The 72,089-nt window shown below is 37.9% G+C and overlaps 1 protein-coding gene across 1 annotated transcript; it reads right to left on the reverse strand.

The window, feature by feature from the left end:
* Positions 1–13,491: 13,491 nt before the first annotated feature.
* On the reverse strand, positions 13,492–49,081 carry LOC149255163 (chromatin assembly factor 1 subunit FAS1-like). Its single transcript, XM_089457177.1, has 14 exons — positions 48,869–49,081; positions 47,717–48,768; positions 47,382–47,481; positions 17,084–17,231; positions 16,823–16,946; positions 16,697–16,738; positions 15,989–16,278; positions 15,500–15,877; positions 15,244–15,325; positions 15,020–15,163; positions 14,265–14,693; positions 14,033–14,170; positions 13,863–13,905; positions 13,492–13,772 (listed from the first exon to the last, which is right to left on the reverse strand). Exons 2-14 carry the CDS (start codon positions 48,758–48,760, stop codon positions 13,522–13,524), a joined length of 3,213 nt encoding a protein of 1,070 aa, XP_089313303.1. The 5' UTR covers positions 48,761–48,768; positions 48,869–49,081; the 3' UTR covers positions 13,492–13,521.
* Positions 49,082–72,089: the final 23,008 nt, after the last annotated feature.

The following is a 72,089-nucleotide window of genomic DNA, read 5'->3' on the forward strand; positions in this document are numbered from 1 at the left end:
CTATTAATGGAAATGTAGATCTTTTTGCAATTTTTTGAATTAATTTTTCTTGAGGTTCCTAAGCACCTTGGGGAGGGCCCACCCACAAGCACTCAAGAACTCTTATTGTTGTTGTACCTTATTTCCACATGTTTCGGTAAGCTATTACAATTTTTGCTTGTTGTATAGCGATATTGGCATAGTTTCAAATTCATGTAGGTTCTTGAAAACAGAAGTTCTTATTTTTTGAGTGTTGGTCTAAGATTCCATGAGTTATTATTAGCTTCATTGCATGTTTTCACCTTTCCTTCATTGATTTGTTGCATTAATATCATTTTAAGAGTTTTTTTGTAGGATTACATAACTCCTTGTAGAAATATAGGGTTTCTTGTAAAACAAACCCGAGGGCATTGTTTTAGCTTGATTATTCAATATTTCATGTTTGTTATTTGTAGAACATCTCATTTAGTCAATTTAGCATAATTAAGTGAAGGAGGAGGAATTAAGAAACAAGTTGTCACAACTACAGGTTGCTTGCGAGATCTCATATTGTTTCTAATTGGATTGCTTTACTTTTCTGCAGCAGTAGCATAGCATTATTTTCCTTGCAACCTAGAGTAGTTTCTTAAATGCCAATAGTGCAATATAAGTTTTCTCAACTTTTCTTTCTAACACTTTCATTTCCTTTGATTTCTTGCAACCCTAATTCTATAATTTTTGCACTTAGATTCTTTAATCTTCACCTCCTACCAAGCTAAACCAATTAAAGTGACAGTTGATTAGCATTACCACTTTGTTCATTTGATCAAGGAAGTCATAGATCTCATAGATTAGTATGCACTAAAAGAAAGGAAAAATTGTAAATTGTAAATTGCATACATAATGTGTTATACCTCTTAAGTTTGTATGAACCTGAGGTTGACATATCAAATTTGAGACCCTCAAGGCTACAGCATTGTTGCTAGAATACTAAGGGCCATTAGTGGCCAAGAAATGATATTTGTTCATATTAGTTATTATATCTGATTCACCTCCAATTTTGAAGATGTGAAGAAGGGACTTGCACCCATCCTAACCTTCAAACAGTTTCTTAAAAGAAAATTTAAAATCATATGATTTAGTAAAAATTGTTGCATAACAAATACAAGCAACAAAAACAAAATTGTAAGATCAAGCATGACAATTACATGAAAAAGATTTGCAAATGTAGACTTTGGAAGCAATATATAAATGACAAGATATCATTATGAAGCTTTTGAAAAAACAATTGGTGCAACACTAGATGGCAATTTTCAAAACAAATGGCATCACAATAATCTTGCAATGATCATCTTATGAAGCTTCACTATAACATTTTTTACATGATACTAAAAGCCAAACATCAAACCAAGCCACATTAGTCATTTTGTAATGATTCCTCTAGAAAGAATAATGATTCAATTGGAATTATGGAGGAATTATTGACAAAATGAAGATGTTGTATCTAAAAGGCCTTATCACTTTTTGGTCTTGGGGGCACTAGTAGGGGGTCATTCTTGCTTAAATCTAATCTGTTGTTCGGGGGTATCTTTGATCACCTCCCCAATCTCTTTGAGATGGCCAATGAAGATTTTAATCTAGAACCTTGCTAAAATCTAATCACTTATGGTGGTTAGAGGAAGAATACAGATAATTGGTGGAAGATAATTGGAGTGTTTAAGCTCATATTCTCCATCCTTCATTAAGAATATTGCTAATATTTCATCTAAGACTTGCAAAAGGAACATCTAATGTGTTGACGCTTGCAACATCAGACAAGAACTTCCACATAGGTCTAGTTTTAGATCTCTAGAAGTCATCCAAAAGGGTCCTTTCTCTTTTGTAATTTGCTTTAATTAAAGTTAATTATTTGTTTCCGAGGAAAACAACCCATAAATTAATTCATATTTAAATGATTAAAATACATTCTACATATACACTACAAGAGTGCATTCATAAAATTTTCTATCATGCAACCATCATTTTGAGCACATATTTAGCAACAAATTATTCCATAAAATAGTACATTAAAACATCCACAAAAGTTAAGATTGAATTGTTTTGTATCGCCTAAAGGAGTTGTAGGCGTAAGCAGGAGAGACAAGTAATAAACTTACATCGCAAAATAGTGTTGAGAATATGTGCGGGCAGAAACCATGAACTGAAGACCCCATATAAAAAAAGTATTTACATGTTTCCCGGAGCATATTTATGTAGGAATTTACAGGGTAAGTTCCTCAGATAGAACACCAAAGGACGCCGCTCACAAATAGATCACAGATCAGTACACCAATATTATTGACGTGGTTACAACCCTCAAAAAGGGAAACAGTCCACGGCCTAAGCCAACACAGCCACTTCAGGCAATTTATTAATGTAAAAGAAAGAAAATTTACATAAGCTTCTCTCATGAACAGTCACCTTACAAATGACCCTCCATGCTCTTTAAATAGAGATCATGGACCAATTGGGTGTTAAGCCACGAATCAAGTGTCGGTAATACCGAGGAGAGAATGAACCGTCGAATCACTTCATGTCTAGAACATATCGCGACCGTTGGATTGTAAGTTACAAATGTACATATTAAAGAAACACACTTTGCCTAACTCTACACTAGACCAAGTTATACTTAACTATTTCCTATGTGTCGGAATATCCTAACATCCCCCCTTAAGAACAAATTGGGATAGGATTGAAGGATGTAAAAATATGACACAATAGGAGAAGGAAGGAGGCATTAGAGCCTATCCCCCTTTAGTGACAATTTCCTGAACTCCAACCGTAAATCGAAGTTTAGTAAACTTCGCCTCTTTGAGAGCTTTTGTAAAGATTTCTGCAACTTGATCATCGGTTGAACAATATTGCACTTCAAGAACATGGTCATGAATGAGCTTTCTGATGAAGTGCATGTGTAGTTCAATGTGTTTGTTGCACTAATGTTGGACTGGATATTTGCATAGTTGAATGGCACTTTGATTCTCGTATCAAAGTGTAGTCGGATGTTGCTGCTAAAAGCCAAATTCTGACAGGATCTAACAAAGCCATAGGGCTTCCTTACTAGTTTCTATGGTGCCACGATATTATGCTTCTGCTAAAGAAAGATAAATGGCACTCTGTTTCTTGCAAGCCCATGTAATAGGTCTAGAACCAAGAGTGAAGACATAACCTGCAATATACTTTTGATCATCAGGGTCACCAGCCCAATCAGAATCAGTGAAACCAACCAATAGAGGAGATGCTTCTGCACTGCAATGAATCCCAAACTGAATTGTACCTCTAACATAACGAAGTATTCTTTTAGCTTATTTCCAATGACTTTCATGTGATTTTTGTAGAAACCGAGCAATAAGGCCAACAGCAAAGGAAAGGTGAGGATGGGTATGGGTCAGCTACAAAAGTTTTCCTACAAGCTGACGGTATAAGGTAGCATCAACTTCAGGGGAATTACAAGTGACTGAAAGTTTGGCTCCAGACTGAAAGGGAGAAGGGGATGGCTTACAGTCTTCCATGTGAAAGTGGCGTAGAAGATCACAAGCATACTTGGACTGGGAAAGGGAAATACCTTCCTTGGATTGCAAGACTTGAAGACCAAGAAAATAATGCAAGTGTCCTAAATCTGTCATTTCAAACTGCTTTTTAAGGCTGGACTTCACATGGTTTATAAGGTTGGTATCACTACCAATAAGGATAAGATCATCAACATAAAGAACAAGAATGATAAGAGACTTACCCACTTTCTTGGTGTAGAAAATATTGTCAGAATGACACCTAGAAAAGCCAGTATATAAAAGAAAATTATCCATTTTGGCATACCAAGCCTGAGGGGCTTGCTTGAGACCATAAAGAGATTTCTTAAGCCGACATACAAGGTTGTAGTCTGTTCGTATAAAGGCACGTTGTTGTTCCATATAGATTTCTTCATGCAAGTCCCCATGCAAGAAGGCAGATTTAACATCCATCTAATGGACTTCCCATTTGAAAGAGGAAGCAAGGGAAAGAACAAGGCAGATAGAGTTCATTTTGGCAACAGGGGAGAAGGTTTCAATATAGTCAATGCCTTTAACTTTTGAAAAACCCTTAGCAACAAGATGAGATTTATGTTTATCAAATTTTTCATCTGGTCCAAACTTGGTTATGTAAACCCATTTACATCTAACAAGTTTTCGCCCCTTTGGAAGAGGAACAAGATCCCATGTATCATTTGCCAATAATGAATGATATTCTTCATTTATAGTTGCGTCCCAATATGGATGGCCTGAAGCTTCTGCAAAGGTGTCAGGATCATAATTTGTTGAAGCTTGAGCCAGTAAAGAAGAGGCTCTATCGAACTGAGAATGTGTACGTCGTTGATCTGTAGGATCACCTGCAAGAGCACTTGATGCATCCCGAGTAGCATAGATCCATTTTGGAAGCTAAGGAGCTGAAGAAGGATCATGAGAAGGTGGGGGAGGATTTTCATCCTCGCTGTCATCATCTGAAGAAGAAATATTTTCAGAAGTATAAGGGATAGAGAGAGGTGGCACATCTTCCAAACTAGGCTCGTAGGTCGATATATTTTCAGCAAACTTTACATCTCTTTTAATGATAACATTTTTGGATTTAGGTGGAAGAAGTCTATATCCTTTGACATCTTCATAATATCCAACAAAAATACATTTTTCACTCTTAGGTTCTAAGGCTTCATGTTTCTCATTGGGAATATGGGCCCATGCTTCACTTCCAAAAACATGAAAGTGACTTACATATGCTTTAATTGAGCTCCATGCTTCTTCTGGAGTGATATTCTTTAAAACTTTTGTAGGAGTGCTATTTACTATGTAATTTGCACAGTTAATTGCTTCTGTCGAAAAATTAAGACTAAGTCCTTTAGATTGAAGCATACAATTAGTCATTTCCTTTAAGGTGTGATTCTTCCTTTCAACTACACCATTTTGTTGTGGAGCATATGGAACAGTATGTTGCATTTGAATTCCATGCTCAGTGCAAAAGTTGATGAATTTGTTGTTAACATATTCTCCGCCATTATCAGATCTTAGCTTAAGAATTTGATGTCAAGATTGTTTCTCAACAAAGGCCTTAAAGGCCAAGAACGTGTTAAAGACTTCACTCTTGAGTTTTAAGAAACATACCCAAGTGCATCTGGAGAAATCATCAATGACAGTTAAGAAATACTTGTAGCCAGAGAATGAAACAACTAAAAGTGGACCACATAAATAACTGTGCACAAGTTGTAAAGGGGCTGAGACGTGCCAAAAGGCATGTTTTTCAAAACTATCGCGATGATGTTTTCCGATTACACATCCGACAAACACCATCTCTGCAAGACACCATAGGAAGACCTGTCACCATATTTTCCTTACATAGATTTTGAAGGGAGCAATAATTTAAGTGACCAAATCGCTCATGCCAAAGTTTGCTCACTTCATTATTATGAGCAACAAATATCGAGGGAAGAATTGATGACCCAAAGTTGTTGAACTTATACAACCTTGTAGCATCATCAGCAATACCAGTAGCTAAAATCTGTCTAGGATCTCTTAGGTTCCTAATTACAACATCATGAGGTGAAAATTTAACAGTTTTACCTTCACCTGAATAAGTTATCTGGTATACAGATAGAAGGTTGTGGGATAAGGTAGGAACACATAATACATCATTAAATTGACCATTGTCTAAATGAATAGTTCCAGTCCTTACAACACTAAGAGATCTATCATCACCAACATATATGTTTTTGGTCTTACAATCATTTAAAGAAGAAAACATGGCTTTGTTTTTGGCCATGTGATAAGAAGCTTCAGAATCAATGAGCCACTCATGAGAATGAGAAGAAGAAGATACATTTAGCACATAACCAAACCGAGATGCTTGACAACCACATGCAAAAAGTGTTATTCCTGAAGATGAAGTTGAAGTTGAAGAGTGCTCCAAATGGATGTTATGCTTCTTGATTGTTGCTTCCAAGGCTTCCATCTTCTTAAAGCATTTGGATTTTAAGTCACCATCTCGATTACAAAAGTTGCAATGTCTATCAGTCTTCTTCCATTTGTTTTTATTTGCCTTATCATTTTGTTGAATTTATTTTTCATTTTGAGACTAAAAATGCTTAGGACCCTTGGTTGGTTTAAGACCATTCTTTTTAGGATGCAGCTTCTTAAGATTCTTTGAGCTTGGTTGTTGTTGGGCGGCTAAAGCTTTCTTAGAAGAGTTTTCAAGATTAAGAAGACCAAGATGTAAGAGTTTTTCTTGTTCTCTTATTAAAGAATCACAAAAGGCATCAAAAGAGAGGTACTTGTAGTCTTGTCCTTGAGAAATAAAGGCTTCTCTAGTAGAATGGAAGGTGGAAACAAACATAGAGTATGCTAGTCCCAACTTAGTAAGAATGGAATAGATAAGGCTACCATCTTCTTTTTTAACCTTAACATCTTCCAAGAGAAGTCTAAGGGTCTTGAACTTGGACAAAAAATCTTCAATGGAAAAAAAATTATTGGGGTCCAGCGTAAGCAACTCATTTTCGAGTTGATGGGCTCTAATTTCATTTTTAATTCCAAAAACTTTATTGAGTTGTTTCATTAATTCATTAGGGGTATCAAGTTCTACAATATGGAATCTAAACTCTGGAGAAATAGACATCCCTATCAACCCGTGTGTTTGATCTTGCCTATTTTCCCATTTGGCTTGCTTATCTTCATCTTTAAGTTTAGACTCTTGACTTGAGGCTATTCTATAAAGACCTTTACTTCTAAGTAAATCCTCCATGTAGGACACCCATTAGAAGTAGTTGGTGCTGTCAAGAATAACTTGGCATGGACTTTCCATTCTAATAGAAATTGAAATTGTAGATGTTAAAACTAAGAGTTTCAATGGAAAGAACTCAAAAAATTAGGCCAATTCAAAAAAATGGCTCTGAAAATGGCTTTCGGATGAAGAAGTTATGGCTTTTTGAATAAAAGTTGTTGAAAATGCCGACAGAGTACATGAATGTTTGAATATTTTAAAAAAAATTCCCCCCCTTTCCAAACTTAATCTAATTAGCTCACTTACAAACAAACAAACAAAAAATATGTGACCCACTTTTATAAATAAGTGAAAGTCACTTTTACAATAGTACTTTATGAGCTACCCACTAAATTGTAACTTAAATAAAATATAAATTGATTTTAGAATTATAAGTGACTCGCTTTTATAATGGGTGAGAACACTTTTACATAAAGTAACTTTAAAAATAAGTTACATGTGTTTTTTGAAAAAAGTAACTCAACAAAAAAAAAAGATTAAACCCAACACTTCTATTATCATAAAGTAACTTTGGACCAAGTGAACTAGTTTAAAAGGTTAGTAATTTTTGGAAAAGAGAAAAGGGGTTTTTTTAGTCAATGAAGCTTTGGAGTGCGTGCTTACTTGAAAACCCCATTTTTGCCTACAAAGAAAAACCACACAACCCAGCACGGACATGCAAAAAAAACCACACCTTATGGCTTGAAGTTAGCTCTCGCTGAAAACTAAATATTTTCCTCAATGTTTCTAATTTTCCAAGATTACACTAAAGCGCAGCGTAAAAAAACATACGCATGAGAAAAATCTTTCATTTGTGTTTCTGATTTGCCCAAATCGCATAGAGTCACGAGGCAAAGAGCATACGTAGACTACAAATAAAGACTATATACCTCCAAATCTTAAAAATGACATAGCTAGGGCTACCGGAAACATTTTTTTAGTGAACGAAAGGAGTTCCTCACTGAAACAAATGCTCCTAACACAATAGAGCAATCCTCTTAGCCTGAAAGCGGTCAAAAACAATAGATCTAGGAAACGACAATGAGATGCAGTTGTATTGGCTTCAGATTTAAATCACCAACGGATGCTGCCCTCAAATTGCTCTAATACCATGTAGAAATTTACAAGGTAAGTTCCTCAAATAGAACACTAAAGGACACTTCTCACAAACAGATCACAGATCATTACACCAGTATTCTTGATGTGGTTAAAACCCTCAAAGAGGGAAACAATCCACGGCTTGAGCCAACGCAGCCACTTCAAACAATTTATTAATGTAAAAGAAAGAAAAGTTACATAAGTTTCTCTCATGAACAGGCACCTTACAAATGACCTTTCATGCTTTTTAAATAAAGATCATGGACCAATCGGGTGTCAAGCCACGAATCAAATGTCAATAATGCCGAGGAGAGAATGAATCGTCAGATCACTTCATGTTTAAAACATATCATGACCTGATTGTAAGTTACAAAAGTACATAGTAAAAAAACACACTTTACCTAACTCTACACTAAACCAAGTTATACTTGAACTATTTCATGTGTCGGAATATCCTAACAATTTAAGCCATAAATAATTGTTGCATACCATTCTATTTCTTTCCAAACAAAATGAAGAAAGATATTTTCATGAATGGAACCAATAAAAAAATAGAATGAGTTCGAGAAGCACAAATAAAGCATCCCCACCAAAAAATGAGAAAAATAAATGGTCCCCTGAGTGATATTGTCTCAAACTAGAACAAAAGCCCTAGCTAGATTCCTATATGGTTGGTGGAGATATTCATGAGATAGATCATTTACCATTTCAATTAAAACCCAAAGATCCTTTTCCAAAAGGAGACCATCTTTTGACAAGCTATAATTAGAGTTAATCATTAAACTAAAGAGTCTATTATTGGTGAGATTTTTAATGTTTCATAAAATGTAATGTAATCTCCATCCACGATTGGGATTTTATCTCAACCATCAATCACATTGAGATATTAAAGATATCGATACTTGGTTATCAACTCAATGTTATAAAAGACTGACAAAGTGAAAAGAAAAGACACAAAGAGTGTTAGAAAAACACAAGTGAGAGAGTGTTAAAGGATTTTCACCCAGTGTGCACATCCAAAGGAGAAAGGAGGAAAGGGTGTGAGCAGCAAAAGGAAATTAACCTAACTCAAAAAAGATTGGAGCCATACATAATAGGTGGAGAGATAACTTCAAGTCATACAACCTAACAAAAGAGGCGAGCAAATGTACAAATTTTTGAGACAAATTTCAACAACATTAGGGTTTGTGTAACATGTTTTAGCAGGATCATACAAGCTATACAGTGCACCAAAACAACCAATGTTTGCTGTAATTTTTTCCTGTTTTCTCAATGGGCTATTTTCCCAATTTTGAAGCCCTTGTACACTTGGAATAACTTTAATAAAAATATGATTTTTGAAGGGCAAAAGAATTGTGTATTTTGAAGATTGGTTTCCTATAGTTTCCGCTGATTTTTTATTTCCAATTAAATTTCAAGCTAGTACAGTTTCTTCTATGAGCTGAAAAAATCAATCTAAGTTAATTTCAATTAGAAAAACATAAGGAATTAACTTACCTACATAGTTATAGTAGAGATTTTAACCCAATCTTTGTATCTCGAGAATAGTGGAGTGTTTTAAGTGGATGACTTGGTCAAATTAAGTCTAGAAACACAAAGTCAAGATATATGAAATAAAGAGGAAATTGTCTTTAAAGAGTAGGGTGTTGTGGATCAATGAAGGAGATAGCAATACAAAAAACTTTCACCATTATGCAAGATATCATAATACGATAAAAAAATCCAAAATGCTAACAAAGAAATGGCAGTCTTTTAGAGACAAAGTAGAAGCAAGGATACATTTTTTCTCATCTCTTTTCAAAACACCAAGTGGGTGCCCTATTTAGGAAGTCTTACAAATTTGCACGCATGTACCAACTTGTATTATTGATGATATGAATAAAGATCTAAAAAAGTTTCAAAAGTGCAATGTGCATTATTTTTACTAAAAATGGGCAAAAGTCGAGGCTTGCATGGTTTAACTATAGAATCTTACACAAGTTTTTTATGGTTTTTTTGAAGAGGGTGTTCTAGGGGTTGTACATGAATCTTAGCAATCAAGAGAGACACTTGATTCATTAAGCTCAACCTTTATTGTTCGAATTACAAAGAAGCAAAATGCAAAATCTCATGATCTTAGGCCATTCTCATGTTGCAACCTAATCTACAAGTTAATAGCAAAAGTGATTATTTTATGGAAACCAATATTGACTTATTATCAAAAGAACAATTTGGTTTTTTTCTCAAAAAGTATGTTCATGATGTAGTGGCTTTAGCCCAAGAATCTCTCCATTGTATCAAAATGGCAAAAATTCCATCAATGATTCTCAAGCATGACCTTTCAAAAGCTTATGATCATGTGATTTGGTTATACAAAAGGCTTCTTATGAGTCAAATGAAAATAAATTTGAACTTTGAAAATGCATTCAATAGGTGACATTTTTTGTTATGATTAATGGGTCCTCTTCAAGTTTTTCTTTCAACCTTTCAAGGCATGTATCAAGGATGTTTGTTTCAAGTTTTTTCCAAACCTCTAAAGGTGTGTATCAAGGGATGGCCCAAATTTATGTTCGTAAGTAGAAGCAAGGAAAAATCTATGACCCATTTGTTCATTTCTTGCAATTATGCTTGTCAAGTTTGTTTAGAGGTGGTTCATGTTTTTTACCATAAAGTAATTTGGAATAATGGTACTTTTATTGAATGCTTCCAATCTTAGTTACATAATAAGGCAATGTTAGAATATCATTGTTACATGAGTTTGAGTTTCTTTTATCTAGTGGACAAGGAGCTTATGCATCTTTCAAGATCGAGAGATCCATTGTCATTTTCTAGCCAAATTAACTAATATGGTCACAAAATTTCAATTAGATCCCAAACAAAAGAAGACAAGGGTACCAATGATGACTTAATTACATTATGATATTTCATGGGGCTTGGACAAAGCCAATCAAAACCATCCCCTTAGATGCATAATTGGCACAATGCTCTTCTTAAATCATTATCATTGTTTCCTTATGCAACATTCACCGAGAAGGGGCTCCAACTCAAAAGTTGAGTTTCTATACCTTTGTAGCCTTATCCATTTTGCTTCAAGGAAGGCATTGCTCCTATTTTAAGGAATTGGTTTTCAATTTGGTGAAGTCTCTATCTTTTAAGTCATGTGCTAAGAAATTGATATGTTGACATGGGTCTATCATATAAAGTGATTTATTATTAATACCTTTAATTCAATCTTTTTTGTGTTAAATATCAAAAATAGAAAGGAAATCAAAAACTAGTAGTGTTTTTGTCTTAAAAAGTAAATTTATTGCTGTCTTTTGAAAGTAACTTTGGCAATTTCAAAATCATATTAAAGACAAGTATAATCCTACTTACAATTATAAAAGTTTTTTCCTTTGAGAGAAAAACATTCAATAAAAATACATAATACAAAATATATATATATATATATATATATATATATATATATATATATATATAAAATCATAGTACAACCTTTTACAATAATTTTTCTTTTAAATTCACCAAATGTGGGTGGTAGATAGACATTTATGGCGCACAAGCAGGTGGGCAAACAGGCGGCCCATCTGTATAGCCATCTGTGCCACCACTTGTGTGATCTCAAGGCAAATAATGGCTCTCAGGCTGGCAACATTAACCACCTAGGAATTTCAAGACATTCCTTGCAACTCCCAAAATATGGATCAGGAGACTCCACTCAACTCCATTCAACCCCTCAATTGTTCATGTCCTCCTTCCATCTCTAAACCGAGCCTTTGCACAACTACTAGAATGCGATGCAAATTATTATGCTGCGTAGACCTGGGCAATGGTATTCACCACTCCCAATCCCTTCTTTGCCATCAGCGGTCTGAGATCCCATCTCCTTCCTCTGCTACGCCTGTGAATTCAGTGGAACCCCGTCTTTTTCCTCCCGTGGAGCCTCTCTCCATCAGCCCCATGAGATATCGTCACAGATTGAGCAGCAGGCGCGAAGGCAATCGCGGTGGTGCTCCGCGCTCCAGATATCATCCCCCCTCTGCCTCTTCTTCCCCTTCAATTTCCCAGTCCCCTACCCTCTCTAATCCCAGCCCCCAAGGCAGATATCCGAACACGAGAAGCGGACGAGGAAGAATTAGCTCCAGCGGGGCTCGTCACTCTGGAAGCATCCCTCTACATGCAACGACCAACGCCACCTCCCAGCAAGCACACTTCCAGTTTCAAAGCACCCTGAACAAGCCGAGCATTATGATCACCATCACCGTGGACTTCAAGGAAATCTCTGCGTCCAATACAGAACCTTCGCCCAGCAGGGATTTCAGCCAAGTTCCTTCTTTTAATTTCGAACCAAGGGAGCCAAGCTGCAAATTTCCGCCAACTAATAAGGATCTCCCCTCAAGCAACAATCAACGAACACTGGAAAGCAAAACCCACCAAAAGGATAAGGGCATTCAACCTGAGGACAGCGCAGGTGGCGGTCATGCAAAATACACAAGTTCTGAAGTCTACGAGTGGTGTCCGATAGTGGAGGAGGAACCTACAGAGGAAACCAAGCAGCTGGCCACCAGGTCACGTGGCGAGCCTTAATCTGGTTCTGTCCAGCTTTGACACCTGTCTTTTGTTTCTTGCATCCTGTCTAGTCTTTTTATAGTCTTATTTTCCTTCTTGGGTGTAAAATTTTGGAATTTTGTCCCCACTGGTCGACTTATCATGGTCAAGTCTGAATCAAGTTTTGATTTACTCAGTCTTAACTCCAATTTTTTGTATATGGGAACTATAGCCCCTGCGTGGGCAGCTGAAACTTTTTCAATTTTGGGCTTGGACTGGTTTCCCCTTCTGGGGCAGTCTCGATCTCAAGTTTGGAAGATTAGAATGGTCATTCCATTGACCCAGTACCGCTGAGGCCAGTGCCTCCTTGTACATTTTGCCTATATCAATAGATTAGTTTTACTTATCAAAAAAAATCAAATTCTTTTAAATTAAAACTTTACCAATACAATGATAATTTATTGTTCTTTAATGACTACCATCATACCATAAATATTCAAAATAAAATATATATAACCATAAACTAAAATGAATCTGAATCTGAATCTTCAGCATATAATAACAATACCAATCATGCTCATTTTCAAAATATCATCAATCTTCCTCTCACTTTTCAATGCATAAAAAGCATTAAAGCAACCTTCGAACTACCCAATCACTTTTTGAGTGCCCCTCAAAAATCACCCTCAAAATTTCCGACTCTTAAACATAATGCAAATGCATCATCTAAATTCTTCACTACAAAATCAAGCACAACCTGCTTTAGGGCAGAGATTACGCCATAACTATTTTCTTTCACCGCAAATTTCAAATTGTACAAAAAGAACAAAATATAACCAAAAACTCAATGAATAGATTACTGTGATACGGGCTAATATCCACCCACTTTCCAAATGCCTCGATCCAGCCACTTTCCAAGCCTCGTATGACCAGAGACTGGTTCTTGGACTCATGGGCGCCTCGGTAATAAAGGACAATAACCGTTAATTTTTCATCCATGCATGGAGTATGATGCTTCCCTATGGCCCATTCGAAATTCCTTTGTACATGAAAAAATTGGAACCTCTAAACGAAAAATTTAACACAGTTACATAGTACGAGCAGCTCCATAACTTAGCTACGCTACGGCATCTTTACTTTGCACTCTTCCATCATCGCAGGCAGCATATTCTTTTGCTTTTCAGAACCATCAGGAGAAGACTGCACATTCGATCCAGCTGCTTCAGGAGGTAAACATCGCTTTGAGAAGTATGTTGTAATACCCTTAATTTTCCTTGTTGGAGTATCTGTCACTTCGGAAGCCTTTAGTATTGGAGTCTTTGTCACTTCCAAAGCATTTAGTGTTGGTTTACTTGTCACTTCCAAGGCTTGCCCTGCATGATAGATGAGCACCAGGGAATGAGAACTGGCAAATGGACCACAGTTTAAGTTTAGAGCGTTCATCTACTGGACATAACACTCACCTGGAAGCAACATACCCAATTTTTCAAGGACCTCCTTTTTGACCTGGAATAAGACACAAGCATTCGACAATTTAATAACTAAGTATAAGTAAAACATGAAATTCAGCTAATGCCAGTATGCAGCTAGTACAGGTAAATTCACAAGTGTTGGGAGAAGCAATTACACAAACCTGCCAACGGTTTTCTACAAAATCCGATATTTCACGAATTTTGCTTTTCAACTGCTTCTTTGGTATGCTAGGAAATTTGTTAAGCAGAGACTCAACTATCTTATTCATGCCTTGGGTAGAGGACTGGATAGTACGAATCTGAAGAAAACATATATCAGGAGATATGAGATGGAGTACAAGTCTAGGAACCCCCAATCATAAATCCTTCATATGGGAAAGCATGATTACTCACCAGTTCAGGTATGTCTGAGTCTGGAATAACAATGCAGTTTTTCTTTTGTCGTTTAGAAGGCTCCCGATCCTCTTTAGGGTTTGCCTCTGTTGGACGTTCAGAAGGCAGTTCAATAAGTATTTCTGGCAAACAAATCTGAATTCGCAGAGCTTGTAAGCAAATTTGTTCCAGTCTATGCCTAGGATTTGGCTCCGGAGGAGAGTGATCACTATTCATATTATGCAGATTTGTTATGATGAAAACATGATTTGACCGCAAGGCTTGTTCTGTTGCATTTTCTAGGACCTTTTGCTGCCGCTCAAATGCATGCCACTCAGACTCAGTTTCTAGCCATTGGTTATTGTCACCATTTTGGGACACGCTATAGGGGGGTATATCCTCTTGTATATCTTCTTCCATATCTGATTCAATGTCATCCAAACAGACACCCTGTTCATGCACAAGACACGAAATCATTCTCATACCTTGGGATGGAAAATATAGGTGCACAATTTGAAATGTTACTAGGAGTCATCAAGGCCAACAAATATATCAACTATATACATCCCCAAAGGAATTAAATGGTTGCCTTCGAATTATATACCTACTTCCATAATAACCCTGCTTTTGAGATCATTCCAGCAACGAGAAGAAACCTTAATTACTTCCCAAGAAAACTCGGATATTGCAACAAGAAATGCTAAAACGATAGCAAAGGGTTTTTATGCACTCATGATTAAAGAGCCTCCTCAGACAATTTTTTCTCTAGAGTTTACCTCATCTTCAGAAAGATATCCATCGGGTACAAAAAATCCATCACTATCATCATCTTCTTCAGATTTAAACTTCTCTGTCTCAGCCTCAATCTTTTCTTCCTCATCATCCTTGTCGCAGTCAGAAAGGCTTTCACCAGGATCTTCCTGAAGATATTTAACAGAGTAAGAAAAGCTCAACAAAATATTGCCAAATACTCTTACAAAAAAAATTTAGTGATGAGTACCTCTTCCCATTCTTCATCACTATCATTCTCATAGTCCAAAGAGGAGTCCTTCCTGAAAGGATTTCGGGGCCTAATGCCATCACTGCATCAAAACCAAAGAGTCAGAACCAGAATCTTTCCATCTTGCCTACTGCAGGATTAAGACTACATGAGCTTCCAGTTGTTTCATATGTTCCTCATCATGGTCTATCAAAGTTAAAACACTACCTGTTTCTTTAATAATAAAAAGCCTTGAAACTGTGCAAAGTGTCATCACCTTTTCTTTGAGAAGGTTCCATAATAAGCAGGTCTGTAGCTGTGATCAAACTGCAAAAGCTTTCTTCTCTTGCTATGAAGCCTAGTTTCTCTTTGTGCAGTGGTATTTCCATTATTGCCAGGCAAACTATCACCCAAAACTTCTTCCCAGTCATTTGCAAGGTTCTTTGCCATGAACTCATGATCTTCAACATCACTATAAGTTCGCTTTTTGCTTGTAGAGGATTGCACTTTTGCCAGGGCTTCAGCTTCAGCAGATGCCCCCTGCAAACGAAGTTCATTGAACAATGCAACTTTGGGTTTACGCCGGATACCCCAACTTAGATGCCTTTGTGCAGAAATTCGCCAATTACTTTTGTGCCAAGCTTCCAGGTGGGACCTGAGCACACCAAACAATCAAAGCCATTCAACTAAAAGTACTTAGAATCTAAAAAGAATACAACATATCCATGCCCCATTTCACATATTTATAAAAAGCTATAACAGCAACCTTAGAAGATCCCCCGTCTCTGTCTCTGCTGCTTGCAGTAACATTTGATCCATTGACATCATAACACCACTGCAAATCTGTGCATTTTTCTGCAAAGAATTATGAGTTGTTTCATCTGATACAGTGGGCACTGTTTGAGTGTTAATTGCATCTTTTTTACTGTGAAGAAATCGGTCCATGAGTGTGGCCTGTTTTTGTAATGCAAGTTGCTTTTTCATCTCAGCTTCTTCCTTTTCACGCCGTTTCTGTTCTTTTTCTGCCTCTTCTTGTTGCCTTTTCTTTTCCCTCTCCTGGTTCAAGACAACTAATAATGTTATCAACTATATATGGTGCCATCATGGAGTACAGAGTAAAGTGTTTCCCATCAGAGTTGTATAAATCTTAGCTTTTCTTTTCTTGTGCCACTTGGGAAAAAATGTTTCCTGCTTGAATTTGAGTTTGACTGTAATTTCATGTAAAACCATATTCCAATATACTACAGAAGTAGAAGACTTAAAAAATTGGGAAATATATTGGTGAAATCAAATAAATAAACGGCGTGATAAACTTAACATAGGCATAACATGTCCTCATAATTGTAATAATCTAAAAAGAAAATCAACATAGCCAATTTCCCACTTTCACATTTGCATGGGCATCTGGATTAAAAATAATGCAAATCTATTTCAAGACATAATCAAAGAAAGCAGTGTAGCCTGAAAATCTTACTTGAATGATAGCTTCCTTCTGAGCACGGGCTTGTTCCCTTTCCTAGAATTGCAATAAGAAATGTTAGTAAAACCTCCAACCCCTAGCTTTTAAAGCTTGTGATTCTTTAATAAGAATTCAACTAACCTGTTGAATCTTCTCCCTTTTCAGTTCCCGTTCCAACCGTTTCTGTTCCATCTCACTCTTTCGTTCATTTCTTTCTTTCTCCTTAATTGCCTCTTTCTCCTTCAGCTTGGCTTGCTTGACCATTCTACATCAATAAACATAAACATGTTGGCAACATTGAATATCTTCAACTAGCAGTACATATCCAAATTGGTAAATCTAAGTTCTAACAGCATCCAAGTAAATTGATTCAATGCATAAACATGTGATTGAGGATCTTACATCTGAGCATGATTTTTCTGAAGCAAGTCTGCAACCATAGCACGAATGCTCATCTCATCATCAGCTCTAGCAAGCAATTCCTCAGCCTTAGCTACATCTATATTCCCACTTTCTTGTGATTCCAGTGATGACAACGCTGATAGCATTGCTGTTTGCAAGCATCAAAAAGAAGAAAGTTAGCTTCTCAACACTGTGCAGGGCCTATTTTTTTGCCTTGACTTTTGGCCTAAGAAATAACTACCCATTTTCTTCCAGCTGTGTAGAGAGAAGTTAGAGCTTCATTGAATGCTAGTCTTCACCATCAAAATATACTGATCGAAATGGTGGGGAATTGTTGAAAACTGAAATTTACCCTAACATGAGACTTGTGCATGATGCCTTTGTACAGTTGCTTGATTTTCAAAAACTCTTATCTATGCCAAACTTCCTTTCCTACTAAGGAGCATCTAGAGAACTGACTTTCAGGCTGTGATGAGTAATAGCATCATGATCTTCCCTTAAAACTCCTTGGTAGATATCAAAATAATCTTTGCTCATTTTGGTTGCCCGTTATAGTGCTTGAATATATATTTGAAAAACTAATGGCATCCCCTTCACAATGTATATATTTTAAATGCCATGAACTTAAAAATCATCTTTAGCTCATTATTATCATCAACTGTATTAATTTTAGATTTCTTATTTACCCGTATACTTCTCAGAGAGCAAAATGCAGCCATACAAAGCATACAAATACTCAAACAGTTACATGTTAAATGAAGCATAAAACATCCAATAATAATATATGTGAAGTTCGTAGATTAACCAGAAACCAACATGGAATATAATAAAGATCATTTTCTGCCAAGGACTGTTGGAAATAATACTGAGAGGGGGGGTGAATCAGTATTATCAGATCAATCAAACTTTTCAATGCTCAGAAACATATACGCTACTTCAGTTAGGTGAACCAGCGTGTACACGCTACTGTGGTTAAGTAAAACAGCGTATAAGAAGAAAACTCATAATTTAGTTAGCTTATTCTTCAGTTAAGTTCATCAGGACATTATTCACCTCATTAACAGTAAGCAGGTGCAGTATAACAGAACAGATCAAAAACCACACACATGAACACCAAGATATAAGGTGGAAACCCAATGTGGGTGAAAACCACCTGCTGCAAGTTGTCTCTATCTTTCTTTAATAAGAAACTTCAGTTTACAATATTTTGTACTGGTGCAGCCTTGTACCAGTACGCAGGCTACAACCTGCAGAAGGCTACAACCTTCTCTCGTTCTCCAAACTTCCTTGGAAGGGAGCTCCAACCCCCTTTGCTCTTGTACTAGCCAAGATACTAGTACGTAGGTGCTGGCCTACAATCTTCTTTCTTTCAGGTATCACTTTTCATACATTTTCAGACTGGATATTCCTGAAGCACAACATTCAATCTGTAGAACCCAATTCATTCAACTTTCATGAAGCATAAAACAACCAATACTAGAATTATCAAACTTTGAATCACTGAACCACTGAACCCTGTCAATCACCAGATACCAGAACCCAGAGCAGTCTACAGAACTCTGCAATAACAGTCAGATCCAACTGCAAAACCCAAAAATAAGCTTTAAGAGATATACGCTACTTCAATGAGCGAAACCCGCGTGTACACGCGTTTTTACTTAAGCCAACCTGCGTACAGATCTAAAAATAGATTCTCTCAACTTGCAGCTGTACCAGACATCAGTTAGATCCAGAACATAATATTGCGACAGTATGCAGATCTAGAAATACGCATAATCAACCATATCATAATAGAGCATTTCAAACCATTAGATCCCGATTTGTCCTTAGATCTAGTCTTCCATCCACCGATGTGATTTCTCCTTAGCTCATATCAAGCAACCCGAACCCTGCATATCAGATCTCTTTCTCTCTTAGATATTCAAGCCTTGTCGAAAGATGATATTGCCTAATGATCTTCTTCTCCTTATATAGCCTTAGGCCTTTCTCAATACCAAGAGCCAAAACCATAGTAACACAATACCATCAACTTTAAAACTAGGGATCGACACGCCCGTCGAGACATAATGGTCCGAAATCATAGGCACAACTTCCAAGGACTAACCACCATGGACCAAAGGAATCTTTCCACATACACGCGCTTTTTCTGAATCGAACTAGCGTGTACACGCGACTTGGGCTTAACAAAACGGCGTGTATGAGCTTCCTTGGCATGCTGTACTGAGATCTGTCTTCTGATTAAGTTGCCATCACCTGTACCAACCTCTGAGTGAGTTGCCATCAAGGACAACACTTAAATCATAATGCCAACAATCTCCCCCTTTGGACTTGATGGCAACCACCACACCAAGTCACTCTCCCCCTTTGACATCAAGGGCAAAGGGCTGTGCTCCCCCTGAGGACATGCTGATACCTCTGCTTGGCTGTGCTGACTCGTGCTCCCCCTGACAGTAGGCCAGATCTGCAAAAGATGTTCTTCAACAAGAACCAAGACTTATACACCATAAGGGACCGTCCTATCACCAAAAGACTCAATACATACATCCATACTCCCTACCAAGAGGGGACAAATCAGAAACAACCAATTATATTACAGCATTCATCCCAGGCATAGTGGGGAAACCAACATAGGCCGTTACATGACCTTGACACCATAAAAGAAATATGACAAGAGAGATACATGACATAGAGACAACAGATCTAGACCAAGACTTAGGAAAGGCACCAGCAGCATCTGATAAACATCTTGTTAGATCAGCAACCAGGATTTCTTTCTGAGCTCCTTCTCCTGAAACCAACAACCAAAACATCTGAATGCCAACAATGCTTTATGAGACTTTTAAGCTGCTCCCCCTGAACCTGTGCCTGTTGCACTCCCTGAAACTGTGCCTGAAGAATTCTGACATTCCCATTGCTGTTCAGAACTCCAGAGTTTGCCCTTGCTGTTCAGAACTTCATATACGCGATTTTTCCTGTATAAAACAGCGTATGTACGCGGATATACTTTCTGCAACAAGCGTCCAACATACACGCGACTTACCCATCATGAAACCGCGTGTATACGCGCATATCCCTTCCGTAACCTGCGTATACCAACTTTTCTGTAGAACAAACAAACTTCAACAACAGGATGAAGCATCAACTACTCCCAGCTTTTGTCTGAGATATTCAAAAGTTTCCCTGGGCAGTGGTTTTGTGAGAATATCAGCAACTTGCTCCTTAGAAGGAACATACTCCAACTTGACCTTCTGCTCAAGCACTTGTTCCCGAAGAAAATGGTACTTGATTGGTATGTGCTTGGTCTTTGAGTGCATGACTGGATTCTTTGAAATGCTGATTGCACTTGTATTATCACATAAGATAGAGACAGGTGGAGTGCAAGTGATTTGAAAGTCCTGCAAGGTCTGCATCATCCAAAGAAGTTGTGTGCAACAAGATGCTGCAGCCACATATTCTGCTTCAGCTGTAGATAAGGCAATCGAACTTTGTTTCTTGCTGAACCAAGATACTAATCTGGAACCCATGAAGAAAGCACCTCCACTTGTGCTTTTCCTATCATCCACACTTCCAGCCCAATCTGCATCTGTGTAAGCATGAAGAGTGAGATCTGTATTTCTAGGATACCATAAGCCATAGTTTTGGGTCCCTTGAAGATATTTGAAGATTCTTTTGACTGCCTGAAGATGAGTTTCCTTTGGGTTGGCTTGAAATCTTCCAACCATTCCTACTGCATGTGTAATATCTGGTCGAGTACCTGTCAAATAAAGCAAACTCCCAATCATGGATCTATAAGTGGGTTGGTGAACTGCTGCTGATTCATCATTTGCACTGAGGCTGCATCCTGTAACCATGGGTGTACATACTGGCTTTGACTCTTCCATGCCATACTTCTTCAAGATCTGCTTGAGGTATTTGGTTTGAGACAAGAAGATACCTCCTTCATTTTGTTGGATTTGCAATCCAAGAAAATATGTCAATTCTCCAAGAAGTGACATTTCGAATTCTTTCTGCATAACCAAGGCAAAGTTTTGACTCATGGTCTCTTCATTGCTGCCAAAAATAATATCATCTACATAAACAACAAGAATTAGCAATTTGTTATTTTCAACTTTTATATAGAGATTGCTATCTGCTGATCCTTTTGAAAAGCCTTGTTGGTGAAGATATTTGTCCAACCGATAGTACCAAGCCCTTGGAGCTTGTTTGAGTCCATAGAGTGCCTTTTTCAATCTGCATACAAGGTTTGGATCATTCCCAAGAATGAAACCATCTGGCTGCTCAATATATACTTCTTCTTCTAAGTCTCCATTCAGGAAGGCTGATTTCACGTCCATTTGAAATACCTTGAAGTTTTGAAAGCTTGAGAGAGCAAGGAACATTCGGATGGCCTCTAGTCTTGCCACAGGAGCAAAGGTCTCTTCAAAATCTATTCCTTCTTGCTGTGCATACCCTTTACAAACAAGTCTGGCCTTGTTTCTAATTACTTCTCCATTTTCATTTAATTTATTCTTGAAGACCCATTTTGTTCCTATTACATTCTTATCTTTTGGTCTAGGAACTAATTCCCAAGTGTTGTTCTTTTCGATTTGCTCAAGTTCTTCATCCATTGCTTTGACCCAACATTCATCTTTGCATGCCTCTTTCACATTTTGTGGTTCAATGGAGGAGAGTAGTGCCAAGTAGCTTGAAGCTTCTGCAAGTGTCCTTCTTGTTTGTACTCCTGCTTCTTTCTGCCCCACAATCTGAGTTTCTGGATGATTCTTTTGGACATATCTGGATGGAGTCTTCTCTTCTATTCTTGTCTGCTCCTCTGGTTCTTCTTGAGATTCTTCTTCTTCTTGAGGTTCTTCTTCTTCATCATTTCGCCTTTGAGAGTAACCTTCATCTTCTTCAATGTCTTCATGATGAACTTGCCTAGGAATATATCCCTTCTCATCAACCACTATATCAATACTGTCAACAATTCTGCCAAGTCTTTTATTGTAGCACTTGTATGCTTTGCTATGTGGAGAATAACCAAGAAGAATGCCCTCATCTGCTCTAGGTTCAAGTTTGCCAAGTTGCTCATCAGTATTCTTAATATAACATTTGCTCCCAAAGATTTTGAAGTGCTTCACGGAAGGAGTTTTACCACTCCAAAGCTCATGAGGTGTTTGAGTGCTGTTTACTCGGACATTTGTTTTGTTAAGAATAATAACAGCAGCATGTGCAGCTTCACCCCAGAAGGTTGCAGGAGTACCTGATTCATCGAGCATAGCACGAGCCATTTGTTGGATAGTTCTGTTCATTCTTTCCACAACCCCATTTTGCTGAGGAGTTCTAGCTGTAGAGAATTCTCTTCTTATCCCATGTTCATCGCAGAAATCGAAAAATTCATTTGATGTGAACTCCCCACCTCTGTCAGATCTGAGGCACTTAATTTTGTGTCCTGATTCATTTTCAGCCAATGCTTTGAAGGATTTGAATTTTTCGAATGCTTCATCTTTGTGCTTCATAAGCCCTAACCAAACAAACCTTGAGAAATCATCAATGAATAATATCAGATATTCTTCTCCTCGAGGTGTCCTTTTCCTAAATGGACCACATACATCTGTATGGACTAGCTCAAGAGGCAAGCTAGCTGATCCTTCCTTCTCTGGAAAGTTAGTTCTGGTTTGCTTTCCAAACTGACAAGATTTGCATATGGTGTTGTCTGGAATTTTGATATCTGGAAGATCGCGAACTGCCTGATATTTGCATGCTTTCCTTATTTGTGAGAAGCTTAGATGTCCCAACCTTCGATGCCATAACCAGTGCTCTTCATCCTTGCTAAGATAGCATTGTTGTTGTCCTTCTTCAAATATGTACAGATTATTTGGAGTTCTTTTGCCTTTGAGAACTGTTTTACCTGTATCAAGATCACGAACAAGACATCCATTCGATCTGAAAATAACCTCGGTTTTTTGATCACACATCTGGCTGACACTTAGAAGATTATGCTTCAATCCATCAACATACAAAACATTTCCAGCCTTGACCTTTTCTTTCAAAGGAGCAATACCTTTTCCTTTTATAGTTGCAGGAGTATCATTTCCAAAAGAAACTTTCTTTCCCTTTTCTAAAGTAGAATAAGATTCAAGTTTTTCTTTATCACCTGTCATATGTTTCGAACATCCACTGTCAATGTACCATAGATTTTCCTGTCCTTCTGCATAAAATGCTATCCCACATCTTTCTGTTTGAGGTTCCTTTATTCTCCATGTTTTGGTGCTTGTGGCTTGTTCCTTTTTCTCCTGAAACCTGCTCCTGCATTCAGAGTCTTTATGACCAAAATTATTGCAAATAGAACATTCAACTTCATTTTCAAGAACCGAAAAGTTGTTATAGGTCCTTTTTGTAATCCCTGTCATACTTCTTTGTTTTTGAGCTTCCCTAGTCATGATTGTTTTATATGCAACACATTGAGCTGCTTTGTGACCAAAGTTATGGCAAGAAAAGCATTGTCCATTGAAGAAGCTTCTGCGGTTATTGAATCTACCAGCCAACTGATTGTAATTTCTATTTTCATCTATTCTTGAGCCAAACTGAGAAGATTTTACCTGTGGTTGGTTGTAGCTTTTGTTCATCCTTAAGGAGGATTGTCCCTGATAGTTTCTGTTTGTAATTCGTCCCTGCTTTACCTGATTATCTTCATTGTTCTTCCGCTCATTTCTTCTTGCTGCATCAAGATAACTTTTTGAGGTGGATGCTTGAGAGGTTTCTCCATTATAGCCCAAACCTGTCTTGTTTAGAGGAGACCGCTGCACACTGATAATCTCATCCAAAGTTTCAGATCCTTTGACAAATTTAAGATTAATAGCTTTTGTTTTCTCAATTTCTTTTCTGAGACCAACAATTTCACCTTCTAGTTTTTCAAGATGTTTTTCCTTTTCATCAATTTGAAATTGCAAAGTATCAATGATCACATTCTTTTCTTCTATGCATCTCTTGAGTCTAGTGATTTCATTATAGAGATTATCCACATCTACAGCATCCTCATAATCATCATCTTCAAATGCCATTAACAGCTTATATTTATTACCTTGTTCATCTTCATCACTGTTTGATAAGCCATCACTATCTTCATGGGTGTAGTAGCTTTTCTTATTTGCACTTTGTTTCTTGTTCCATCTAGCAGGTTCTTTTCCTTTATCCTTATAAGGACATTTTGCAGCATAATGACCTACTCTCCCACAAGCAAAGCATTTGAAAGGTAGCTTACCTCTGAACCTTCCAGAACCCCTTTGAAGATTTCTGACAAAATTTGATTCTTCTTCCTCTTCTTCTGGAACATGGCTTGCTTCATAGTAATCTTCTTTTCCTGATGCCTTAAAAGCAGCTTCCCTTCTGTCAGATGGACCTCCCTTTCTCATTTCATAAGCGGTTAGAATTCCATGTAGCTGAGACATAGTGAGAACACGGAGATTTTCTTTTTCTTCTATTGCAGATACTTTAGATTCAAACTTGGGGGATAATGATCTTAGAATCTTTTGAACTACTATAGTTTCTCTTATTTCTTCACCCAAATTTTTCATACAATTAACAATCTCATCTACCCGAAGAAAATAATTAGCCACACTTTCATCATTATACATCTTGAGAGTCTCATATTGAATCCTGAGAGTTTGAAGTTTAGCTTGCTTTACCTGTTCATCTCCTTCATAGCTAGTGATCATTTTGTCCCATATTTCTTTTGCTGATTTGAAGTGCATGACCTTCATGAATTCTGTTTGAGATATACTTCCTAATAGAGTACTGACTGCTTTTGCATTTGTTTCATACTTCTTTTTCTCAGCTGGATCTGTAGGAGTAGCTGAAGGAAAAGCATAGCCTGTTTCTACAATGTTCCAAACTTCTGTACCAAGAGATTGAAGATATGCAGTAACTCTTACCTTCCAATAATTGAAATTTGTCCCATCAAAAATCGGTGGCCTGATTGATGCTTCTTTCTCGTAGTTGCTCATGATGAATGATCTACCTTCAAGCGATCAAGCTTCTCTGAAGGACCTGCTCTGATACCAATTGTTGGAAATAATACTGAGAGGGGGGGTGAATCAGTATTATCAGATCAATCAAACTTTTCAATGCTCAGAAACATATACGCTACTTCAGTTAGGTGAACCAGCGTGTACACGCTACTGTGGTTAAGTAAAACAGCGTATAAGAAGAAAACTCATAATTTAGTTAGCTTATTCTTCAGTTAAGTTCATCAGGACATTATTCACCACATTAACAGTAAACAGGTGCAGTATAACAGAACAGATCAAAAACCACACACATGAACACCAAGATATAAGGTGGAAACCCAATGTGGGTGAAAACCACCTGCTGCAAGTTGTCTCTATCTTTCTTTAATAAGAAACTTCAGTTTACAATCTTTTGTACTGGTGCAGCCTTATACCAGTACGCAGGCTACAACCTGCAGAAGGCTACAACCTTCTCTCGTTCTCCAAACTTCCTTGGAAGGGAGCTCCAACCCCCTTTGCTCTTGTACTAGCCAAGATACTAGTACGTAGGTGCTGGCCTACAATCTTCTTTCTTTCAGGTATCACTTTTCATACATTTTCAGACTGGATATTCCTGAAGCACAACATTCAATCTGTAGAACCCAATTCATTCAACTTTCATAACAGATCCATGAAGCATAAAACAACCAAACTAGAATTATCAAACTTTGAATCACTGAACCACTGAACCCTGTCAATCACCAGATACCAGAACCCAGAGCAGTCTACAGAACTCTGCAATAACAGTCAGATCCAACTGCAAAACCCAAAAATAAGCTTCAAGAGATATACGCTACTTCAATGAGCGAAACCCGCGTGTACACGCGTTTTTACTTAAGCCAACCTGCGTACAGATCTAAAAATAGATTCTCTCAACTTGCAGCTGTACCAGACATCAGTTAGATCCAGAACATAATATTGCGACAGTATGCAGATCTAGAAATACGCATAATCAACCATATCATAATAGAGCATTTCAAACCATTAGATCCCGATTTGTCCTTAGATCTAGTCTTCCATCCGCCGATGTGATTTCTCCTTAGCTCATATCAAGCAACCCGAACCCTGCATATCAGATCTCTTTCTCTCTTAGATATTCAAGCCTTGTCGAAAGATTATATTGCCTAATGATCTTCTTCTCCTTATATAGCCTTAGGCCTTTCTCAATACCAAGAGCCAAAACCATAGTAACACAATACCATCAACTTTAAAACTAGGGATCGACACGCCCGTCGAGACATAATGATCCGAAATCATAGGCACAACTTCCAAGGACTAACCACCATGGACCAAAGGAATCTTTCCACATACACGCGCTTTTTCTGAATCGAACTAGCGTGTACACGCGACTTGGGCTTAACGAAACGGCATGTATGAGCTTCCTTGGCATGATGTACTGAGATCTGTCTTCTGATTAAGTTGCCATCACCTGTACCAACCTCTGAGTGAGTTGCCATCAAGGACAACACTTAAATCATAATGCCAACAAGGACATTGTGGAATGGAAAATGCACACTTCATCAATCTACATCAATACTCAAAAAGTATTTGCAGTGGTGGTACCGAGAATCTTTTGAAATAATGATACAAAAATCACACTTGCCAGAAGAAGCAATGACACATCAAAAGGAAAGTTGCATCTTCATTTACCTCCTGATGTGGGAATATTTCAACAAGACTCTTCACTCACTTAGGAATCCTTTGCAACTCCCTTACAAGAGGCCTTGAAGGCTTGCAGTAAATGTGGCATCTTCAATGCCAGTCACAATACTGTTGGTTCCATTGTTTGTGCCAATTTTTCCACAGTAGTTTATTCAGCCATTCTTGCATTGGATGTATCCAAGATTGTTAAAGTAAAATATATTGAGAAACACAAGCATATTTATATCCTCAAATTATATGTTCTAAACAAGCAAATGTAATGCTCATCGATTCACAAAAAATAGAGCATGCCTTTGCCTTGTGATCATCATATCAATGTCTCTCGCCAATATTATCCTAGTAAACAATCGAGAAGAGGTAGTAAGGCACAGCAGCTCTTGCAGCTATAAATGCTGATTGAATAGAGAAAGTTATAACATCTTGCCTTCACTTCCTACATTATGACTAAGGATTTAACAAAAAGGGCATCAAAATTTGTAATAATATATTTAGGAGTCTGTTACAGGTGGTAGCCAGGGGACATAATTATATGAAAATTGATTGGTGAGAAACTTTAAGGTCCACATTTTTGGCAATATTCAATGGCTTAGATAAGTCTGCCAATCCTTCTTTTTTTTTACATGGCCATGCTATCATAGCATAAGAAATTTGAAAATTCAGCTTTAACCACTTGCTTCAAGTCATTCAAAATCAATTCTACTTCGCTGGCCATACCAGCATGGCCATAAAAAGGAGTCTTTCAATTTTTTGAAAGGACACCCAAGTCATCCCCTATTTTCTTTATCTTTTTATATGTTTTTTAGCCTGTCCAATGGCCAACCCTTCTTTATACCTAATTAAAGAGCAGTATATTGTGAAGCTGTCAAGAATTCTTTTAACAAAAATGTTTGAGAGTTTTACATATTTGCCACTTCCTAACTCATTTTTAATAGCTCCTAACAACATGATTTATGGTTTCTTTAAGTCAAAATCAATTATGCTGCCAAGTTAATGTCTAACGTTTCCAAAGGAAAATTCATTTCCTGCACCATTCTAGGAGCTTTAGAATTATCTGTGGCTCTGGGTTAATTAAGTACATTAACAGGTGAACTGATAAGAGTGCCTTGCACCATATATACATATCACAAAATTTACATGCTTACGATTTCATGCGTCATCCAAGAACTAACTCCCATCGTAACATAATAATAATGTACCTGAACCATTTCCATAATTTTATTATTGTCTTTATTTAATTCTGTGAGAACAGAGGAAACAACTTTCTTCTTCCCAACAACAAATACTTGAATCTGCTGCCAATAATCATTCTAGTCAAATACTTGTGCAACAATTTGTCCACCATATCCTTTTGTTGTTCACCATTTGAAAACCATGTAATAAATTTCACCATGAGTTCAAGTATGAAAAGCATTGCAAATCAGGAAGAAGACACAAATAAGGTTGAGGAACTACAGGTGAGTTCACAATTTAAATGTTTAACAGCAATAAAACTGTGTACTAATCTCTACTATCAATAACCAAACTTGCAAGAAATGCTTGCTTCCCACTTCAATGGTGGCATTGATAATCCAATGATTGGTTTCGATTATTGCTGGTTCAAAACAGAAATATTGGAATTAAGTGGCCACATAGAGTACCGTGAGATGTGCAAAGGAAGACAATCTACTTTAATAGTTTATTATGAGTAAATTGAGCAGTGGCAGATTGAACAAGCTTCAAAGAGGATTTAGTTGAGCCAATTCAGAGTATTCCTGACTCACACAAAGAAATTTGAAAGTAGTTGGTTTAATACCATAGAAAGTTAATCATAGGAAACGATTTACCAAGTACAGAGTTTTTGGCACAGGACCAGTGCAGCCTTCAGGCAGGCTAGAGACATAAATATTGAGGTACAAATTCATTGTGAAAAATGCCAAAATGTGTACACTCGTATTTGGCTTTGTGGCTCGATAAGAACTCAAGCTCTAGAGTCTAAATCGGGTATGTCAAGCCTCTCTCCAAAATGTTTCTGCAGGATGGTCCATGTAACATGGACAGACTCATTACTTATCCTCTTATATTCCCTTATTGACTATTGCCATTGTCATTATGAGGTTAGCAGGACTATCTCAAAGAGAAATAACACTAAGGCAGCTCATCTAAATAGATGTTTATGATCTATCTACAATAAATGGTGTACCAATTATAGCAGCACCGCCTTTTGACATGTAAGTGTACCTTCAGAATAACATGCAACTCCAATGTTACTGGAGCTTTCAAGAGCTGCATGTTTTCTCTAGCAAACTGAAGTCTCTTTTTTTTCTTTTTTCTGGCTTTACAAAGTAGAGAAAGTGAATAGAATGAAGTCAGATCTGTCAACACATCATACCTCAACCCATAGCACATAGGTAGGGATGTTAATATTACTTTTTATTTCTTTTTCTGGCTTTACCAAGTAAAGCAAGTGAATAGAATGAAGTCAGAACTGTAAACACATCATACCTCAACCCATAGCACATAGGTACAGATGTTAATATTACTTGAAGGTACGATTTGTTATAAAACAAAACAAGCTTCAAACCAAGAACCATTTCCCCTGCTATGACTGCAAGGGAAAGTAGAAGCTAAGGAAAGCATATGCCATAGTTCCAAAGAAGTCATCATACAAAGGCTCACTTGATTGAAGACCTCATCAAGGAATGCATAATAAGAGATTTGATCAACATCCATATGACAATAACAAGCCATTTAAACACCCCGAAATTGTGCATGTCAGTGTTTTCATATTATCATCTCCATATTTGAGCACATACAGCCATTAGTGTTGTAACCTTGCTCTGATACCAATTGTAACATGTCCAAGATTTTAACAGTCAGATTTTTTAATTTATTTTTAAACAATGGAAGGCAAGTCTAAATATCCAATAGGCTTTCCTCATGACAATCTTTGCATTAGGCATGGAATATATCACCAAATCATTTATGTGTTTTCAAGTTTGAATTAACTTTCAGTTGCACTTGTTGCTATTTGTAGGTTGTGCAAAACACAGATACAGAAACCATGTTGAAATCTCTTTGCAACACCAACATTGCTGTGTGTGTTTAACAAAATCTCCATTGATGCACATGTAAATAGCCATTGTGCAAATCAAGTATCCGTATTGTCTGATTCGTAAAATTTGAGACCTTTTTAAGGGGAAAGATACATGATAACTTCGAAGACGTGGACTATGCACCTTTCCACATTGTGAGCAGGATGAATAATAACATGAAAATTACAACCCTGTATTAGCATTATAGCAGACTTGAGTACTTTTCTGGACCTCTCCAAGCAATTTTTATTTTGAGATAGATCTTTTGTCAATTTCAATTAGAGCTTGAAGCCTGTAGCATATCCAACATTGCAACCAATGATTACTTGGCAGATTCCGATGCTGCTTCCAGTGCACCCAAAGCCTGCTTATTGCTAACCACAACGTTTGGAGGCTCAGAATAGACTTTTAATCTACAAGTGTGCTTCTGACAAGGCAAGGCTCTTTGCAGTAAACTTTGAGACATAGTAGTGTTTAGATGTTCGACCAATAAAATTATGTATTATTGAGGTATTTTGCTTAAATTCAATTGCCTGGACCAATGCATAATTTCAAGGAGACAAATCCTATCTGATTGATACGAGCATGGATAAATTTTCTTTTTGGCAATGTTTTCTTACATATGCAGGTCTGCAAGAGACAAGCATATGCACCACAGTCCACTAGGCCATCCATAACATGCAAATTTTGTAGCACTTCTTTCACACAGCCCTGTTTACAAAGTATATGTATCCAAGGATCTGATTTCCTTGACATGATTGCTTTACCGAGGATCTGTATAAGTATATGTTTCACAAGTTTGCAAAGCTTGGGAAGAATCCTTTCTATCTGTGTGCAATGAAGGGTTGCTATGTTCAGTTGGAACTTGGATTGGCTTCAGGACATCAATTTCTCCAAATTAGAAAGGCATCTCATTATGATGCAATAGGAATTTGTGATATAAAGAAGGTTATTAACACATCTGGGATAAAGTGTTATGATGCAAGAAAAACCGCTTAAAGGCAATTTCCCTGATTTTCATAATAACCTTAAGTGAACTTGTGGGTTATGGCCCACCTATACAAATCGGAAGCCTTTGCATTGGTGGATTTTAACAAAACACGACCAATCACCAAATAGCACTTTAACACATAATCCGCCAACAAACACTAGTCCCACTCCTAACGCACAAGACCAGACCCCAAATAAAATAAACTCGCATCCACAAACTTCTCGAGTCCGCTCAGAGCCAAGCCTTATCGGCTTCAATCTCCATCATCAATCTTACCATTCAACCCAACGGTTGATGATACACCCGAGCATCGCACATCGCAAATCGCATTTTCTTAAGGCCAAGGTTCATCTGCTCATGAAATATTGCGATGTGTAACTAATCAATGATCCCCCACCGTTGATCAAAGCACACTTGATCCAACGATCAACAACGATATCGCACAGGAATCTTGCATGACGTTTACCCAGCTTTACAGAGTCGATAAGGATTATAAATCCTTAATCTATAAATGTTTGGGTACTTTCTAAGATTAATGTCAGATCACTTTATGACCCGATACCCGTTGGATATACGAGGTCTTCAACTAGCACACAAATTACCAAACAGCTTAACCCCCACAGTTGACTGTGTCGTAAGCGTTTGAAAACGAGATCGCCAGCTAGGATTTAGTGTGGAGCTTCAGCCACAATCAAGAAATCTATACTCTTTTATCCCCCACGATCTATTCCTTCGCCATTCTTCTTCCGCCATTAATATTCATCAATCTAAACAATCCGACAACTCCCTCTGCGCTTGTTCGCTTATGATGGAATTCGCATTTCCACCCAAATTAACTCTGCCACACTCTATTTAAGCCCTCACACACATATATCATATTAACGTTGGATCACCATCAATCCTTATAGTGATCGATGGTCGATCAACAATCCTGCAACATGGAATTTCACTTATTCAACACAGACATCTAACTATTGGTAACCAGACACACAAAATCCACATAACAAATATATTTATATTATACAGAATCAATTACAATCTAAGGCATTTCAGCCTTAGTCACAATTTCTCTATTGATTACATTGTATTCTCACTCTCTATCTATGCTCTCTATCTCACAATACAAACTCTCTTTATATAGGAAATTACATAAGCGTGGATCATCTCAAATCCACAATTTCCTCTCACAAATCGCCTAAATCTCTCTATTCGCATACATGGTAGATAATTACATTAAATTAAGTTTTCTCGAGACTTATCAATTCCATCAAATTAGCTCGTTTTTTACAAAAAATTGCTCCCAATTTACATGATTGTCCACGTCTCCTCCTCCATAGCTCTAACTTTGACTTTTGATTAAAGGTGGTCGGATGCTCCTGCATCAAACTCCCAAGGCACAAAAACTTATGACCTACTGGTCATATTCTTCACCCTAATCCCATAGCAATTCTACCCACTTCCTTAATGGGACTGCCTTCATGACCTTTCTGTGAGTTGCAACAAAACCTTTGCAATAACAATCTTCTCTGCTACATGATACCTCACCAAGCTTCTCTCCTCGAGCTTAGTCTTTTGGCATCTCCATGGTTCTCTCTTCTGTGAGACAATATGAGCATTTCACGCTCTAAGCTATTGCAAGTTTTCTCACCTTCTGTTGCCGCTATGAACAGTACAAAGATCATAAACTCTCTAGTCTTCAACATAACTATACCTCCTCCTTTTGCACGCAAAATATTCTTTTTCGCAAGAAACCCTTCCCTGCTCTGATACCACTTGATGCAAGAAAAACCGCCTAAAGGCAATTTCCCTGATTTTCATAATAACCTTACATGAACTTGTGGGTTATCGCCTACCTATACAAATCAGAAGCCTTTGCATTGGTGGATTTTAACAAAACCCGACCAATCACCAAACAGCGCTTTAACACATAATCTACCAACAAACACTAGTCCCACTCCGAACACACAAGACCGGACCCTAAATAAAATAAACTCACATCTATAAACTTCTCGAGTCCACTCAAACCCAAGCCTTATCGACTTCAATCTCCATCGTCAATCTTACCATTCAATCCGACGATTGATGATACACCCGAGCATCGCAAATCGCAAATCACATTTTCTTAAGGCCAAGGTTCATCCGCTCATGAAATATTGCGATGCGAAACTAATCAACAATCCCCCATTGTTGATCAAAGAACGCTTTATCCAATGGTCAACATCGATATCGCACAAGAATCTTGCACGATGTTTACCCAACCTTACAGAGCCGATAAGGATTATAAATCCTTAATCTATAAATGTTCGGGTCCGTTCTGAGATTAATGTCTGATCACTTTATGACCCAATACCTGTTGGATATACGAGGTCATCAAATCTACAGCCTGCGGGTCTTCAACTAGCACACAGATTACCAAACAACTTAACCCCCACAGTTGACTATGTTGTAAGCGTTTGAAAATGAGATCAACGGCTAGGATTTAGTGTGAGGCTTCAGCCACGATCAAGAAATTTGTACTCTTCTATCCCTCGCGGTCTATTCCTCCGCCATTCTTCTTCCGCCATTAATATCCGTTGATCTAAACGATCTAACAACTCCCTTTGCGCTTGTTCACTTATGATGGAATTCGCATTTCCACCCAAATTAACTCTGCCACACTTTGTTTAAGCCCTCACACACATATATCGTATTAACACTAGATCACCATCGATCCTTATAGTGATCGATGGTCGATCAACAATCCTGCAACATGGAATTTCACTTATTCAACACAGACATCTAACTATTGGTAACCAAACACACGAAATCCACATAACAAATATATTTATATTATACAGAATCAATTACAGTCTAAGGCATTTCAACCTTAGTCACAATTTCTCTATTAGTTGCATTGTATTCTCACTCTCTGTCTATGCTCTCTATCTCACAATACAAACTCTCTTTATATAAGAAATGACATAAGCGTGGGTCATCTCAAATACACAATTTCCTCTCACAAATCACCTAAATCTCTCTATTTGCATACATGGCACATAATTACATTAAATTAAGTCTTCTCGAGACTTATCAATTCCATCAAATTAGCTTGTTTTTTACAAAAAATTGCTCCTAGTTTACATGATTGTCCACGTCTCCCCCTCCATAGCTCTAACTTTGACTTTTGATTAAGGGTGGTTGGATGCTCCTGCATCATGTTACAACATTAATGATGCTAGTATAATGTTTATGTTGTAGCCCAAAGATAAGCCCCAACATGGAAGAAACAACCAAAGTTGTATTAATTGCAGCAACGGATTGGGCTCAATGATGCAGGGATGTTATATGCTCTCTAAAATGCAAGCTCAGTTCTGTGAGAGACAACTTGGCAAGTAATCACAGTGGCAATAATAATAACAATCGTTTTCATGATGATTCTATAATTTCCTTGTCTCTGAGTAATGCTAGAGGGCATATTGGTCATGTATCGATTAGGTTTAATGCTATTGTGGCATTGAGGCCTAATTCAAATATTCATGTGGCAGCTTCCAAGGAAGATTGCAAACTTTATCATGGCACTAATAAGGAATTGCTTCAAGATGACCTATCATAAGACCAAATATCTTGTCAGATAATAAGGTGGTATGGTTGTCTCATTCACTCCCAATAAGAGATCCTTGCTTTCAACTATTGAAGAAGAGGTTGAGCAATCATGTCAAGGAAATCAGATCCGATAATAACATTAGTATTGGAAATGGTGACTGTAAGACCAAAATTACATTTTCTCCAAATCCAATGTTACATCATAACAGATCCTCACCTGCAAATATTGAAGAAAGTATTACTGATCCTCATTATTTAACTCTCCAAAAACATCAACAACACAGCCATGATTGCTTTACCGAGGAAAGTATGATCATCACCATCATTACTATACAAGTAATCATCACCATCATTAAGCACCTAATTTACTAGATTCATTGAGAATTTAGTATGTAAATGATAGAGGCTAAAGTTACAGGTTTTGGGGCCTAATCGTGCTATATCTCAAGCCTCAAATATCGTAGATAACCAAATAGTGAATGCTTGGTATGAGTCTGTAAAGGATATTTGTAGAGCATGGAAGTTAATGAGAATAAAGTATGCTAGGGATGGTCCTTGAAAGTGTCACAGTTTGATAGGTGGCATTTGGATTACATATAAACATTGATTGATGAAAGTTTGTGAAGCAAAGGATGCAAATTGTAGAAGTTGTGGCAGAGATAATTACAATGGCTTATCTGTCCAGCTTGATGTAAAGCATGATACAACATATAAAGCATATGAGGAATGGGCAATTTCTGAAGCAAGGAGTTACGCAGGAGTCTTCACTCATAATTCTAGTGCAGAGAATTTAGACATATTTTAACACACCATCTGAGGCCAAAAAAATATAACAGCCCTGAACTGTTTAGTACTAAGCCTGCTATTGTACAGAATATTCAGAAAACATCAACAAATGCTAGAAAGCAGCTATCAGATGGTATATAATAGTTTTGCTTAAGCTTCCAAGGCCAATATTGAAGGCATCAAAAACTCTATATTTTAGCAACAAAATAGCTCAAGTATGTGGAAATTCATCTTCAAACAAATCAACTGATAGTGACCAAGAAACAATTTGAAAAAATGATTTAAGAGCAACAACATAGCATTAACAGTTACTAGATTACTGAAAGTCGCGAGCCATTGGCTCTAAGCAACAAAAAGCAAAGACTAAAAACAATGCTCTAGGTGGCAATGGTGAAAGAGAGCATTCTGACATCCGCAGTTGATGTAAATCAATGATCACAAACTCCACAGAGGTGGAAGAACACTAGTTCAGTGGACCATTATGGAAATATAACATGTCAATTAATGTTGAATGGCACTTAACAGGGCATTATTGGGCAGTGTTGCGGGGGAGCGCCCCCCCCCCCTTTGAACCCGCTCTCGAAGCGCGCTCCGGGCAGGAGCGCCTCGGGAGCGGCTCAGGAGCGCGCTCCCGTAAAAAAATTTACGCTCCCTGGTCTGTTAGGGAGCGAGTCAGGGAGCGATCGCTCCCGCGCTCCCGGAGCGTTTTTTTAATGCCTGGGAGCGATCGGGGAGCGATCGGGGAGCGATCGCTCCCGAGCATTAAAAAACGCTCCGAGAGCGAATCGGGCCGGGCCGGGAGCGGTTCGGCGGAAAAAAAATCCCCGGACCCGAAAAAATTAAAAAATTAAAATTAAAATTTTTTTTGTTTTATAAGGCCAATGGGCCAAAAAAACTTTCATTATCACTTCATTGAGCAACTTGGAGCTGGAGCAAGAGCATTGGAGCGAAGAGCAAGTGCTGAAGAGCGAGGAGCAACTGCCAAGGAGCGAGGAGCAAGCCTGCAGAGGTAAGTAACTTAGTAATCTAGTTAGTTTAGCTGGTTAGGTAGTTAATTTAGTTGATTTAATTTAGTTGTTTGAGTTTAACTGTTTAAAAATCATGTATTTAAATTAAATTAATAAATTAAATGAATTAATCCCAATAAACTAAATTAATTTGCAGATTCAAGACTCAAAACCCTACAAACATCAAACACCATGGACCTGGGGATATTTATTGGCATTTTCCTCTTCATGGTCCCTTTTATGGTTATTATGGTGGTGGGGAGTAGGAAACGAAGGGGGCCTGAAATTGAAGAGGTGGATGAAGAAGCCGGAGGAAGTCAAATGGGTGAAAACCCCAGTGAGGAGGAGGTGGAAGAGGGTGAACATGACCCTCAAAAAACTAAACAAGACCAAACTCCATTGTGGAAATATGTTCACAGGGCTGAAACAGGGAGAGGGGGTGGAACCACTAAATTTCATTGCCCCCATTGCAACACTGATTACACAGGCTCATACACTCGTGCTAGAAGACACCTCTGCGGGAAAAGGCCATGGGATGGAGAGAAACAAATAGGAATCAAAACTTGTGCAGCGGTGTCAACAGCAGATAGAGCCAAATACATAAAGGAAGAGGAGGACGCCCAATACAGAACAAAAAGATCAAGGGGTTTCTTTGAACCAAGCTCACAATCACAAAGAACTCCTTCAACATCCTCCCAAGGCAGTGGATATGGACATGGAGGCACAAGGTCATCATCTTTAAGGCGTAGAACCATATCAGATTTCCTTGATGAGGGGTGTAGGAATGATGTGGATTCAAAAGTTTACAGGTTCCTCTATGCATGTGGGATACCATTCAATGTTCTACGCTCACCTTATTGGCACGAAATGGTTTCTGCCATAAATGATGCCCCTAAAGGATACAAGAGCCCTAGGTATGACAAGGCAAGAACTGTTGGCCTTGATCATGAAAAAGCAAAAATATCACATTCTTTGAATAAAATGACAAGTTCTTGGACTGACAATGGGGTGTCCATTGTATCTGATGGATGGACAAATGTAAAAGGCAAGCCATTGATAAGTGTTCTTGCTGTGTCTGTTAGTGGTCCCATCTTTCTAGCTGCACATGATTACTCAGACAAGTTCAAGACTGCTATCAACATTGCAGAAGCATTACTTGAAACAATTGAGCGTATTGGCCCATACAATGTCATCCAAGTCATCACTGATAATGCTCCTAATTGTAAGGCAGCGGGAGCAATTATTGAGGATAAATACCCGAACATATTTTGGTCTGGATGTTTGGTTCACACATTGAACCTTCTGTTGCATGATATTGTCAAAAACAAAAATGAACAATACCAATGGATTGGTGATTTGTACAAGAAAGGAAAAAAAATGATAAAATTTATTACAAATCATAGCAATACCCATGGCCTTTTCCGCAATCACTCGAGATTGGAGTTGCTGAAGATTGCGAGGACTAGATTTGGTAGCTATTACCTCACCTTCAAGCGCCTTTTGAAGGTAAGAGAGGCATTAGCTAGCATGGTATCAAGTCCACATTGGCAGGTGTTAAAGGAAAGGGCTACAAATGTAGCTGACATGGCAGGTTTTGAAACGGTGGAGGAGGCCGCTCTTGATGGGCAGTTTTGGACAACTGTGAGGCAGGTATTGGATTTCACCAAGCCAATTTATAACATGATTCGGTTTGCAGATACAGACAAACCAATGATTGGCGAGGTGTATGAGCAAATGGATACCATGTTGGGGGAAATAAAAGACATTGTTCATAATAGAGATCCCAACTTGTACAAACTGATTCATGATTGTGTGTGTGAACGGTGGAATAGGCTTAACCTTCCACTACATTGCTTGGCGTATATCCTTACACCAAAATACTACTCAGCATCTTGGTTGGGCCAACCTGCAGCAGGGGGTGGTGTTAGGACCAAACCCCATTTAGATCAAGAGGTAACTAAAGGATATCTGGAAGCATTAGAAAAATTGGTGCCTGACAGGGAGGAATGTGCAGCTGTGCGCCTTGAAATAGGCAGATACTTCAGTGGCAGTGGTTTGTATGGTAACTTCCATGCAATGGACGACAAAGATAAATTTGATTCTCTCACATGGTGGAAACATATGGCGGCCACGGACTTTTGCCAAAATTGGCAAAAAAAGTTCTTTCACAGGTTGTAAATTCTTCTTCTGCAGAGAGGTGTTGGAGCACCTACAGTTATATACATAATGTGAAAAGAAACAGACTCAACAAAAACCGAGCAGAAAGCTTGGTTTATGTGCACTACAACTTGAGGTTGTTGAGCCATTACTGTGATCGGGCTAATGAAGATCCCACATATAAAATTTGGGACAATCACCCTGAGGACGACAATTTGGAGGATGGCATTGTACATATGGAAGAACTAGAAGAGGAGCTTGTACGGGATGAAAATGAAGCAGCTGCAGCAGCCATGCCACCTCCACCTCCACCATCCAGTAGCAGTGCTCGAGGCCCGAGTCTTGTTCCATTGCTGTCGCCACCTCCATCGACACCCTCACGTGGAGGTTCTAGTTCTGGTCGTCGGTCTGTGCAGGAGACTCCTAGAAGACCACCACGACCTGCTTATACTCCTGGAGACTCTCGTGGCAAGGGCCACTTGTAGATTTACAGTTTACTTGTCTTTTTTAGTTTCTATTAGACTTTAGTTTTCATAACTGTTGAGTTTTGAGTCCTTGACTCTTGACTCTTGACTCTTTCATATCATTATGACATTATGATATTTTTTGTAAACATTATATCACTGTGACAATGAAAATTTGAAGTTTGAAGTTGGGCCTTGGCAATTATAACTCAAGGGTTTTGATTGTGAATTATGAATATGATGCTTTGTGAAAGACTAAAGTTGTTTCATTTCATCTCATTATTCATGTTTCATTTTATAAATTTTTAACATTTCATATCATGTTAACAGTTAGAAGTTAGGACTTAGAAATATCTTCGATATTACTTCTTGTAATGGTTAAACTTGGCTTACAAGTACAACTTTGGTGATCAATGATGATAAATGTTATTTAATTTTCAATTCTGAAAGCTTGAAGTTGAAACTTTAATATTGAATTTGATGAATCATGATTTATAAGACTCAATATGTTGCAGTTGTAATATGTATTTTAATTTTACTAACTTGTGGACATGGTTGATGACGATTATAATTTCTAGATGATTGATGTGATATGGTTCAATGATCAATTTATGTTTTTTTTATGTTTTTTATGTCTATTTCATCATTCTACATGTTTTTGTTGACATATGTATCAAAAATTAAAAAAAAAAATATATATATATATATATATAATATATATATATATATATATATATATATATATATATATATATATATATATATATATATATATATATATATATATATATATTTTTTAAAAATCGCTCCCGGATTCGCTCCCAAACCGGGAGCTTCTGAAAATGGTCGCTCCCGCTCCCGCTCACGCTCCCCGCTCACGCTCCCCGCTCCCGCTCCTGCTCCCGCTCCTGCTCCCCGCTCCTGCTCCCGCTCCCAAGTAACATTGTTATTGGGAGTCATTTACATATAACCAACTCAGGTGCTTGTGGATGGATTGTTTTCATAAGGTGGCTTCATGTGTTTATAATTTATTCTTGCAGAATTATGTGTGAGCATTGTGGGAGACATATACTCTGAACTTGGGCAGATGCAAAGTGTGCGTCTTCCATCTACAATTCTCAGTGATCTGAACAATGAATCGAATGAGGCCTCCAATTTTTAGAGATGATATTCCAAAGTGATGGGCAACAAGTTCACCACTCAGTGAGTGGTCTAGTGCCACAAAGTTACAAATTCTCAATTTTGGGTTTCTAACAGTTCACCTACCAACTAAAAGGGAGTTTTGAAATTTTTAATATCAATTTTGATTATTTATAAGAATGCACATGAGTTTGTTGCTTGCATATACTAATTCTTTCATTCCACTAGTTTATAGATATCAATACCAACACACTTATTTGCAAAGCATGGGCTTCACCAAGAGTAAGGCGGGCCCAAACCAATGTTGCATTCAGGTGAAGGGTGAGCCTCTCATATTGGTGTTGTGTGTTGATGACCTATTTCTCCCAAGATCTGAGGAGCTCATAGCGCATTGCAAGCAAGATCTTGTAGAAGAGTTTGAGATGAAGGATTTGGGGTTGATGCACTACTTTTTGAGGTTGGAGGTGTGGCAAAGAGAGGGAGAGATTTTCCTTGGACCAAGGAAAAACACAATTAAAATCTTCGAGCATTTCAAGATGGAGGATTGCATACACATGACTACACCACTTGTGAACAACTGGAAGAAGATCAATACTTCCAAATCAAAGGCAGTGGACCCAACCTTGTATAGACAGTTGATTTGCCTCTCATGTATATGGTCAACACCATGCCAAACATTTGTTTTGCAATGAACACACTGTTGAAGAATATGTAACTAGTTCAGTCTTCATAAGTATGAAATGTATTCTTGTAAATTATAAAATGAAAAGAAATTATTATCGGAGCATGGGTTTCATGCTCAAGTTCTTTTATTTTATAGGCCAAGCACCCATTGAGTGCTTCTGGGGTTTGTCCTAGGTTAAAGAGTCATTGTCATATATTGAAGACCATATGGGCACATTGTATCTTGTAAAGAAGATCTTATTTTGTCTTTAAAGTGTCAAAATACCTCCAAGATCAAGTCGACCTAAGGAACTGTCAAGTCGGCCTACATGAAGAGTCACGTCTACCCTTGGAAGAGCCTATATATAGAGAGGAACTCGTCCTCCATTAGTCACACTCACTCATCTCATTCTAAGCGAAGAAGAGGAAGAGAAGAAGGAAGAGGGTATGAAGAAGAGGAAGTCGAAGAAGTCAAAGTGCTTGGGCTAGATCTATCTCTCTTGTGAAAGTCAGAGTTAGGGTTTTTGCACTAGATCTATCTTTAGTTCTATCTTAAAGGAAAGAGAGAAGGAAAAGCAAGCAAAGAGGAAGAGAAGGATATTCAAGGGACTAGGAGGAGCAGCAACAGTTACAGCAATTATCGTGAGATAGAATTTCGAATCTACAATGGGAGGTCGAAGTCACTAAAGCAAGAGGTCAAGTTGATCTTGATCTTGGAGGCTATTTGTCTTGGAGGCTATTTGATACAACTTTGATTCTCAAGGAAAATTTGCATTCTTTAGGGATAAGTTGCACATTATACAGAACACTTCCTCACTAAGAGGGAACGTTGAAATTGTAGCTTGGAAGGTGATTCTACATGAATCAAGTTCCATGACATGCAACAAGCAACCTTAATTATCTCCTACAATAACTTATTATTGTATTTCCTAAATGAAGACTTTAGACAACAATTTAATTTAATTTCAGAGTACCTTTTTATAAAAGGGAAAATAATTCAATGACAAAGCAAGTCGTGGCCATTGATCTCAATGAGTTGAGATCTAATTTCAAACATTAAAATTAGAGATTTCACTTGAGATTAAGGTTTGATCTTTTTTAATAGGAGGTTTGAGCCAAAGGAGATACACATTCAATTTAGCACAAGTTGGGATTCAATGGAGTGCAATATTTGGCAATGAAAGTGAGAAAAGGCTAAATTGAGCTAGTTGGAGCAAGATTAAGGCAAAGTGAGATTTGTTGAGAGGTTGAGTTTCTCTTTAGCCAAGAGGTTGAGTTTCTTCATACATAGAAGTTTTATGTTGGGTCACACATGCAAGTCGTAGAAGATTTGAGTGAGAGAAGAGCTAAGATCTTTTATTGGGTATTCGCCAAAGCAAATTCTTGCGTAATAAAACATTTCTCATGAAGTTGAATAAGAAGCCCAACCTTTGTTGGTATTCCCCACACTAGGGTTTCCAAGGTATATCTATGTTATTCTCTATTTCATGTGATTAGTTTCAAGTATTTTTGCTTTTGTTGTTTATTTAATTAAAAACCCAAAATAGTTGTTACAAATCAAATTAGAAAGCTTTGTTTATTGTAGATCTATGATTATTTGTTGAGACAATAAATTTGTAATTGGGTTTAAAGAGCATAAAAAATAAATATCCATGTGTGGGGCCTCAAGGGTACCTGGAGACCCTTGAGGGCACCTGGAACCACAAGGTCCTAAGAATACTTGGTTGACCTATGTTGAAGCCCTAGAAAGGTAGTGGTGCAACCTAAGAGACTGTAAAGGCAAAGAAGGGGGCACACTACCTTGGGTTGTGCAAACTAATGGAGAATGAGGGATTGTAGGTTGGAGTGCTATTGGAGTTTAGTACCTTGGCCTTGATCATGTTTGGCACTAGTTATGTACCATGGATGGCTTTAGATAAGCCTTTTTCCCTTGTGGAGTCATAGCCCCAGCTCAAAAGTGACCCAATATTGAAAGAGCTAGAGCATTAGAGTCTACAACTAGGAGGAACATCCCTCCCAAGCCTGCAACCAATCATTGGACATTAAAAAGATATATACTTTGTTCATTATTTTATGTTAAATGCCATGTTGTTATGTTTTAATATCGTGAATTATAACGTTGTGGTTGTGTATGTTACTCTACATGCTTGATTTAAATGAAGTTTTGTGTGTATATCATATAAAACAGAATATGGTTAGCATCATTTGCAAGGCATATTATTATTTTTATCATAATGTGGTTATTGTGGTGACTTCAAAGGGAAATTGGATAATTTCCCATACTTGGCCACCCCAACAACAAAAAGAGGTGGTCGAGTACATTACAACTTTTCCATTCACATATCTTCACCATTAGGGGGAAGAGGAGTTCAAAAACTTGGTTAAGTCATCATGGGCTCCCTTTAGTTCAATGATTTAATCCTCGACTTGTATGCAATTTTCACACAACCTAAAGACCCTTAAAGGAAAAGGTGACTTCTTGGGCCAAGGATACGAGGAAAAAGGACTTTACAACTCAAGGAAATTGAAGTTGAATTGGCCACATTTGATTTTAATGGGGTATTTCAACTGAACAAATGTCACATCTTGGAGTATTAGAAAAGCAACAGGTTAAGTTCTTATTAGATGAGGAAAGGGAATGGAGGTTGGAAAGCAAGGCCCTATGGCTCGAGGTCGAAGACCAAACTACTAAGTATTTTTAAAAGTACACCAACCAAGGGAAGAATTTTAATACTATTTGGGATTTGGTCAATGACAAGGGGCATTCAATAAAGGGATTTGGGGATTAATCACTTTAGCCATTTATTCAAAGCTCATATCCATGAGCATATAGGATCCATGCTAAAAATTTTGGAGGCATTTCCTAAATTTGTGGAGGAGAACAAGGCATTATTTCAACCTGTGACTTTTGAGACGCTGCTAGGTATCATAAAAACATTTTAGAAAGGTAAGAGTTCGAGGTTCAATAAATGGACTATAGAGTTCTTTGAAGATTTGTATGATATAGTGGATGTTGATCTACTAAGAGGCATTGAACAAGTTCAACTTTCAAGGAGGATGCCAAGTAGTTTCAATTCTATCATGGTGTAATAATATCTATAAGATTATGGCTAAGATTATTGTTGTACACGTGAAGCCATTGCTCTCAAAAGTGATCTCTATGGAACAATTTGGGTTCCAAAGAGGAAAGTTGATAGATGAGGCAATCAAGTCTGCTCAAGAAGGGGTTCATCTGATCAGAACAAAGGAAAGACCCATTGTTGTGTTGAAATTGTATCTTTCTAAAGCGTATGCTCAAGTATCTTGGAACCTTTTTTTTTAAATTTGCTATTACATATTGGGTTTAATATTTGGATGGTGATTGGGTAACAAGGTGAGTTATATCTTCTTCAATCTCAATATTAATTAAAAATGTTGGTTGGAAGCTCTTTAGGCCTTCTAGAGGTTGTCAACAAGGATGCTCGCTTTCCCCATATTTGTTTTTGCTTATTATTGAGTGTCTTGGCAAACTTATAATCAAAGCCAAATATTCTCGTCTAATTCAGGTGATTACAATGAGTCAAGCTATCTCTATTACTCATCCACTCTTTTTGGATGATGTTTTTCTCTTCTATTGTTATAACATTTGTAAAGGAAAGTGTCTTAATGAAATTATAAAAACTTTTATAATGCCACAAGGATGTTAGTGAATTTAGAGAAATCAGCTATCTATATTCCCAATTATGTTGATGAGGACAAAAGACAAGTTGTGGATATATTTGATAATCAAACTCACTCATTAAATGAAGGGTTCAAATATCTAGGCTATAACATCAAACCCAACAAATATAGCATCACAAATTGGAAATGGTTATAGACAAGAGTGGAAAGCCAAATTTATTTTTTGGTGCAATCAATTTCTTTTGTAAGGGGTTCAACTCATTCTCATAAAATTTGTTCCAAAGGCTATCCCAATAAACTAGCATCTTATGGCACTTACTCCAAAACACATTCTAAATAGTATTCAAAAGACGGTATTCAATTAATTATGGAAGAGTTCTACAAAAGATATGGGTTCCCATCTAGTTAGCTAACACTCCCTAAGGAGCAAGATGGTGATGACTTAGAAATATCTTTGATTTTGGGAAGGCACTAGCGGGTAAAACTTAGAGGATTTTTATAACAAGGAACAACTTATGGAGGGATATTATGATAGCCAAATAAATATCTCCAAGAACCATAAGGGATTGGATAAAATCTCAACATACGACTCTTAATTCATCTAATCAATAGAGAGCAATATTTCTAGCATTTTCAATGGTAGGGTTGCATCTGGCCTGGCCAATCAAATATGGTAATAGGGTACATACTACTAGAGATGTTATTTTTGGGTATGGTCAAGACATATGAGGATGTTATATTACTCAAATAAATAATGTGCACATCAAGATCAAGGTAGGAAACAATGAGTTAGTCTAGGTCTTCAATCTCTCTAAAGGAAATTATATTGCAAAATTGGGTTCTCAATCCCTGAAAGCAAATGTGTAGATCAAGATAAAATAGTGGTTCAAAGAGTTATGGAGGTCTAAAGCACTCTTAAAATGCATTCTCCTATTTGGTTGATACTACAAAACCAAGTACTAACTCGGTCCAAGATGATTCATAAGATTTTCAAAGATTTGGGGTTTTGTAATTGTGCCATGAAGACCCTACACATCTTTTTGTAAATTGTCTCATCACATGACAAGTTTAGCATTAAGTGGAGGCACATATCAACTCTATGTCTTTGTGGGAACAACTAACAATAGAATCTTACTACAAATCTTTCATGGAGCAATCAACAATGAAAAAGAATCATATCATTCCTTTTGTGGTGACGGGGGTGATTTCAAGGGCATGCAATATAAGTATATTCAAGTGCAAGTATATAACTCCTTATATGGTGTTTATATGGTGCCCTTACATTTGTTATCATGGATTAACCCTCATAAGCACAATGCTTCACATTTGATTAGACGTAGTCCTATAGGCCCAATCATTGACCATTCTCATCCTTGGGGCTTTTTCGATGAATCCATACTAGAGAGGGGTCATCATTTCAAGATAAAATTTGCAATATTTTTCCCTAACAATCATAGGACAATCATAGGATACATGGTAAAGAAAATATGAGGACAAGTACTAATAACATGGGTGAAATTCAATGCTTTATTTTCTTTACTCAAAACTGCAATTACAAAGAATATATTGAGTCTTCATGTTTTTGGGGATTCAAATCTTGTTATTAAATGGACACAAGGATCCTCATAAGTACTAAGCTTGGGACTTAAGGACTTAGCAAATCAACTTAAGGAAATCATAAACTTATTTCATGATATCTCTTTTATTTATATTTATAGAGAACACAATCTCTTGGTGGATACACTTTTGAAAGTGGCACTTAATCTTTCTTCAAATTCTATTGTTTTGGAGGAATTCAAGGATGATTCCCTAGCTGCTCGTCAAACCAATATTTTCATTTAGTTTTCTACATTATTAGACTCTCAAGAAGGCTCCTTTATGGCCTTGTTAAGAATATTTTTTTTGGTATCCAATACATCTTGGAAAGCAGAGTCTAGAAGCATATCAAGTAGAAGAGTTGGAAAAGGACGAGGAAAATTTTGAAATTTTGATGCTGTCACATCACCTACAGAATGCATTTTCAATTTCTTTTTTGATATATATATGAGAGAGAGCTACAAATACAAATGAAACATTTACAAAACCTGTGTACACATACATACATGGAGAAATAGAAATACAAGTATTTGACATGACATAAGGGAGATGGAAATACAATTATCTAACCTGGAAAATATTCCCATGTTAGATACTTGTATTTCCATGTCCTCCATATCTGGTTTCCTCGTGTCATATGACTTAACATCCATCATTTTTTCTAAGGAATTTAAAAGACACATACATTTGCATTAGTACAAATAAATGGATTACATCTGATAACTCATCATACCAATAAAGATACAGCCAAAAGGCCTGCTAAAAGGCCTCCAACAATCACAAAAACTGATTTCAAACGGAATTGTTAGTGGCATTAAAGAAACAGAAATAAAAGGCGTTGTCCTAATCAACGATCCACCAAATCACTTCACAAAGCAATTAACCGGATTGGGAGGATCTCCTTATCCACACCTCGATTAAAGCATCCATTGTTTATTTAAATTGAAATGTAATATCATTATCCAAAATTGCAAAGGGGAACAAAGCACATGGAAACAAGCAGAGAAAAGATCTGGATTATGTAATATACTTCAACTCCGTCTCAGTATGAATATAAATTTATTGGAAAAATAAAAAAAAATAAAAATAAAAAATAAAAAAAATTCAAATATGCCCAAAATAAGTCAATGGAATTCATAAGTACAAGAAGCACTGTCAATTAGGTTTAACTTTGGTGGCTGAAAGGAATGATTGTTAATCCTCCACATCTACATTCAATTCTCGCAAATGACATATTAAGCTTATATCAAGTATATTATTATAATAGCTTTGGGCCTGGTTAAACAGCCTTGGGCCCTGAGGATTCTACCCTTACCTATGGGTTGGAAACCACGTATTTCATTAGAAAATAAAAAATAAAATGCAAGAAGCACAAACTGGAAAGCAGCAATCTGAAAGGCATCTCTTGAAAAGGAAAAATAAAAAGCATAAAGCTAGACAGGTAGGAGGGCAACGATCAAAATAAGAAACAATACTAGGAGGAGTCATTATCAACCTGAAAGAGCAGTGATGCGTTCATGGATCTTTTTTCGACATCGGCGGCGAATACTGACAAGATCACGATGTGACTTGGGCAACAGCTTTGTGTCCTTAACCTATCATGGGAAAGATCAAATATATTTAGTTCGGGCCTTCATGGATGAAAAAAATAGTTGAAGAAATAAAACGGATTTGACAACAGCCAAGCAGCTAAATTCAGTTCAGCAATGCAAAATCTTGCATTGGCATGATGTACTACCGTTCAAAAGCATTTCAATGAACTAAACCTTCAATTGTTTATAAAATTTGAAAACAAATGAAAGAGCGAGATAACTATAACTTGTGTTTTACCTCCCAGCACCAGAGACAAGTTTCAGATTCATCTTCGAGAACATCAGCATCTGCTTTTGGAATGCCATAGAAAGGACGTTGTCCAATAAGCAGCACTGAACTTCTTACAGCTGCCAGGCTGATCTCTGCTCCTCCATTTTGATCTATTTTGTCCTTCAACTTCTCATAAATCTGCTGCACTAGTTTTGAGTATGGAAGCCTACTTTCTTCCAGCAATCGTGCAACAATCACATTGGTAGTGTTGCTCCCCATATCCACGATTTCATCGGAGCCTTCAGAGCTATATTTTTCAAACCCTTCACTGAAATACTGGAACAGTGAAGAAATTTCCTGCTCAAATTGGCGAACACGAGCTGCTTTAGACTCTGAATCTAAGGTTTCCAAAAATAAAGAACGCTTTCTCTTCGATCCTTTTTTCGTTGAAGGCGTACGTGACGCGGATGAAACCTTTATTTTACTGTCGCTGCTACCAGATGCTTTTACAGGACCGTTGGGGTTTATAGGGGTCATCATAATGTCATCGGTGCATAAAACGCATTGCTCTTCAGAAGCTTTAGGCTCGTTTAAGTCGCCCGATTTCTTAAATTGTGTGGCTCCAGTACAGGGATTTACATCTGATTTAATGGTACAAGATTTCAAAGGCAACGAATCCAGTTTCATGTTCTTAGACTTTGGCAGCAGGATTGTTGTTGCTTCTGCAGCTAGACCAGGGGAACGAGATGAATATAAAGGCGAGAGCTCAGGCTTTATGCCATCGGAACTCGGCAACAAAGTTACAGCATTTTTCGGTGGTCGTCGAGGAGATTTTATAGGCAGAGAATCCTTTTTGCTGCGCTTGCAGTTGGGAGGGGAATTTACACTGCTTTTTGGAGGTCGACTACGAGATCGAGACGAAGGATTACAAAGCTGTGTCTCATTTTCAGTAACCACGGGTTTAAAAGGCTTTTCTTCGGCGTTCGTGATAGAGAAAGGTGCAACATTTTCATCATTTTCCATCTTTCCCCCTTCTACGATGCCCGACATAGAAACAGCTTCAGCCATCATGTAAAGGCCTGGATACCAATTTGGATTTTCAGAAAAGCGGCCGCGGCCGTGGCCGAGCAAGCCTATTAAAAAAATAAAAAAATTTAATACTGAGCAGGGTTTGCATACCTGATATTGGTAATTTATTGTGATTCCATGAACAAATCCTTTCACAACGGCTGTGAGCGGAATTAACAGAGTGCCAAGGATTGCATAGGCAAAATCATATCTTTCTAAAATATCAATATTTAACTTCCAATCCCTACAAAATGCACATCCACAGAATCGGCGAAGTATCAGAAACTTGATTCAACGACCAAATTGAGCAATGAAACACCCGGAGAGCTGAAATTTCACGATACAGCCCTCTCTGTGGCCTCGGCCCCTCCTGTGAACAGATCTCCTTAGTTTAGATAGAATGGGCGTTCAGCGTGATCACACTGGCGAGCCAAAAACAAGGGTATCAGAAGTTTAACGATATGAGAAGATTGCGGGAAATGCAGATGGGAAAATGGGGAATTTGAGTTCCCTCTAAAATATTGGCCAATTTAAAATTCCCGCCGATATTTGAACTTTGCCACCAGATTTTCCAGATTTTCGAATATTTAAATATTTACCACCACGGTCACACCATTGGCGCTATAGAGATCCGTGTGACAAGGATTACTCAAAACTAAACCACGTGACTATGGCTTTGATTTTTCCACTCATAATATCTAATGTTAGAGAACACACAAACCTAGACTGTTTATGTTGCATTTATCTTAAAAAAATATTAATGGAATGGAACATGACATTAAAGGAGTTTAATTTATTAATGGAAGATTGCAAAAACGTACAGATTAGAAATGGTAAACATTATAAAGCATATTAATGTTAAATACAAAGGTATTTAATTTAATAATAAATATATAATTTATTATCTAACAAGAAATCGGGCAAGAAAGAAATAACTCTCAAGATAAGCAGGGAGAAAGCCCCGCTCAACAACAAAAAAGTGAACTCGACAATCCCTTAAGCATCAATAATTATGAGGATTCGAATACCACACAAAATAAATCTTCATTTAACAGCAACGCAGATCTCCTAGACCAAACTTCTTCTCCGACTATCTTCAAAATGACGAACACAATAGATCGCGAAGCTAAGACACCAATGTCCCAAGAACTAGAAGAGATGAAGGAGATGCAAGATAAAGGAAGTTGGAAGACCGTAGAGAAAAAAAAGAAAGCTACAGCACCAATCTCGCCAAGAAAGCCGAAGAACCAAACAATTAAAAACTAAAAAAATTATAGGTCCGATAGACCAATTTGGTCTCATAGACGTTAACCACTATCATCATTATCATGCGTCTATTTTATTATTAGATATATATGTATTATTATCCTAAAAACTTTATTTTAATATGATATGTATTGTTTAAGTTTTGAGTTTATACTAAAATAAAAATTGTATATAGCATATGGTAAAATAATGTAATGTGTTTGTTTTTATTATTGGATATATATATGTATTATTATCTTAGAAACTTTATTTTAATATGATATGTAAGAGTGTATTCTTTAAGTTTTGAGTTTACACTAAAATAAAAAATTGTATTATAAAATGGTTAGATAACATATGGTAAAATAATGTTTTGAATAATTTTAATTATATTAGTAATAGTGAATTTTTTTAATTGGGTTAGAATATTTTTTTTTTAAATTAATGTTTGGATGATAGTCACTAAAACTATTATATTATAGAGAATATGTTAAGGTTGTTTATTTTTATGTATATGTTAGGGTTGTTTTAGTAAATGTGTTAGGTTTTTTTTGTAGGGCTTGAATATATTATTGCATGGAAGTAATTTCCTTTGTATTATTGTTAAATTGGTTTGGTTTTTAACTTATATATTGTGGCATCATAGTAGTGATAGCAAGTGCCATTAGGGGTATAAACTTTTCTTTGAAGAATGTGGTCGTAGGATATGGAAATTCTGGTTTGAGCCATCAGATGCAAGTACTCCATGGATCACCTCTAGGGCCAAGACGTGTGGATAGAAACAAAGACGATCCGCCACTGGGATGAATTGGAAAAATTGTATCAAGGAAGATGCTTCCCTAAGGTAGTCAAGAATATGAAATATGAAATAGAATCAGACAAAATTGGGAGTTACATCCAACATATGAAGGATCGTGCCTTGATATGCAAGTTCATTGGGATTTGGCCAACAAAGAGAGCATGGGTTAGATGGATCTAATAAAAAATGGCAATTGAAGGGACACATGGATCTTGAGCTCATAGCACAGGGTTTCTTTACGATGATTTTTGCAAATTTAGAAGAACAAAATAGAGTATTCAAGGACAGCCTAGACTTTTTCAATAATGCAATCTTATTCATGAAATTCTAGCAAAGTATAACCCAAAAAAAAATCTCACAGTGCCAATTTGGGTTCCCCTAGGGAGAATCTTACAAGGTATTGGAAACATGAATGCAGATTTTGTGAAATTATTCAAAGTGACCAAGTGGGGATGCTACACATCATATGCAAGTATATGTGTGTATATGAATGTCTCCCAACCACTACAAGAATCAGTCGAAATCTCCTACCATTATGAGGATTGGAAACAACCTCTAGATTATGGGCATGTAGCATTAAGATGTTCCAAGTGCCATGAATACAACCATTTCTTCAAGGATTGTCCCCTTAATCTCATAGAGGCAACAACAAAAAATTCAACCAAAATTGGATCATGGGGATTTTCAGAAAGTCCAACCTCTTCGAAAAAAGCCTCAAGCACAAAATGGGGCAACACCAAAGGAGCCCTTTCAATCCAAAAACCATTATGAGGCAATGACTAAAGAGGAACAAGATATGCCAAATCAGGTACACCCTTAATAACCGAATCAAGTGAAGGGAATTAGAAAACTAAAGGTGGAAGCTCATAAGAGAAAAATGCCAAAGGAATCCACAAAGAACACACCAATATAGAAAATTGGTATGTCATACATATAAGGAACATGGAATGTTGTTGGGTCAGGAACATGGATATGGAAGAATTCACTCTCTCAAACCTCATTGAAGCATGGAAAGGTAAGGACCCCGGAAAGATACTAGATCAACAAAAAGTTGTTTATATAGACATATTTGAGCTAAAAAATAAAATGAATGTGACTTTGAAGGGAGCAAGTTCATCCCTAACAAGTCTTGGCATTCAAACACAAAGCTTCAAAGATAGTCCATGATCCAAATTGGATCATTGTATTATTTTTCATTCATCTTAACTCTTTCAAAGTGGAAAAAAGTGGAGGAATCAGCACATCAGACCATTTTTACCAATGGTCCTAGTTTGAAAAAAAATGGGTCAAAAACTTTAGGAGCCATTTTGAGGCCTTAAATGAACACTTTGTGTAGTCCCGACCTTATTATGGATCTAGGTTCCATAATCTACACATCGATACCTCTCCAACAACGCAAGGATCACCTTAATCGAAGCTTGTATGAGAAATTTATGCCTCAAAAGTTAACATATCGAAATTGACCACCATAATTCAAAGGATGCCACATCAGCCCCTGCTATTCATGGAAAAGGGGCTAACCACGTGATCATGATGAAGAAAACTCAATAAGAGTCAATGTTGTAACTATAGTTAAGAGTTTAAGGAGCCAAGCTTAACCACTAGTAGGTTATCGAGCCATGTTATAACTAGGTCACTAGGAAAAAAATTTATGCCTCGAGCCATGTAAGTTATCGATCCATCTATGAGAAAGTTATGCCTCTCGAAAGTTGACATATCGAAATTGACCACCATAATTCAGAGGATGCCACATCAGCCCCCACTATTCATGGAAAATGGGTTAACCACATGATCACGATGCAAAAAGCACGAGAAGAGTCAATGTTGTAACTCAAGAAGAGTCAATGAAGAAAATTTTCTATTGTTAATGAAATCGTACTGAAAACAAGAGACACAAATTTCTTCTACTATTATGCGGAAAGGAAAACACACGATAGGAACACATGCAATATCATGCAACCATCAAAACACAGGGAACACAATGATTTTACAAGGGAACCAGACTGGGAAAAACCCCTCCGCTGCTTTGCATTCATTCAAATGAGAATATGGATCAGTTACAATTATTGCTTCACACATGAAGCACACCCTGCACTGCAATTTTGATCTCCTGCTCACTGACATGTTTTGACCAACACTTAGCCAAAATAGGCCTCAGCCTTCCTCTTGTTTATGTTGGGCATTGGATAATCCAACGTTCCCCGTGTGTTTTGCAACATGGCTTAAATACCTCTCGTGGACCAGTTAACTCTAGCGATGCATTCGTTTACTAGCACATGCGGGTTTTGGTGTAACGACAATCGTGATTCCAACAAGTGGTATCAGAGCCAAAGGTCTCGAGTTCGAATCACACTTGGCTCGCGCTAAGGGGAGATTGTTGGACATTGGATAATCTAGCGCTCCCCGTGTGTTTCACGACATGGCTTAACTGCCTCTCATGGATCCTTAACTCTAACGATGTGTCTGTTTACTAACACCTGCAGGTCTTGGTGTAACGAAAATTGTGATTCCAACAGTTTCCTTAAGCAATCCTTAGAGAAATTAACCCTTGAAAAATAGGAGAATTTCTTATTTCCTTGCACAAACCCTGAAGGAATTGATCACCTACTCCATACAATAATTGTACACTCAATTAGTATACAATTTAGAATTTTAATGATGCCTTTTCCTCCACTCAAACTAGGCAATTCGAATTCCATGCATGACTAGGAGTATTTTTAGTAAATTGATCAGTTAACTAAGAGATAAGTGAGTTAACAACATTTATACTACTCAGTTGAACACCTACTGACTCGATTCTAGACTAGAGCTCAGATAATTGAGTTTAACTAACAATAACTCCACTCGATTGCTATATTTTAGTAATCAACCCATGCACAACTCTCCTTCTAGCCTACAAACTTGAATTTATTGATTTAACTAGGAGAAAAATCCATGTCCCTCCAACTAACTGCATTCTAAGTCATCGTGTTGATGTGGAAAATTGAATTTATCCATTTAACTAAGGCACAAGTCAAATGAAGCTTTTTCATGCTACAATTTTAACACTCCCTCTTAGGAAGAAAAGGATTTTGCACAACCTCAATCTTGCTCCAATGGAATGTATTGTAACACAACTAACACGCCTTCTCACTGTTGTTGTCACTAATGCAACTGAACTGCAACTGAGAAGCATCCAAAATATTGAATCAATTGTAACTATGAGTTGCAACTCTCTTAAGTCTCTCACTGCTACTAGCGTGCAACTATCAGTCAAGATCTAACTACATCAACTGACATTGATCCTTCTGCTACTGAATATTGTGGGCCCCTATATCAAGGGTAATGATCCATGAGAAGAGTATACTGCAACTGTCGTTGCTCTCCTATGGACCTTGCCAAATATTTGCAACTTTGGGACTAAAGCTCTACATCACCCCGCCTCACTCCTGGAGGTATGGTTGCATGCATGGCAAAATCTACCTCTAGTTTGTAGATATTTTGTACTTGTCTAGTAACAACATGCTTCAAATAAGCTTTCCCCTCACTAAACAACACATCATATCCATGGTCTTCAAGTACAGCTACAGAAACTAGATTTTTCTTTAGACCAAGCACACACATTACATCCTTTAGGTGAATATGGGAGCCTTACTCCCTTTCAAATATGACAGTTCCAATCCCTTTGGTTCTATATCTTCCATCAGCTCCAATCTCTATGTGTAATTATAAGTCCTTCTCCTTTAGCTTGTTGAAGAACTCCTTACTTCCTGTCATATGATACAAGGCACCAGAGTCTAGGTACCACTCACTTCCTCTTATTGTGTTTGACATGAAAGCAATGAGGGTGAAATCCAACTCAAATTGTGATGCGAGAGCATCTCCTCCTGCTCTTGTTACAGGCTCCTTATTGGATTTATTATGTGGACACTTAGTTGCATATTGTCCAAACTCATGTAAGTGAAAGCGTTTAATCTTACTAATGTCTTTCTTCTTGCCATGGTTCTGGCTAGATTTTGCCTCACCTTTGGCATTATTTCCTTTGCCAACTAGAGCACAGTCTTCTTCCACATCAGATTTGGATGTGACACCATATCTAGTGTTTCTTCTGATCTCCTCTTTGCACCAAATTAGACCAAAGTCTCTCCCAATCTGGTAGCTTGTCTCTTCCATTTATTGAATCTTGATAGTTGTGTCAGGACTTCGAAAGGCCAAGGAGTGTTAAGCTCACAAGTTCAAATGATGCCACATTTTCTCCTGCTCCTCCAAGTTCATCTCGAACTTGAGTGAATCTGGGTAGGTATTGGGGAATGGTTTCATTTTTTTTCATGCAAATGTTCTTGAGCTTATCTCTCAATGCCAATTTCTTTGCATCACTATTGTTGTGGAATAGATCTGTGAGAGTTTTCCACATTGCAAAAGGAGTCTCCTTTCCATTCAAGTTCGAAACCACGTGACCTTTGACACCCTCCAAAATAATCCTCCTGCCTTTTGTTGTGTCTTTCTTCCACTGAGCAAGTGCTTGTGCATTTGATGTCGATGGTTTTGGAATATCAGTTTGTGTGTATTCCCATACTGCATTGTCAAGCCTCAATCCATTGAAAGACATTTTTCCCGCATTAAATAGAATCTGCACTAAAAACTTTGCAAACCAAAATTTATGTGAGAGAAGATATGGAACCTAGTTTCTATGTAGTCTTCCATAGCTATGATACCATGTAGAAATGTCAAGCAATTTGCTATTGTTAATGAATTTGTACTGAAAATAAGAGACACAAATTTCTTCTACTGTTATGTGGAAAGGAAAACACACGATAGAAACATATGCAATAACATGCAACCATCAAAACATGAGGAACACAACAATTTTACAAGGGATCCCAACTGAGAAAAATCCCTTTGTTGCTTTGCATTAATTCATATGAGAATATGGATCAATTACAATGACTTCGTCACACATGAAGCACACCTTGCACTGTAATTTTGGTATCCTGCTCACTGACCTGTTCTAACCAACACTTAGCCAGAATAGGCCTCAACCTTCCTCCTATTTACTTGCGCGATCCTTGAGGAAATTAGCCCCTACAAAATAGGAGAATTCCCTATTTCCTTGCAGATCCTAAAGGAATTGATCACCTGCTCATTACAATAATTGTACACTCAACTAGTATACAATTTATAATTATGCATTTTCTGTTGGGTTGTGTTATATTCTTTCCATGTAGTTAATAGGGGGTTTGAAGGGCACCCGTAACCCCACTCTATGGGGTTCGGGGCAGCGCCCTGAAAATTTTTGGTTTTGGACCCTATGTTAGGTTGGGCGGACCCACCTATGGTTTTGTGCATGATTTTTGCACATGTTTTTTGGACACGATGGTTTTCGGTCCATGGTATTGGACATGATGGTTTTCGGTCCATGGTATTGGATGCTTCGACATGTATAAATATGTATTGTAACATTGAAAGGAAAATAACGAAAAATCAAGTTGGTAGTCCCAGTTTTGGAATCCAATGGAAAATCTCTGTGTATATGTGTTTTATGTGTTATGCTCTCACATTGTTTATTTTTCTATGTTTTAGAATTCGTATGCAAGTAATTTTTGTACAGGGTTAAAACCTACATTTGGTATCAGAGTTCTTTTGGCTTCAAGGGGACGCCTTTGTTGCTGAGGGGTTTCGCTCGGGCCTGTGGTAGACCCTATTCAGTGGGAGATCTACGAGATCGATTCTGGTGGTGAAAGAAGATGGTGAGCAGTGGAAAGATAGAGATCGAGAAATTTAATGGTCAGAGTTTTGAGTTGTGGAAACTCAAGATGGAGGATTTGTTGGTGGATAAAGATCAGTGGATTGTGGTAGATCCAGGTACTAAACCAACGAGAGTGACCGATGAAGAATGGAAGAAGTTGGATTGGAAGGCAAAGAGAACAATAAGATTGTGTGTCTCAGATTTAGTATTGCTGAATGTATCAGGAGAAGCTACAGTAAAGGCTTTGTGGGACAAGTTAGGGACTTTGTACCAATCTAAGTCTCTGGTGAATAAACTGTTCCTATGGAAAAAAGTTGTATAACCTGAGGATGAAAGATGGAGACTCAGTGACAGAGCATTTGAATGCGTTTAATATTGTGGTAAGTCAGTTAGCATCTGTTGATATTAAAATTTCAGATGAAGATAAGTGCATCAGTTTCTTGTGTTCTCTATTAGATTTGTGGGATAGTCTGGTTATTGCAATAGGTAGCAATGCAACTGGCTTGCATTTTGATGAAATAGTCTCATCCTTGCTGACGGAAGAGATGAGACAGAAAAATATGGAGAGCTAGAATGGTGATGCCTTGTCTGCACGAGGACGGTCCCAAAACAAAAACAAAAATAAGTCATCGAGTGGGAGATCTAAATCTAGAGGGAGATCTAAATCTCCAGGAAAACCTATAAAGGTGGTGTGCTGGAAATGCGGAAAGGAAGGGCACTTCAAAAGGAACTATAAATCTAAAGCTCCTGATAAAGGAAAGGGATTTGATGATGCTCCTTCTATAGAGGCGAAAACCACCTCAGATGAAGGTGGAGATGTGTACTTGGCTTCTTCAAGTACACATGTAGATCATGAGGCATGGTTGATTAACTCAGGTGCATCCTTTCACTTCACTCCCCATAGAGAGTGGTTTTGCGAGTACGAGAAATACGATGGTGGTGATGTCTTCTTAGGGGATGATAGGAAGGATAAAAGCATTTGTCACGGAAAAGTAAAGTTGAAGTTGCAAGGTGGAAGAGTTAGAACACTTTCGGGTGTTCTGCATATTCCTGCATTGGCCACAAATCTGATTTATGTAAGCAAGTTGGACGATGCAGGTGTAAAAACAGTGTTCGAGAAGGATACCTGCAAGATGGTTTGGGGAGCACTGGTATTGATGCGAGGAGTTCGGACTGGAAATATTGGAGAGAAGGGCCTTCAAATACTTCATGGTAAAGGTATGGTAGAAGGTATGAGTAATAGCTCTCTGGATTTTGATTTCTGTGAAAATTGTGTATATGGGAAGCAAAATCGGGTGAGTTTACCCTCTGGTGGTAAGAGGACGAAACATATATTAGAGCTTGTGCACAGTGATGTGTTTGGACCTGTGAAGGTTCCATCACTAGGTAAGTCTATGTACTATGTATCATTTATAGATGACTTCTCAAGGAATACATGGATATATTTCCTTAAGAATAAATCTGAAGTCTTTGACAGGTTTAAAGAATTCAAGGCTTTAGTGGAAAACCACACAGAGAAGAAGATAAAGGTGCTGAGGACAGATAATGGTGGAGAGTTTTGCAGTAAGGAATTTGAAGAATTCTGTAAGAAGTGTGGTATAGCATGGCAGAAGACTACTCCATATACACCTCAGCAAAATGGAGTTGCAGAAAGAATGAATAAGACGTTGATGGAAAGGGCAAGAAGCATGCTCAGTGGTACCAGGTTAGGACAGGAATTATGGGCAGAGGTAGTGGATGCTGCATGTTACCTGGTCAACAGGTCACCTTCATCAGCGTTGGAGGATAAGACTCCAAGAGGTATGGACTAGTAAGAAACCCTCTCTTTCACATCTAAGGGTATTTGGATGTGATGCATATGTACATGTTCCAAAGGAGAAAAGAACCAAGTTGGATAGTAAATCTGAAAAGTGCATCTTTATTAGGTATAAGGATGGTTTAAAGGGTTATAAGCTTTGGAACCCAGTAACAAGGAAGGTTGTGTACAGCCGAGATGTGGTGTTCAGAGAGGTGAAAGATGTTATTAAACATGAAGTCCAACCAAAGGAACCTGAGAAGATAGAGTTTGAGCTAAAGGAGGAAGAACCAGACTCTATAGTAGAGGAGGAATCAGAAGATGAAGAGCCACAAACTCCGGCTTTGAGAAGATCAGTTCAAGAAAGAAGGCAGCCAGAAAGGTATAGTCCATCTGCTTTCTGTTCAAATTTTGCTTTTTTTGTTACTGATGATGATCCCAGAACTGTGAAGGAAGCAATGGATTCAGAGGATGGAAAACTCTGGAAAGAGGCCATGGTTGATGAAATGGCATCTTTGCACAAAAATGAGGCTTGGGATCTGGTGGAGTTTCCAGCTGGAAGGAAACCCATTGGCAGCAAATGGGTGTTCAAAAAGAAGACAAATGCAAAAGGAAAAGTGGAGAAATACAAAGCTTGGTTGGTAGCAAAAGGTTATTCCCAGGTGCCAGGAATTGATTTTGGTGATATTTTTTCTCATGTTGCTAAGGTGGCTTCTATTAGATTACTTTTATCTGTTGTTGTTGCTTTTGATTTTGAGGTAGAACAGATGGATGTGAAGAAAACATTTCTTCACGGGGATCTGGAAGAGGAGATCTACATGAAGCAACCTGAAGGCTTTGCGGTGAAGGGTAAGAAAGAACTGGTATGCAAATTAAAGAAGTCTTTGTATGGGTTAAAACAGTCACCAAGGATGTGGTATCAGAAATTTGATATATTTATACGGGGACTTGGCTTCACCAGAAGCAAAGCAGATCATTGTGTGTATTTTAAATTAATTGGATGATATGTTGCTAGTTGGAAATGACAAAGAAGTTATCCAGGATTTGAAGACCCAATTATTCTCCAAATTCGACATGAAAGATATTGGTGCTGCAAACTATATTTTGGGCATGGAAATTAAAAGATATCGGCAAAGAGGAAGCTCTGGTTAAACCAAAGGAAGTATGTCGAGACAATACTGCAGAGGTTTAATATGCAGGATAGTAAACCGGTGAAGGTTCCTATTCCTGTAGGTGTGAGGTTATTTGCTGAACAATGTCCCAAGGCACAAGAAGAGGAAGAGGACATGTCCCGTGTTCCATATGCAAGTGCAATCGGTAGCTTGATGTATGCAATGGTCTGTACTAGACCAGACATTGCACATGCAGTGGGAGTATTGAGCAGGTTTATGTCAAAACCAGGAACGGAGCATTGGACAGTAGTGAAGTGGGTTTTCAGGTATTTGCGTGACACTAGTGTATTATGGTCTGTGCTACCAAGGAAGACCAGGATTGGACAGAGTGTTGGATATTCGTGGCTTTGTTGATGCAGACTGGGTTGGAGATTTGGATCAGAGAAGATCTACAAGTGGGTATGTGTTTAACCTATTTGGAGGTGCAGTTAGTTGGATGAGTAAGAAACAATTTGTAGTGGCACTATCAACTACAAAGGTAGAATACATGGCAGCCACTCATGCAAGCAAGGAAGCAGTTTGGTTGTAGAGATTGTGTTCAAGTATGGGGTTAATATAGGAAGATATAAGGATAGACTGTGACAGCGAAATTGCAATTTTCTTGGCAAAGAATCCTGCATATCATTCAAAGACAAAGCAATTGATGTTCAGTATCACTTTGTGAGGGATATGATAGAAGACAAAAAGGTGTTGCTGGTAAAGGTGGACACTTTGAAGAATACTGCAAATGCATTGACAAAATCTGTGAGCTCTGAGAAGTTCTCTTGGTGTAGAGAGACAATGGGCATTTCAGGGTTGGGAAAATGACTAAGCTCTCTTGTGGCCCCCTGTGGAAAGAAAACAACAAGTGGGAGAATGTTGGGTTGTGTTATGTTCTTTCCACGTGGTTAATAGGGGGTTTGAAGGGCACCCGTAACCCCACTCTATGGGGTCTGGGGCAGCGCCCCGGAAAATTTTGGTTTTGGACCCTATGTTAGGTTGGGCGGACCCACCTATGGTTTTGTGCATGATTTTCGCACATGTTTTTTGGACGCGATGGTTTTCGGTCCATGGTATTGGATGCTTCGACATGTATAGATATGTATTGTAACATTGAAAGGAAAATAATGAAAAATCAAGCTGGTAGTCCTGGTTTTGGGATCCACTGGGAAAATCTTTGTGTATATGTGTTTTATGTGCTATGCTCTCGCATTGTTTATTTTTCTATGTTTTAGAATTCGTATGCAGGTAATTTCTGTACAAGGTTAAGACCTACATTTTCCTCCACTCAAACTAGGCAATTCGAATTCCATGCATAACTAAGGCTATTTTTAGTAAATTGTTTAGTTAAATGTCAGATCAGTGAGTTAACAACAGTTATACTATTCAACTGAACTCCTACTGACTCTATTCTATAATAGAGCTCAGATAATTGAGTTTAACTAACAATAACTCCACTAGATTGCTATATTTTAGCAATCAACACATGTACAACTCTACTTCTATCCTACAAACTCAAATTTACTAATTTAACTAGGAGATAAGGCCATGTCACTCCAACTAACTACAATCCAAGTCATCCTGCTGATGTGGAAAAATGAATTTCTCCATTTGACTAAGGCACGAGTCAAATGAAGCCTTTTCATGCTACAATTTTAACGGGCCATAATGCTAGGTATCTCCCCAAAGAACCTAGATGTACTCCTCGAGTATATGGATGGTTTACACATCCATTTGTGGAAGCAAGTGATGATGTTCAAACCTAGAATGATGGATGAGACATATGTACAAGCACAATGCCTGAAGAACATAGGCCTAAAGAAAGGGAAATCAAGTGGGTCAAAGCATAAGGAGCACTGAGAAGCTTGTAATGAAGGGAAGAAGATGTGGAAAAGTAAAAAAGATAACAACCACAACACATCAATGCAAAGATCCTAGAAACCACTATAACCATTGTAACATTGACAACCATACAAAGGAGAAGTGGTTGAAGTTGCATCCAGAGCTTAGTCGAAAGAACTAAGAGAAAAATACAAAGAAAAAGAATATCATGGCCATAGATTCAAGTAATCATGTGGAAAACAACTCAAATGTTGATGAGAAGATAATATGTATATCAATACAAAAAGGGGCAAATATGAGTAGCCTTCAGCAACAAGAAGAGCATGAAATGAGCAACCTCTTTCATATAAAGGTACAGGTCAAGAAGACAAAAATTGATGCTTTGTCCAACTTAGGATCACAAGTGACTCTCATTGCAACAGAGCTAGTAAAAAATTTGGGATTGGAAGTTTGTGATCATCCAAGCCCATATCCTTTCGGATGGGTAAATAAGGATGTAGAAATAAATTTAACCAAATAGTGCAAAATCATATTTGTTATTAATGTTGATTTTTTATTAAGTAGAACTAGATATAATTCTCCTTGATGTATGGGAAGTGGTGTTTGGAAGTCCCTATATATACACGTGGGATGCAATCTCCATGCCGAGAGTCAACTAATATTGCCTCATCAAGGATGGAAAAATTTTCACCATCAACGTGCACAAGAGAAAGCTCAAATATTTGCTAATAAGTTCTAACCAAGCGAAGAAATTGATCATTTCTAACAAGAAGTATGTTTTATTATTTTAAAGAAAAAATCAGTATGTAGAAGAGTCAATGAAGGCAAATTCATCCCTAGAGAGGTGTACCAAGGAAAAAACCAACAATTGGAAGAGTTTCTACATGCATACAAGGATGTGTTCTAGGAGCCTAAAGGGCTACTACCCAAGAGGGAAGTGGAGCATGAGATCCAACTGTTGTCAGATTCCCCATCGTGAAACATTAGGCTGTGTAGGAAGCATGTTATAGAAGCAAGTGAGGTGAAGAGGCAATTGTAGCAGCTACTAGAACAGAGTATCATTTGACCAAGTTCCTCACCATATGGATCATCTACCATCATTGTGTTGAGAGAAAGGATGGGACTTGACAAATGTGTATTGATTATAGGGATTTAAACAAAATCACGCTCAAGAACAAGTACCCCTTTGCCCAAGATAAATGATTTGCTAAATCAGTTACAACAAGCCAAATACTTCACCAAGTCATACTTAAAGTCAGGATATCACCAAGTTTGGGTAAGGGAAGAAGATACTTGGAAGATCGCCTTCAAAACTAGGCAAGGTTTGTATGAGTGGTTAATCATGTCTTTTGGCCCATGGAATGCACAAACTACATTTATGAGGTTAATGAATGATATATTGCACCCTTTTATAGATTCATTTTCCACTGTCTATTTGGATGATATACTAGTATATAGTTCTACTTGGAAGGAACACATCTCACATCTGATGCGAGTGTTAGAGACATTAAAGAAGCATCAACTACTAGAAAATTTGAAGAAGTGTGAGTTTGCACAACAATATTTGGTGTATCCAGGGTGTGTGATAGGTGGAGGAGAATTGAAGATAGATCCTTCAAAGATGGAGGCCATCATCAAGTGCCTGATGTCGATTAATATTTCCATGGTTAGGGGTTTCATTGGGGGAGTACACTACCCGAGAAAATTCATAATCTCGTTTTTAGTAGTAATAATAGTGTGCCATGCAATAATAATGAGTGGAAAGGGTTTCCAGTGAGGGAAGGGTCAATAAAGAGCCTTTAAACAGTTAAAGAGGAGCACTAGTTCCAACATTACCAAATTTTCACCAACCCTTTGAAGTGGAGACATATGCTAGTGGGTATGTTATGGGAGCGGTCTTGATGCAGGGATGAAGGCCTCTATGCTACTGTTATGGAGTATTTCATGGGGCGGTTCTTAAATACCCTACCCATGACAAGAAATTATATGCCTTGGTGTAAGATGTGAAGAAGTGGAGACACTATTTGATGTGAAAGGAGTCAGTGCCTGCATTGATCATTAGCCACTATAATGCCTACAAGCCTAGAAGCTACAACAAACCAAGAATTACAAGTGGATGTGGTTTCTACATCAATTTCATTTAGTGATAAAGTATAACAAAAGTAGCATAAATAAGTTGGGTGACGTGCTTTCAGGGCCACCCACATCAAAGATCACAACTTTGGGAACTATTATACACATGGAGTCTTTCACCCATAATGCATACAGAGAGGATGAGGAATTCAAGGAGTGGTTTTGGAAGTTGTATATGACTACCATCGTCATAATGGATTACTCTACAAGTTATATAAGTTATGAGTTCTTAAAGATGAGCAACTACAGTTGATTAGAGGGGCTAACATCTCTAAGGTTGCAGGGCATTTTGGTGTAGGGAAGATTGTCTCCAACTTGCATCGGTATGTTTATTGGCTTAGGATGTAAGAAGAGGTAGTTAGCTTCATAAGAGGATGCATGCTTTGTTGTACCAACAAGCCTAATAACAGGAACCAAGGCCTATATCATCCATTACATGTATCCAAATGTCTTTGGGAAATCATTTCCATGGATTTTGTGGGAGATTTACCAATAACTAGGAAGGAACATGATTACCTGTTTGTGGTAGTCAACGGGTTCAACAAGATGCGTGCTCTAATGCCTTGTAGAAAGACCATTAGCATGAAAGAAGCAAAAAACTTGTTCTTTGGATAGGTATGGGTGCACTTTGGCATACTGAGGAGCATCGTGTCAGATAAGGACATAAGATTTATCAATGCATTTTGGGCTACATTGTAGGAGAAGATGGGCACGAAGTTGAAGAAGTCTACAACATTGCATCAACAAACAATTGGGTAAACATAAGTTGTCAATAGGACTTTGGTGCAACTTTTAAGGGGTTACAATTAGAAGTATTCAAAGACTTGGGATGAAAACATGGTATATATACATCACTCTTATAATAGAGCAATCCACACTTCTATTGACAAGTCCCCATTTGAAACTTGTTTTGGATATTTTCAACCATCACCTTTGGTATTGCGTATGAGCAATAAGGATGAGCAAGGGACAACATAATAGGAGATGCCTTAAGGGTAGAAAAATTTATTAAGAAGATTAAGAAAATTGATTTACAGGTATGGAAGACACTGCAAAAGTCATAGAAAGAATATAAGGACATGCATGATCAACACATAATAGAAAAGTCATTTAAGGTGGGAGATAGATTATGGTTACAATTGAACAAAGAGAGGTTGTAGGGTCATGGTAAGAAAATCAAGGCTCTGTGATATGCTCCCCTTGAGATACTATAAAATGTTGGAGAGAATTCCTATAGACTCATTATACCCCCATCATGTGCTTTTACTCAGTGGCGCATGTGGAGAATCTGAAACTCTATGAGCCTCCTATGCTAGATCAGGAACATGAATAATTCCTCCCTTTTGAAGAGGATTTGGCACCAAATGCCCAAGAAAAGTTGAAAGAAGAAATAGTTTCGCAAAAGAGGTACAAAACAACAAGATAGGGGTAGCAGGAAAATTGGTAGCCCTTTGGTTCAGTGCAATCCAGATATCTCCCCACTCTATTTGTTATCACTTTTAGGCAGTCATCACTCCAACATGAGAGCATAATGTTGGGAAAAAAATTAATACCGAGAGGGGGGGTGAATCAATATTAAGGCTAATTCAAACTTCTGTGCCAGATTATATTTAAAATTCAAACTTGGAAATCATTCATGTGAGCAATCAACACCCAATTATAATAAAAACACATGAATAAATCAATCACATCAACACACACCATGAGTAACATACACATGAACACTAAGGTTTAACGTGGAAACCCTTCCAGGAGGAAAACCACTAAATGATGTTTGTTATTTGATTTAATTGTGAGCACCTACTTTATTACATCAATATGTTTGTGATCCACCACTCACAGGAAGCACCAACTCCCTTTGATTGTTTGTTAACACCCATTGGCAGGAAGCACCAACTCCCTTTGATTGTTTGCTAGCACCCATTGACAGGAAGCACCAACTCCCTCCTTTTGTAGACACTGATCTACTTGTCATAAGCACCAACTGAAGCGCCAACCTCATGGATTTGTCGCAAGAACCAACTTGCAACTCCATGGATTTATGCAAAAACCAACTCACAGGAGGCACCAACCCCCAAGATCTACTCATACATCCACTAAGATGGAAGCACCAACTCCCTGTATGCAGGCTCAAACCCACACTCAATAAGGAAATAATGTTCACTGTAAATGGCATCCTTTTTGCCTGTTTTTGGCTCTTTGTTCCATTTTGCTAAAAAACCTTCATTCATACTTGACAACATACACTCATTCTCGGCCCTTGCAAAACTCTATTCTCTGCACATTCTATTGCACCATACAACTTGATCATTCTTGGCCCTCTACACCAAAATCACACTCAACCTCTCTTAGCAGCTTAGGCTCACTCTTGGCCTCTCTTTGCAACACAAGCACACTTAGCCTTCTTTCAATAGCGCACACCCACATAGCTCTCCACTAAGCTCCCTCAACTATGCTACATTCCCCAAATTGCTTAATCACAATATTGGGTTTTGTGCCTCTATTTCACATTGGTTGATGTTGTCTCTATTGTCCTCCATACTATCTGGAAGCGTACTTGAACACATGGTTGTCCATGTTGTTGTCGCATCAAATTGTTCGACCTCTGCAACCACATTAATTCTAAGAATGGGCTCCTGAGCACTTCTCCACACTGACACTTAATTCTCAGTTCATCTGGGTACTGGAACAAGGCTCTTCATGCTTCTTAATTGCCCATAAAGATCAAAGTGTATTACAAGCATGGCTTTCTGAGTTATGGTCAAGTCCCTGAGCTATTTTCTTCTTGTTGTGAGATCCACTCAGGTATGGCGATTCTACACTTAGCTATCTTTTCAATTTAATTCTTTATAGTGTGCAAGAAAGATCAAGGATGGCTAATTATGTCTTAAGACTGGCTCCATTAAATTTCTCTTGTGTGTTGTGGTCCTTCACTGTATTGAATTAGATATTTTGGCAAATTCCATTGCCATTGACTCCATTAGATTAACTCGTGCACTCAAACCATGCATGCACAATAGTTGTTGACCCATCCATCCAAAGCCCAAAGGCTTTCCATTAACATTGTTGCTAAATATAACTCAACGACCTTTTTTTATTATGGCCCCTGTCATGTTGGCCCTTAGCCTCTTGTCCACCATAGGACTTGGTGTTGCAACCACTGCTAAAAACTTTAAGCACTAAACTAATTTTAAGCTTGTGAGGGCTTATTTTCTTCATTAACTATCCACGCCCTTGGTCTCATTTTCTGCATGTAACCTCATGCTAGCACTTAAACCATAACTCTCTATCCTGGCGTTGTCAGCTTGCCTCTGCATAAATATTTTGGGTTGGGCCTTGCGGGCTCAGTTGTCTTGTGGGGTCCTCGCGATGCCTTTCTCATTAGCTGTCACTTTGCCATAATGCCTCGTCATTCTGATGCCTATTGCCCAACACTTCCTCGTTGTGTACCATTAAAAACCATCGGGCTTCCCTTTACGGGCTGAGATGTCTCGTGGGGTCTGCCATTGTAACGAAGAGGCAATCTCATTTCCACTAGGATGAGTTGTCAACCCACATATGCCCGATGTCTAGCAAACCTAGAGACTCTGCATGTGCACCTTTCTAATCCTTACGGAGTAGCCCTTCTTGGATGATGTCATGCTTATGTCATCAACCCCATGTGGCGCTTCGTGAGTGGTTACATGTGTCACCCGAATTTGGCCCATTAGGCCACCCAAAAATGTCGAATTTGCCTACCACGTGTCCTTTGTACAATTACGTCAAGCTAACACCATCCCTGGCTTACATCATCCCGACAATCTTCCTTTGTGTGCTCAATGAAACCTTCAGGGCAAAGTCCGTCAGACTCCCACTGTCAGACCAAGTTGTAATGTGGGCTCTTCCACAAACTAATCGGGGTGCTCTCCGTTGCTCCAAGTCAACTTGCTTGTTTCATTCTGGCACTTTATCTCTGTGCGCCCTTTGTAATATTTCAAGGTTAACTCCTCTAGGATGATTGTTGTGTAGGCTCCACCTGGGCCAATTAAAAGCATTGTAGCCTATAGTGTTTTCAGTCACATTTTCCCAACTCATTCACTTAACCACTCTACTAATTGTTTCACTACATTTGGGAATACTGCTAAACTAAAACTACTCCAAAGGGTTCTCCAACCACTTTTAGCATTGCCACTTTGACTTTAGGGCACCTCAACTTTGATTAGAAATAACTCTTGATCCAAGAAGCTATTTACAAACTTCATCGTACCATTGGAAATCTCTTTCTGATCACTATCCAACTATGTTGCTTCCAAGAGCATATGCTATAATATCTTGAGGCATAAATTCCTTTAAAGCATGGGACTCCCAACCATCATAATCATCATATTATGGCTTCTCCAACAAGCCTACTACTATGATGATTCTCTATAAGAGACTACAACATCCATGGGACTCCCCCTGAGCTTGACACTCCATGCACATCAATGTTGGCCTTGTTTCCATCACAATTAGCCTAGTGGACATTAATGCATACCTAGTTAACACCATTGCTACCAGATTTGTTATCACTAGCCATCAGACAATGCCAATTGTCCAACACATCTCCCCAAATCATGTTGACATCAATACCAACACACTTACTGCCACTAGCCATCTAGACAATACCAATTGTCCAATAATCCCCCCCTTTGGCATTGATGGCAACACCTCATCACTTCTCCACGTTAATGGCCAATCTTCATGCTGCTTCCACACTTCTCCTTGCATGTGCCACCAATGGATTTCCATGGACCATCACAACTTACTCTCCCCCTTTGACAACAATGGTAAAGGGCTATAGGTTGCTCCTTCTTCTCCCTTTAATAATCAATGACTGAGGGTTTTGCTGCTGATGTACATTCTTCTCTACAAACTTCTTCTTCAAGGGTTGATATATTCTTGATGGGGCAATAGAAATCTACCATCCAAACTCAGTTACAACCATCATAGACAGGGACATCTGCAAGATTCAAGTATTAGTAAAACATGTCCTTATGTCTTCCTGTAGTTGTTGCGTCCCTAGGAACTTGACATTTGCGATATGCTCCCCCTGAGCATATACTGCCTCTCTTATGAAAGATCATCCATTTTTGGTCCTCTTATGGTTGTTGGCTGAATACTTTCTCTACCAATGCATCTTTTGTACCAATTAAAAGAAACTGATAACAATTAAAATCACTCATGGTATTGTCGTTGCATGCAAATACCAATCATTAGTGATACATTTGAGCTTGATCTTCACCGTTGTTGCTAAGATTGTGCTCACTTCACTTGAGCATGCTGAAATCTTCTCCCCCAGAGATCAAACTTCTACAAATAGAGGTTGTTGCTTGGAGATACCAATTGCACCAAGAAATTGATACAAATGAGATAATGTACCAAGCAAACTCTTATAGCTCCTTCTCAAAAAGAAAATCCCATTTGCACGACAAGGTTACTCCTCATGAACCAAAGACCACCAATTGACATAGTGATATCAATTGAAAGCTAAGGGGAATTCAAAGCTTGTACCAATAATTTTCATGAACATAAGATTGCCAGGCTTGGTCAAATTCACTACTTAAATAAAATAAGGGTATTTCACCCAAGATGCAAATCTTTAATTTGCTCAGCAATCTTTCTTCCTGAGGCTAATGATCATCGCCTTAGTGGCCCAGAGAACCATGAACATGGTAGGTTCCACTCCCAATCCACATCATGCCAAGCCACATCACCCAAGCCACATCATCTCAACATTCGATTCTCAGCCTTCCCCAGGTTCCAATCTCAATTGCAAAGTAGAGGTGTGAGGTTTGAGACTCGTGACCTCCCTTCATTATGCTAGGTTCGTAGGGTGGAGCCCACTGATCCACATCATCTTAGGGATTTGGCATTAGGGTTACCCTTCCACTCTAATCTTAATTGAAAATTCACAATATGAGGTTTGAGACCCATGGATCCCCTTCATTATGCTCAGTGCTTGAGGTTGAGGCCACCGGTCCACTTCATCTTAAGGATTCAATATTGGGGTTTCACCTTTGTTCAAATCTCATTATGAACTCATGGTTTGAGATGTAAAACCCTTAAATTCCCTTCATTATATTCAGTGCTCGAGGTGGATCCCATTGATTCACGTCATCTTGGGGCTTAAACATTCGGGTTTCCTACGCGTTCTAATCTCAATTACAAAGATGTGATTCGAGGTTTGAGACCCATCACTCCCCTTCATTATCCTCAGAGCCCAAGGTGGATCCCACCAATCCACATCATCTCAAGGCTTTGAAATTGGCGTTTCCCTTCCATCCTAATCTCAATTGCATAGTGTTGTTGTTGCTACAACACCCTCCAAATTTTGGCCTATATTCAAACTTTGGAGCCTACTTTTGACTCTGTGAGCTATCATTTCTAGTAGCAAAAGGTATTTCATGCATATCCTCGAAGTTTTCTAGTCCCTTTTTAAAGAAAACCTAAGTGTCCTATTTTGGTAAGGGAAAGTGTCACAAATTGTAAAAGGGAGTTATAACACACCTTTAAGAGGATGATTTGGTACTAATGGGTCCTATCTATCATAGAGACATGTTCTAGACTCATTCCCCAAGTTTTATGCATTATTTTTTTGGTGTCATCATGTGTGTTGCAAAGTGTATATTAAGTGTCACGCTTGGAGGTAAGTGTCATTTAGCTGTCATATTAATGGGTCCATGTTGATTTTGGGTATTGAGTGTTTATTTTTGTGTCATCAGTCATTCTGAGTGTGTGATCATGTTCAAGTCCTATCTTGGTTTCACCTTAGTCTCACTGATTCCACACTTAGTCAAATTATGGAGAGTTCCTTTCCCTACCAACCTTTCTTCACTTAGCCTCCTTGAACTACGCATGTCATAGTTGCAAGCCTTAGTCAACATCTATACCTCCTAGAATTGCGCAATGCGCAGTCACTGCCTCCAAGGACTACACATTGTGCAGTCATAGTGCTCAAGAACTGCCTCCTACTTCCTAGAATTGCACGATCTTGCCTCTCAGGCGCCTCTTTCTACGCAATATGCAGCTTCAGTTAGCATTCTACCTCTATGTCTCTTTGAATTGCGTAACTGCATAATCCAATGTCCCAGTCTTTCTCTTGAACTGCGCATTTCACAGTCGCAATGGGCAAGCCCACCTCACTGTGTCATTGTCTCCTTCCACTGCGTAATATTGCTTCTCAGACCTCCAATCATTGTGCATTGTGAAAATAACAATCATCAATATCTCACTCCTGCCTCCTAGAACTGTGCACTGCGCAATCCTTGAGCCTTAGACTAAGAGATTTCTAGACTAATGTCATATTTTCATGAATGAATTTCATCTGTAGGTACTATATCTTAACATGAGAGGATTATGTTCAAGAAGAATAATAAGGAGATCATACAAGAAGACACTTATGAAGATGCAAAGACAAGATGATCAACATACAAGAATATGAAGGGACACTAGATTGCAACAGAAGATGGAAGATCTAAATCAAATAGCATACTCCATATCTTTAAGCCTTTTGGAGGAGAAAGAGGAAGAACATTCAACATCTATCATGAAGATACACAAATAGAAGTAAGAATATAATATTTACATGGACACATCACCATCAAGTCCATGTCATCAGTTCCAAGTCGTGTCTTGTCAAAGTGTCATCTCAAGGGTCATATAAGTCATTATGTCATCAGAAAAATTTTTAGGTAAAAAATGGGCCTCAAAACAAAAATGTAAAAGGAAAATCAACTTTATAAGAACCAATAAGATTAAATACGATGATGTTAACCATGGGGGATGATTCACCATTTTTGGAGTAAAAAAAAAAAACTACTTTTTCAACTCGTATTTTCAAGTTATCTCCCTACAATTTTACTCAAATTTCGAATGGGAGCACTTGTTGGAAGAATAATTCAATTTTTCATCTAAGGAGTACCCATGTTGCATACTTTTGATGGACCCTACTACACAAAAAATATAATATATATAAAAAAATGTGATTGCAATCATTTTTTTCCATGTATTTCACATTTTTCGTGTAGTAGGACCCATCGAAAGTATGCAATATTGGTACTTCTTGAATGCAAAATTGAATTATGCATCCAATGAGTGATCTCACTTGAAATTTGAATAAAATATTAGGGAGATAAGTTGAAAATACGAGTTCAAAAAAGTAGTTTTTCCTTTTTTCCCTCCAAAACATGATGAGGTAATCTAATCTTATTTAGTTATTTCCACTATTATTTTATAATATTCCTTAGGAGGCCCATTTTAGACTTCAAAATTTCTCTAATGTACCACATCATTTGTGGATTTAATTATGTAATTTTCAAGAAAATGAGAAATGTGAAGCGTATAGAAGTCCAAAGGTCACCCAAAGAATGTGAAAAGTCGTGTAGAAGTCTAAAGGTCTCCTAGGAGTTTGAAAGGTCATATGGAAGATAAAAAATCATGAGGGGAGCTCAAGAGTCACAAGGGAGGTGAAGAGTAACCTCATTTGTTATATATACACCCTCATAGCTCAAGCAAAGGACGTTTCACCTTGGCTCTCAAGCTAGGGATAAGAGAGAAGAATGGGCTTTTGAGAAGCAAGTAGTCGCTCAAAGTTCCACTATTAGAACAAGTGTTGAATCATTGTA

Source organism: Pinus tabuliformis, chromosome 7, assembly GCF_031772625.1.
Source record: "Pinus tabuliformis cultivar Carrire ecotype Pingquan chromosome 7, CPIR1, whole genome shotgun sequence".
NCBI lineage: Eukaryota > Viridiplantae > Streptophyta > Pinopsida > Pinales > Pinaceae > Pinus > Pinus tabuliformis.

Coding starts and splice junctions, on each gene's coding strand:
- LOC149255163 (XM_089457177.1), bottom strand. CDS start 48,760: ATGATGGCTGAAGCTGTTTCTATGTCGGGCATCGTAGAAGGGGGAAAG. Junction 13,906..14,032: donor TTGTAGAAAACCGTTGGCAG/GTTTGTGTAATT, acceptor GTCTTATTCCAG/GTCAAAAAGGAGGTCCTTGA. Junction 13,773..13,862: donor ATTGGGTATGTTGCTTCCAG/GTGAGTGTTATG, acceptor TCTATCATGCAG/GGCAAGCCTTGGAAGTGACA.